This window comes from Symphalangus syndactylus, chromosome 11, assembly GCF_028878055.3.
Source record: "Symphalangus syndactylus isolate Jambi chromosome 11, NHGRI_mSymSyn1-v2.1_pri, whole genome shotgun sequence".
Taxonomy (NCBI): Eukaryota; Metazoa; Chordata; class Mammalia; order Primates; family Hylobatidae; genus Symphalangus; species Symphalangus syndactylus.
Genome location: NC_072433.2, coordinates 135,614,333 through 135,686,421, shown reverse-complemented (window position 1 = coordinate 135,686,421; position 72,089 = coordinate 135,614,333). Strand labels below are relative to the sequence as shown.

Sequence of the window (72,089 nt, the reverse complement as noted above, 5' to 3'; positions counted from 1 at the left end):
AAAAGTACTTACTGCACTACTGTTCCAAAGTAAAAGAACAACAAAGATTTTAAAAATGATTATAGCAGCTTTGTATCTCAACCAGGGTTTCCTTTGAAATTTCTACAACTGCAAACACTATTCAGCAATTTGCACTGATTATAAAATTTATTGTTTTAAGGTCAATTGTGATACTATGATCAGATAATATAATTTACTTTACTCTTAATGGCTTCATTTTGACAAATGAGGGAGCTTTCAGGAAGGACAATGCTTCCTGCACAACAACCAGTAAAGCATGTCACATCCATTTTCAATATAATTTTAAGAAAAATGAAGGACAAACTACTTGTGAGGCAGCAAGAATTCATTTGCATTAAATTAATTTGAACAGGGCATTTCAAGTTCTCTCTGGCAACAATGGAATAAAGGGGAAAATGAATCTATCTAATGCAATGATCCTCTTCTAGGTTACAGAAAGATTTGAAAGGCTGACATGACCATTGCTAAATTTCTTCTAGAAGTCTATGATTAGTGTCATAGATATAACTCATGAGATAAAATATTCACAAAGAATGTCTGTGAACTGCATCAATTGTGATGGAACTACTGTCTAACATCACTTTGAAAAGTTATATTCTGCAAAGGTTAAAAAAACACCAACCTTTCGATGCTTTCTTATATGGATGAGCTTTTGTCAACAAGAACTAAGCTTCACAATTAAGCACTATGGAAGATAGTGTTCTAGGTTAATTTAAACCTAACTAATCCAGGACTTGGCCTTGATAAATAATGGGTTTAATTAATATTTTTGACCCTAGCAGTGCAAATACTTTTACTTATATTTTACTAAAGCTAGTTTTGACAAATCTAAGGGTATTTAACTTATCAGTATCTGTTGTCAGTTGAAACTTCCCCATCAATACCTTCTAATGGTTCAAAAATAAACTGTTACCCCCACAGATACATTGTTTTTCCATGCGTAAGCAAGTACATTAATTTCAGGGTCTCAAGGCATAAAAGTGTTATTACCACTTGTGATAGGCTGCATAATAGTCCCAAAAGATGTTCTTCACCTAATCTCCAGGCCCTGGGAATGTGCTGCCTTACACAGCCAAAGGACTTGTAGATACGATTCACTTAAGGATCTGGAGACAAGGTGATTATCCCAGATCATCCATGTGAGTCCAAAGTAATCACAGGAGTCCTTAGATGAAGTGGAGAGAAGGACTCAAAGTTAAAGGAGGAGACAACGCGGAGACAGAAACAGAAATAAAAGCAACGCACCTTGAAAGTGGAGGAATGGGGAAAAGACAATGAAGACAGGTGCCACCAGAAGCAGAAAATGCAAGAGAATGGATTCTCCCCTCAGCACCTCCAGAAGGAACCCACACTGCAGACACATTGACTTAGCCTAATTAAAGTGATTTTGGACTTCTGACCTTTGAAACTGCAAGACAATAAATATGTGTTAAGTTATGTAAATGTGTGGTAATTTGTTATAGCAGCAGTAATACAACTAATACACCACTACAATAAGCAAAGGAAATAAAGTGCAATAGTGACAAACTTAAGGGATTCCAGAAAAGAGAAACGAAGTGGTAAACTCAATCTGAGGATTATATTAGTAACTGTAGTATATGTTACTTGCTTACCCTTTCAATCACATTATTGCTGTAATTATCATTATCATCCAATCAATATGATTACACCAGTATGTATAACTTAGACATGAAAATTTTTTTCTATTTCACCCTTCCCATAATTCCATGCAGCTACCCCTAAGCAACTGTGTATCTGATGAAGCTAATATTTTCAGGGAAAAATCTTCCATGTTAAGCAGAAAATTTACATCTAAAATTAAATTCTTTTAAGCCAGTCTGGGGACAATACCTAGAAAATTCAAACATTACCTCTCAAGAATACCACTAGCAGTGAGTTTGTGACACTATCTTCCACCAACTGAATCAAAATTAATTTTAAATATTTTCAAAGCAATATTTTAAAAAATCGTGTACACATTTTTTCCTCTTGGTAAAAATAAACCACTTCTCAACCATCCATTATATTTATGTTAATTACATGAACTCCATACATGAATTATCATACCACAAATAGAAAACTATTTAAATAGAAAAATCTCACTTGGTGCTGACAGAATGACAGCATAAAACTGTGAAGCATGAGGAGAAATTTGTTTGCGGTGTAAATATTTCCCTTTTCCTATCAAAGTGTGTCCTGTGATCTAGCGTTCTTCTCTCCACATGCTTAAGTACGGCAAAAGTTATAAAAACACTCATTCTAGTTTTCTATACTTTAATGGTTGTAGAACATCAGAAGAGAATTGGGAGATGGGAATGTTTTGTGCTTGACATTGCATTTGAGGGGAAAATAAAAACTTGGACATAATATGTGGGATGTCCCCACAGTAATACATGGGAGGGCAAGAAAAAAATGCTATCAAATTTCTACCATGCGCTGAGCCCCTTATATAAACAAATATCCAGCCTTTCTAATGTACTAACAACCACTCTTCATAGCAGGTATTCTATTCCCAGCTTGTAGGTAAGAAACAAAGCTTCAGAAAGGGATCTTCACCAGTTTCACACAGTCAATAAAAGGCAGAACTAGGGCAAATATCAATAATAAAAATAGCAATCTAATCCTAATTGGACCTGGCACTGTTCTAAGAAGAAAATCATTAACAAAGGATTTTGAGTTACCACACTCTTAGTCTCCCCGTTTTACAAAAGAAGCAACTGGGGTAAAGTGAAGCTATGCCGTTTCTTTTCAAGCTCATATACCTAACAAGATACCACTTTAATCATGGGTCTGTGATAGATCGTGTACCTACTTTCTACCGTTTGCTGAGATTTTTCTTATTAACCCTAAGCAAGTATTTGATCCCTGGTAAGTATGCTGTAATTTTTTCACCGCTCATTCTTATCATGGTTCTTCAAGAAAAGTACAGTTCAACACATTTGTCCTATTTGGTTACAAATTTTGAAATTCAAAATGTGTATCACACTAAGCTGTTAGCTCCATTTGGAATTTTAAAAAACTAAATTTTTCACTCAGTTAAAAAAAAATTGCATTGTTTACTCCCATATCTACAATATAGCTTATAAGTGTATATTTGTATTGAAAACATAATTTTCTACAACTTTTATAATATTTAAATATTATTTAAGGTTTTAATAATATTTAAATATTTAAATAATACATTTAAAAACATAGTTCAACAAGTCCGAATAATCCATCACTTACTTATGACAGAATATATGTTCAGTATCTTCGGTTTGTTCACTCTTGTGTAATATATCCTATTTTAAGAATCAAAAACTTCTCTTAATGTCAACACTACAGCCTCTTCACAATTCCTACTTAGTCCTAATTACCCTTCAGGAGCAAATAAAATGAATTTATCCCAAATTTCTTTGCTTTGAAACAACTTCAGTGAAAATGGTGGTTGTCAACCATATCTACCATTCATATATCCCATTGTTTTCCGCATTAAATTTCATCTAATACTCCTTATGCCATCAGTGTCACTACAAAGGGGGACAGGGGATGAATCTCATCATGAACAAAGGTATATACACTAGATCTTAGGATGTTCAATCATCTCCTTACTCTATTATGTCCCATCTGAACTACTCATATTAAAATGAGCAACTATATGAACATGGTACTTTTAAGAAAGGATGTTCAAAAATTAATTCATATCTTGTACAAATTTGTATCCAAGAAAGCATGACCTAATAGGCATCACATATGTGAATGAAAAAATTCACTGTCAGCAATGAATGTTGATGACACTCCTTTAGCAAGAGTTGTACCGAGCTACCCACAACTCCTCAGCACTCACTATTCTCATACATGCGGTCGGACAATGTCCAAGGGTGCAGTGATTCTGTCCAGAGGCTTTTCTGGGCCGTTAGAGCTGTCTCAGCCTGTGTACAGGGTTATACAGACACTCTAGGGCATTCATGACTCTGATCACTGGAGCAGCCCTGTACTAACTGCAAATTTATGGAGGAAACTTTCAAGTCCTCTTGCCCCCCAGTTGGGGTAACTCTGTTACCTATTTCATGTGGTCTCAGTTCTCCAACAAAAATGATCTCGGCCTGCTCATCTTACTTCCATCTCACTACATGGCACAACTAGAAGTTGACTAGGTATTCTGCTTTAATGTATATGCAAAGCCCTCTTGTTCAGGAATGTTTGTAGAATAATATTTCTAAATTAGGAATACAATTGGTCTTGTTCTTTCCTGAGGGATAAAATGTCATCTCTCTTCTTCTCTCCCTCTCTCCTTTCTTCCTAGCTCAGCTAACCCTCTATCTGAAAGAATTACAAAGGAAGAAATATAGGGCATTGTTTAGCATTCTCAGGAGGATTGGAAATGTTGGAATGACAGCGAGTATCACACATACACTGCTTGAAGTATTTTGTAGGATCCGAGGGAAGAGAAAATTTTGACATTCCAGAAAATTTAAGTCATCCTTTTAATATCAGGACCAGAAAGAAACAGGTCACATGGGCAAGAGCCATAAAACTAATTATCTTGACTCTTTCCAGAATACCAGAGCTATAAATGTACAGGGAATCCTGTAATCAGATGCAATGTTGTGTATAATATACTTAGTTCCCAAATGTAACTAGGAATTTTATGTATATAATGTGAAAAATCGTTCCAAAGTATTTGAGACTCCAAAAAGTTTCCTAGCTAGCATTCAATATTCTTGCTTAACTTCTCCTTATACCCCTAACTGTATTGAGCATGCATAGACACACAAAAGCTAGGATCAACTATTACCGCTTAAGAAAGAAAAGGAGGAAAAAGGCTGTATTATAGGGATTTAGTTTTCTTCCTCAACTCTTGAAGAAGCCTATTTGTATCAGCCCATGTCAGACAACAAAGTACTTATCAATAAAGATTTATGAATGTGGTCATATATGAAATATAAGAGCATTCAGTTTCTACCTCTCCTTTTCTCATAAATCCTACATCAGATAGACATTAGCTATATCTGCCAATGTTTCCACGGAATCTTAAACACTATTCACTGTAAAGCTGGCAGTGTAGCCTGAAAGCAAGTTATGTCTGCGTTGCAAGTTCACACTAAGTGGTTTAAAAATACAACTAAATGTGGCCTGTCTTTATCTTGATTATAAGACATAAATTATCCCAAGAATATTCTTAGTAAAAATTGAGTCTCCCGGTCAAGCCACTTATATTAAGAAGGACACAGGTCAGTTTTTAGGAGTTTAGGTGTTATTTGGAAGTTAGGAGCATCTAAATATGGAATATAACTCCATAAACTTATAGTATATTTTATATCAAAGAGAAACGAGAAAAATAAGAAATGTTTTAACTTTTTCATATAGCATATTCATATATAATTACTTCAGTAGTCTCAATGTAGTCATGCAATTGTTTGGGTAAAGAACTAAACTTGAAGTTAAATAGCATAGGTCTGAATTCTTATCGTTTATAACATTCATATATTTTATATGTTCCAGAATAATATGTAATTTCTAAGTTTATAACATAATAATTACAGAAATGTAGGTAGAGTAATACTTCTGTGACACAGTCTCTTCATCTACAAAATGGAATTAATATTGCTTTTCTCCTTAAATTTATATTAAAAATTGGAGAAGTAATATATGTGAAAGAACCTTACATTAAATATGCAAGTTTTATTTGTTGAATTCAAACAGTCATTAAAGAAAGAACAAAATAAAATATTACATTTGGATTAACAAAGTAGATACATATATCTCAATCTGAGAAACATTTAAGCTCTCTTGACCATAAAATGACATTGGATCCTAAAAGAGAATTTGGTAAATATTTGAAAGATATTTCAATTTCACACCTAAATGTTGATTCTGACATTTATTTCCTAAACTTATCATTTGTATACTTACCTGCTATTAAATCCACAGGGGTCATGTCACTAACTGTATGCCCACCGATTTTATTGACAGGTATTCAGCAAGGCCCACAAAGTAAGTATTGAATTTTTTAAAAAAACAGACCGAAAACACCTAAAAGCAAAACACTTAGTAAATTCTTACAATCATGACGATCAAAAATTAGTGCTATTAGTAAGAAAGAAACTTCTGAACCAAATAAAGTCCTAATACCTCCAAGGAATTTTGTCTCTCTGATACACACACACACACACACGATTAAAAAAATGAAGGAAATGTAAAAAAATAAATAAATGAAGGAAGTTCTGTGGGAAATGTCCATAATTTCATGCCCAGAATTTCTCTATCAATCTCTTTCCCCAAAGTTCTTCCAAGAAAATAAAGTTGCCTTTCTCTCAACGTTAACTCATCACTTTTCTCATAGCATTTTCAAAAGAAATATTTCCTGTCAGCCGGCCACTTAAACTTTGTGCTGTTAAAGAAATCCAAAAAGTTATCAATTTTGCAACAAAGGATAAAGAGGAGACGAAGTGAACCAACATGGCTTTTAAGCTAAATTGCCGTCACCTGTCACAGGCTGTCTAGCGAGCCTCAAGTTCCCTCTAATAAGCTTATGGAGGGTGCGGAGCAAAGGCACCTCAAGGTGCTCTGCGGGTTTTCCCCTGGTAAATTAGGCTGAAAGGAAAAGAGTCCCACCCCCCACCCCCAAACTTGGAGACCAGGGCTGCCCTGCCGCATTCTGTGCGCAGATCTCCTACTTCCACGCCCTTCCAGTCCTTTCCTCGGCTTGGAAAATTGGGCATGAGGCAAGCAAAAGGAAGGACAGAAGGCCAAAACGGGCATCCGGGAAGCCAAATTTCTGTCTCAAAAGCTCGTCTAGAAACGCGTACATAGCGCGTGCCTTGGGGACATCTCCTAAAACCCCGTTCACTGAAGCTAATTCCTCCCGAACGCCCCCACGCCGGCTGAGGATCGCAACCGCCCATCCGCCCCTCCAGCCTGTGCAGCCGCCCCCAAAACCTCCCGTGAATCGGGAAATGTCAAGGCAGCAGCGCCTGGGGAGCCGAGCAGCCTCGCCAGTTCCACGTCTCTGGTTCGAGACCCTTCGGTTCACCTCTTTGGGGATCTCACCTGGAGTCAGGTTTAGACGGCAGCCTCCACCCAGGGGACCGGGAAGCGGCCCCGGGAAGCGCCGCCGCGTCCTGTGAATAACGAGCGCAGCGCAGCGGAGCAGCTCCCCCCGGACCGGCCGCTCCCCGATTCCTCCCGCTCTGTCCGGGAACCGTCCCTCCGTTCTTTCCTCTCCCTCCCCTGCCTGCAGCCGCCGCGCTCCCTCCTCCTGCTGGCGGCGCAGGGCTGTGCTTCCGCCTCCCTCCTGCCGGCGCACGAGCTGCCCGCGCTGCTAATGAGCAGGCTCCAGGCTCCGCCCGGCCAGGGGTGCGCACACGCCCCACGCCGGAGAGGAGCTCCCGGGAGCGGAGCTATGGATACGCCTGGTGCGGCCGCTGGAGAAATGAACTGGAGGAGGCATCCAGCATCTCACACTTTCTGGCCACTCAGCTTAACTAAGCCATAACCCCAGACTTCTTCCTAAATCTCCAGTAATTTACAGGTGCTGAAAAGTCAATGAGGGGTTTGAGCACAATCTGTGTTAACAGTATTGTCAGTATAGAGATGCTAATCTGGCTAGATTCTAGGGATGAAATGTTCAAGGGACGGTATATGATTCTTTCTGGTTGTTATTTTGACATATTTTGGCTATACTTACAGATCTGTAAAATAAACCAGCAATCTTCTAATCATGACAACACAGATTCCTAATTGAAGGCAGCTGATACTTATTAAATACCAGGCTCTGTTTAATAGGCTCTTTTTTCCCAGCTGATCTTTACTAAAATTCTGTGAGCACTACTAGCACCCCTATTCTATATTTTAAGAATTTGGGACTAACTTTTAAAACAAGACGGTCTTAAAACAAGACTAAGGAACATGTCCAACCTTGCAGAGATTCTAAGTTTCTGAGCCTAAATAATAACTGAAATCTGTAGCTCCCACAACCCATACCCTGTGTATAATGTGTTGCAGCATCTTGGATGGTACTGTGTAACTGAACCAACAAAGATAATAGGACCATCAGCAAATACACACCACGAGACTAATGAATACCTAGAATCCTAGTGAGACTTGTAAATAGTCAAGCACCCTAAGTAACAATAGTTCAAGTACATGCTAAACATGGTGATTACTTATAAAAGAACAGCAACCAGTATGAGTGAAGACAGGCAAATAATGTTCAAAATGTTCAGAATCAATGTCCAGCCACTTATGAGTTGAATTCCCCACTCTAAAAAAGAGGCCAGATGAGATGTATTCTAAGAAGTCTACAATGGGCGTGGTCTTTTTGCAACCAAAAAGGGCTTTTTAAACACTTATTTCCCATTAAGAATATGCAATAGCTAATTAATATTAAATTTGAAAATCAATGATAATTTATTTCAACTAACCTTACATGAAAAAATCATTACTCATTCAAGCTTTTAGAATTAGATTAAATAGCATTGAGTATCAAATTTACTTCAACCCATAGAAATAATAGACAGTTAATTAATAAAGTAAGTAATTTAAATAACTTTACTTTTGTGTCATGATGTATTTTTCCTTAGGAAAAGGATAAGACATTTTTTCCATGGTATAAAATACTAGAATATGACTTTTATATTTTTCTTCATGAAGATTAAAGAATTAATAAAATAAGTACAGACATATTTATTGTCAACAAATCTATCCAGATCATTCATTCTCCACTCAAGAAATTATGCTAGGCAAGCTTTATTTCTCCATATGTACAAGGCAATTCAGAGGTCAAAAATTTTAAAACACTTAAATGAACATCAACCATTAATTAAGAGTAGATTTTATTTATAAACAACTTTAAAAGACTATAAAAAAGGTATAACAAACTTCTACTTTATCAGTACTGCTACTCCTGTTGAACACAAAGATATATAATTATAGTTTTCTCCCTATTTAAAATACTTATTGATTCTGGCATAATAATGTCATACTCATCCCTCAATAATCAGTGTACATGGAACCAGAAATCTTTTCTTTCACCTAGTCAATTTAAGTATTTCTGTGTTTTGCATGTTAACACTCTATTTATTCTGTGTTTCTAGTGCTTATCCTCAAAATTTTTATACTTCCGTTCACATATGAATTCTACCAATCAGCACTATATATAAATAATGCAACGTATAAAATGTGTTAAATAAATGGATGTAAGTTTTATGCTAAATTTTTCACATAGTAAGTACTTCAAAACCCTTATTATTTTTCCTTAAGCTTTTATGTGCATATATTTTATCTCTCCAACAAAGAATAAACTTCTAAATAAGAATAGTTTTGTCTATAAATTTTACGCATTTTAATACATTATTAATCTAAAACCTTGGACTAGAGTTTGGAATTCTTTTATGTATTCATTTATTGATTCAAAAAATAGGTGTCCATGCCATTTTTTCTAAACCTTGTGCAAGATGTAGAGTATACGATGATGTCCAGACTTTAGAGTCCTTGACCTCATGGAGTTTAAAGTGCAATAATGTACAGTAATTTTAAAATCTATTTATTATTATTTAAAATAATAAATGAATACATTCTTGTCGAAAAGAAATGAAAAGTCTGTCTGAATTCCCTGGCAAAGGCCAAAACATGAAAGCAAAAGACCTGCCTGAAAATAGTGCAAGCCACTCTCCAGAGGGTTTCTCTGTTGAAACAGCACATCGCATTATGGAAATAATGAGAAAAATTAGTAACTGTGCAAACGACAACACATATGCATCTTTGTGGTTTCTGACCTTTTAGCATCGTCGAAGCAAGACCACAAACCTTTCGACACCAGGCGTGGTATTAATCTTGCACAGAATATAATGTTTTCACATATTTTATTCTGATTTCCTACAAAGTAATTTCAATTTCTAGCTAAAGCTAATGGATTTTTCTAGTGAAAACATTGTGTACCGAATGACTTTCCAGTGAGATCCGCGTACCATGCGCCATTTTCATGTTCGTGCTCATTTCTCTGAAGTCTGTTTGCCTTTAATTCACCATAATAAAATTCCTTGTGTACTTTTATTGGCAACCATCGCATAGTGACACTTGCATCCAAATGTAATTCCATTTGAGCTTGGCAGTGTTTGCTTTTTTATCAGAAGAGGAAAGTTAGAGGGAACAAGGGGCAAAGATGTAAGAATATCTGAGGGACCATCACAGCATCATCACAAATTCAAGATTTTTTTGAAACATTAGACAAGGGACTCACAGCCATGCCCTGGGATGGCTGAAACAGTTCACAACCTGCTCATGTTTATGACCAAAATCATCACCTAAAATGAATTCAATGTGTCAATATCATAATATTGTTTGTGTATAAGTAATCATGAAGCAGTTAGGGAAGGGAGTATAATCTAGTAAGAAATTGGAACAAAAAGTGTTAGACAAAATTCAAGAAGATTTAAATGAAGAAAATTAACCTATCTGATCTGAACAGATTTGGAAAAGCACATCAATCATAGCTCTATACATTACCATAGACTTAAAGCATAACATAACAATAAAGAAGGCAGATAACTCAGGAAAACATTTCTATTAAATCTACTCCGTAAAGTTTTCCCATACTTTTATTTTACTAACAGGAGCATACATTTAAATCTCACAAAATCATATATATTTTGTTGATTCAATTTGTAGCAGATAGAGGAGCATGTCCCAGTGCTATGACAGTGAGTTGTCACTATAACATACCACTGCTTTACATCTTACCCACAGGCTAAAATGTTTACCCCTAGAGTCGTGACTTTGTATATGACAGGAGATTGCTACTAAAAGTAAATATATTTGGCTGAAGGGTAGATACATCTTTAGGCCATTATATCATTCACTAAAATTTAGCAGGCATTTACATATTTACCTGCTTAGTTCATATGACAAATATGTTTGAGAGACTGCCATATACAAAAAAAAAAGATGGAACCATCTTACAAATTTAGAGATTACTTAAAGAAATGGAACTGAAGGGTTAACTGTGATGGCAAGAATGAAGAGAGCAAAACCAGAGGGTACTTCAAGGAGAACAGGCATGAGAGAGGCATTATAATTTGGAGGGTGCTATGATTTGAACCTATGTGCCCATCCAAAGTTTGTATGTTGAAACTGAAATCCCAGGACAATGACATCAAGAGATGGGGTTTTGGTTAAGTGATTAAATGAAGAAGGATCCACCCTCATGAATGAGATAAACGTCCTCGTAAAAGATGCTTTAGAGGAATGCCGGGCTCCTCAGTCTCTTCTGCCATGTCGTTACATTGTCCGTTTTTGCCCACTTTTGTCACGTGAAGACGAAGCAAGAAGGTGCCACCTCGGGACCAACTGGCAAATCTCCGCTGCCTTGATTTCGGACTTCTCAGCCCCAGAACTGTGAGAAATACATTTCTGTTTTTTATGAATTACTCAATCTGTGGCATTTTGCTATAGCAGCATACAGACAAAAACAGGGTAAACAGCCTGGTGAGAGTGGATATTTTAGAAACTTGAGATGATTCAATGTCGCTGATTCTCCATTTTCTCATATGTAAAATGAAGGAAGTAATGCTGATTACTTCATAGTTCATTGTGCAAATTAAATTACCTATGTAAATAAAGCAAGCAATATAGTTCCTTTTATCTAGTATACATTGTTTAAGTGTTGTTGTCATTACATGAGGAAAACAAGAACTTCCCCAAACAGAAGGATGTGGGAACCAAAACTAAGATATAAGAAAGGACCAAAGTTCACTGTGACAATCTGGTCAAGCGCTGGTTAGGGAAGATAGCATAATGTTACGCATAGATATTATTTGAGGATAATTTTCCTCCACCCCGAACTCCTCTAGCACTTTCCCTACGTCTTTCATTGCACTTCTTCATTTGTCTCTTTAATTATGGTTATTTATATAAATCTTTTAGCTTCCTACAAAAATAAGCTTGTAGTGGGACAGATTCTTGAGGATCTATGTCAAAGCAATTTTTCTATTTCCTACAGCAAGTAACCCAGTAGTAATCACCCAGAATTTGTTAAAAGAATAAACATAGGAAGATTAATTTCCATTTTTTTCTTTGCCAATTTTTAATCAGAATTATACCATTGTTAGGGAGGGAGAAATTATAAATTGAGGACATGAGTATAACATTTAAATCTGTTATTCTGCTTTATTTTAGAGCTTGCCATGTTTTGTGATTAAAAAAAGAAACAGGACATTCTATATAGCTGTTGCAAAACGTGTGGTCTGTTGGTGAACTAGCAGCACCAGCATTACCAAGAGTTCCTTAGTTTGCAGGACTACTGAGTCAGAATTCGCATTTTGACAAAACTCCAGGTGATTCATGCTCTGCATTTAAGTTGGAGAAGCACTGTTCTATAGTTCTCCTTATGTCCTAAATGCATTGTCAGTGAAAAAAAATACTATACGTATGATAATAATAACGGTAATATTAACAAAAATGTAACTATTAGTAATTTTATATGCTCTCCCAGATACTAAGTCCTTTATTTAATACTTGTGATAATTCTGCGAAGTTGCAATTGATATCACCTACTAAACTGATACTCAGAAATCTGAAGTAATTCTCCAAGGTCACAAAGCTAGGGAATCACAAACAAGATTTTTAAACTCTTGCTGCTTCATTCCAAAGACTAAACCGTTTCTAACTCACAGTTAATACATTTGCTTCTGCCTTCCATTTCCTAAATGTGGTTTCCTTTCTATTTCATTAACTTTACTTATACATGACTGATTTTTAACCCTCTCTAATATTTGCAGAATATGGTGTACTATGGTTAATAAGGACAATACCAAGTAATATCATGTTGAGAAAGCGTGCAGAAGTAGCATCAAAAAACAGACTTTTTCCAAAATGTTTACTAAAAACGTTCAATAAAAACAAGATTTTCTACTTAGAATTTCTACCTTGCATAACTCAAATGGAGCATGATTATTAAAATGACAAAAAAGATTTCGTAATTGCCTAAGAGCTAAGAATAAGAATTGCTATATAAAAAAGCATAAATATGCCATATGAATGACATCTCTAAGAATCATGGGAGTGCTATTTGGTATTTAGTATTTAGTTCCATTCTGCAGCATGATCAAAAAGAAGCATCTGTATAGTTCACTGTGCATTATAGCACAATAAATCACCTCATTAGGCTCAGATATATGTAAAGATTTACAGTCTGGGAAAGTAGACTAGATATTCTTAATCACTTCTTAGACTGTACTGTCCCCCATATTTCTCTTTTTCTATAGAAAGGTTGCACATGGAAAGGCTTTATTTGAAATCCAGCAATGAATGGAATGTCTGTGAAGCAAGAAATAGATGGAAATTGACATTTTAAAAGAAAGTTTGGCTTCTGAAGAGATATAGCTGTGACCTTGGTCTTTTTGTTGGAGAGAAGTATTCCCTAGCCTTACTGTACTATTTTTCCCAAAGCACCCTCTCTATTGTTCTCCCTTCACCTCTGGCTCCTATCATATGGCCCCTCCCTCATTCTATCTGGTGAGTTCTGAGAAAAATGCTTAAATTCTGCAGAGAAGATTGAGAACAATGCTAAATATTCCTCAGAGAAGCAAAATTTTATGTTAACAGTTTATATTTTCACATGAAATTGTCTATCTCTTCTCTCTGTCTCATGTGTGTATGTGTGTATGTGTATATATATATATACAGTAGATATGTATAAATAGAGTATAATATTCAGTATATATGTATATATAGTATAATATACCGTATATATGTATATATATACTGTGTGTGTGTGTGTGTGTGTGTGTATATATATATATATATATATATATATACTACCATTTACATCCCAGGCTATACGTCCTGAAATCTTAAAAGTAGAAAGCCCTCACAGGCCGCGGTTGCTCATGCCTGTAATCCCAGCACTTTGGGAGGCCGAGGCGTGCAGATCACCTGAGGTCGGGAGTTCAAGACCAGCCTGACCAACATGGTGAAACCCCATCTCTACTAAAAATACAAAAAATTAGCTGGGCGTTGTGTTGCGCGCCTGTAATCCCAGCTACTCATGAGGTGGAGGCAGGAGAATCACATGAACCCGGGAGTCGGAGGTTGTGTGAGCCGAGACCATGACATTGCACTGCAGCCTGGGCAATGAGAGCAAAACTCCATCTCAAAAAAAAAAAGATGGAAAGGCCTTAAAAGACTTTTGAAAATGAGATTTGTCAAATATTTATTAGAGATGAAGAAAATAAGTGCGGACCCACACGTAACTTGTCTGAGTTCACAGAAGTAGGGACCCACACGTAACTTGTCTGAGGTCACAGAGGTAGTCATGCTGCAGCAGGCTTATTGGTTTTCCTCTATGACATGCATTATTATTGTTTTTGATCATTTCAAGAGGTTTCTAGTCGATAGTGGGACAAAATTTCTAATTTGGGAACCTAATTTTCTCTGCAAATCTTCTTTACATCTCTAGGTTATTAATACACCTCAGAAGTGTTACAGGAATTAATTCGCAGGATTTTGAAGAATATTTTGAGGTATGCTGGGAAAAATCATGTCAAGTATCAATGATTAGAAACTAAACAATCAATATTAGATATTGTAAAATTATATTTAAACTTCCATATGGCATAAATAAGTTATTTTAATGTACAGTCGTTGTACTTTGTAAACTTGCATATAAAATATTTGAAAAAATAACTTTCAATATGTAAAATGTAAATATACAAAGGAAAGGATCGGAAAAAATAGGTAAAAATAATCAGGCTAAGAAAACACTACAGTGTCACCCTCAGAAGACTATAGAAGGATTCTCACCCTCGAGAAACAGAGGAACTTGAACATGGAAATGACCCTCTGCTGGCCATACTGATTATGGTACATAATTTTAAAAGGCTTTTAGAGAGAAGGGAAATGTTTTATTATGCATTCAGCACAGTGTTATGGTGATGTTTCTTAACTATCAGCTATTTTTAAAATTCCCATAATCTTTCTATAGATGACAAAGTTACATAAATATGAAGGATAAGAAGGGCCTCTGCAAACCTGATAATACAATTCTCTTTTCAATGATAACGTATTTCTAAGCGTGCATCTCCTAATCATATTGATGTGCATTTAGTGTTCTTTTACCTACACCTGTCAAAGTGGCTAAAGTAATCCTTCATGAGGAGATAATTTTTTCCTTTAGGTGATTTTTTCCGCATAATACTCTAACATTTCCAATTCCATCTTTCTCGAAAAAGTTTACATGATATACATATACAATTACTAAAACTTTGGCTGCATAAATAATTTAAATGGACTTTACTTCAAAGATAATATTTACTTTTAAAGTTGTAAACCTTTGAATCATCAATTAATTAGAATTATCTTTTTCTTTATAAATAAAGTTTTTTGTCCCTACATATTTATGATTTGGAAATTTTCACCTGGAAAATTTCATTTTCATTTGGATGCCTTGTCTTTAGTATAAAATTCAGTATTTCAATTTCAATATAATTTTTTGATTGATTTTTACCTGAAATTATGATAAAATAAGAAAAGTGAAAAATAGAGATAAACTTTAAGTACAATGTTTTTTGTGTTTAATAATAAAATCAAGAAAGTAAAATATCTAAAATAATTATAACTATTTAAATAAACAAAGTATCATGTAATGGGCGAAATATTCTTCTGGCTCGTTTTTGATTCTGACAGGTTGTTTACAGGTTCTGAAGTTCAGTTTGCTCATCTCTAACATGAGGTTGAACTAGGTATGGCTTGTTTGGCTGAACTCTGTAAAGCTGGTCAAAAAAGTTGCATTTGCATTCTTCTTCCTGTTACTGTATACAATAGAATCCTTCCTGTTTCTACCATGAGATTCAGAACACAGTCGCTGACCTTTCTGAATAGTTTCCAAGTCTCCTTTTTCTCCTGAAGCCTTCTCATAAACGGCTCTACCATGCACCCTGTTTGTCAACACCAAACTCGAAGTATACCTGATGTCATCCCTTCCTTTACCATCTTCCTACCTGTGTCCAATCTGTAGCTCAACCATATCAAACTTGAGAAATCTCTCTAATGCATCCATTCTGCTCATTCTCTATAATAACCACTCTAGGTCAAACCACGGCCAAACCCATCAGTTCAGTTCAATATTTTGATGGATCCCTAATGTGTCTGCATATTTCCACTTCCCCCTTCTACCATCTGTTCTCTAGAAAGCAAAGAGAGTAATCACCAAAAAAAGAAAAAGAAAAAGAAAACAGGAAAGGAATAACATCAGGTCATTGCCCTAGAAAAATCTTGCAGAAGCTTCCCAATACTTGTGCAAGAAAGCTCACACCCCATATTCGGACCCCCTAACTCTAAATGGGTGTATAACCTCATGTCATGCATCGCTCACTTACTATGCTCCGGCCACCATGGACTTCTATTACTCATACACGCAGAACATTCTCCTGTTAGAAGGCCTTTTCATGTGTTCTTCTGGTTGCCTGGAAATCTCTTGTCATATTCTCCTCTTTCAGGCCTGAGATTAATTTCCTCAAACAGGCCTTTCTTGATCCCACCTTATCTCACTTCACCTTCAACCTCTTTTAAAAATCCTCAATCTGATTTTTCTTCATAGCATATATTATAATATGTCAATATCTCGTCTATTTATGTGATTACTAACTTACACTGAGGAGAGCATTTGAATAGAATCTCAATAGGCCGAGTTTCTACAACTTTGTCCTCATACCTCAATTCCCAGCACTTGGCACAGGATCGAGTACAACAAACACTTACTGACTGGATAACGAACTACATGTAAGATAAAATCAAACCTTGCGGAATTGCAGGCACGTTCCCTTATTCTTATACTCCTATGCTTAAAGTGAAAATATATTCATGTTATATTGCTCCGAATGTCCACTTCCAGTTTCTACAGAAAGAGCGTTTCACAACAAATCAATCAAAAGTAAGGTTCAACTCTGTTAGTTGAATGCACAGATCAGAAAGAAGTTTCACAGAATGCTTCTGTGTAGTTTTTATTTGAAGATATTCCTTTCTCCACTATAGGCCTCTTAGCACTCCGAATGTCCACTTGCAGTTTCTACAGAAAGAGTGTTTAAGAACTGCTCAATCAAAGGTAAGGTTCAACTCCGTTAGTTGAATGCACAGAACAAAATGAAGTTTCCCAGAATGCTTCTGTGTACTTTCTATTTGAAGATATTCCTTTTTCCACTATAGGCCTCTTAGCCCTCCGAATGTCCACTTGCAGTTTCTACAGAAAGAGTGTTTCAGAACTGCTCAATCAAAAGTAAGGTTCAACTCTGTTACTTGAATGCACAGAATAGAAAGAAGCTTCACAGAATGCTTCCGTGTAGTTCATATTTGAAAACATTCCTTTTTCCACTATTACGCGCTTAGCGTTCCGAATGTCCACTTGCATTTTCTACAGAAAGAGTGTTTCAGAACTGCTCAATCAAAAGTATGGTTTAGCTCTGTTAGTTGAACGCACAGATCAGAAAGAAGTTTCAGAGAATGCTTCTGTGTAGTTTTTATTTGGAGATATTCCTTTTTCCACTATAGGCCTCTTAGCGCTCCGAATGTTCACTTGCAGTTTCTACAAAAAGAGTGTTTCAGAACTTCTCAATCAAAAGTAAGGTTCAACTCTGTTAGTTGAATGCACAGAACAGAAAGAAGATTCGCATAATGCTTCTGTGCAGTTTTATTTGATGATATTCGTTTTTCCAGTAGGCGCCTCTTAGCGCTTCGAATGTCCACTTGCAGTTTCTACAGAAAGAGTGATTCAGAACTGCTCAATCAAAAGTAAGGCTCAACTCTGTTAGTTGAATGCGGAGAACAGAAAGAAGTTTCAGAGAATGCTTCTGTGTAGTTTTTATTTGGAGATATTCGTTTTTCCACTATAGGCCTCTTAGCGCTCCAAATGTCCACTTGCAGTTTCTACAGAAAGAGTGTTTCAGAACTGCTCAATCAAAAGTAAGGCAACCCTGTTAGTTGACTGCAGAGTACAGAAAGAAGTTTCAGAAAATGGTTCTGTGTAGTTTTTACTTCGAGATATTCCTTTTTCCACTATAGGCCGCTTAGCGCTCCAAATGTCCACTTGTAGTTTTTACAGAAACAGTGTTTCAGAACTGCTCAATCAAAAGTAAGGTTCAACTCTGTTAGTTGAATGCACGGAACTGAAAGAAGTTTCAGAGAATGCTTGTGTGTAGTTTCTATTTGAAGATATTCATTTTTCCACTATAGGCCTCTTAGCGCTCTGAATGTCCACTGCAGTTTCTACAGAAAGAGTGTTTCAGAAATGCTCCATCAAAAGTAAGGTTCAAATCTGTTAGTTGAATGCACAGAACAGAAAGAAGTTTCACAGAATGCTTCTGTGTGGTTTTATTTAAACATATTCGTTTTTCCACTATACGCCTCTTAGCGCTCCGAATGTCCACTTGCAGTTACTACAGAAAGAGTGTTTCTGAACTGCTCCACCAAAAGTAAGGCTCAACTCTGTTAGTTGAATGCAGAGAACAGAAAGAAGTTTCAGAGAATGCTTCTGTGTAGTTTTTATTTGGAGATATTCCTTTTTCCACTATAGGCCTCTTAGCGCTCCGAATGTCCACTTGCAGATTCTACAGAAAGAGTGTTTCAGAACTGCTCAATCAAAGGTAAGGTTCAACTCTGTTAGTTGAATGCACAGAACAGAAAGAAGTTTCACAGAATGCTTCTGTGTAGTTTTATTCGAAGATATTCGTTTTTACACTATACGTCTCTTAGCGCTCTGAATGTCCACTTGCAGTTTCTACAGAAAGAGTGTTTCAGAACTGCTCCATCAAAAGTAAGACTCAACTCTGTTTATTGAATGCAGAGAACAGAAAGAAGTTTCAGAGAATGCTTCTGTGTAGTTTTTATTTGGAGATATGCCTTTTTGCACTATGGGCCTCTTAGCGCTCCGAATGTCCACTTGCAGTTTCTACAGAAAGAGATTTTCAGAACTGCTCAATCAAAGGTAAGGTTCAAATCTGTTAGTTGAATGCACAGAACAGAATGAAGTTTCACAGAATGCTTCTGTGTAGTTTTTATTTGAAGATATTCCTTTTTCCAATATAGGCCTCTTAGCGCTCCCAATGTCCAACTGCAGTTTCTACAGAAAGCGTGTTTCAGAATGACTGAATCAAAAGTAAGGTTCAAGTCTGTTAGTTGAATGCACAGAACAGAAAGAAGTTTCACAGAATTCTTCTGTGTAGTATTTATTTGAAGATATTCGTTTTTCCACTATAGCCCTCTTAGCGCTCCGAATGTCCGTTGCAGTTTCTACAGAAAGAGTGTTTCAGAAACGCTCAATCAATAGTAAGGTTCAACTCTGTTAGTTGAATGCACAGAACAGAAACAAGTTTCACAGAATGCTTCTGCGTAATTTTATTTGAAGATATTCGTTTTTCCACTATTACCCTCTTAACGCTCCGAATGTCCACTTGCAGTTTCTACAGAAAGAGTGTTTCAAACTGCTCTAGCAAAAGTCTGGTTTAACTCTGTTAGTTGAATGCACAGAACAGAAAGAAGTTTCACAGAATGCTTCTGTGTAGTTTTTATTTGAAGATATTCCTTTTTCCACTATAGGCCTCTTAGTGCTCCGAATGTCCACTTGCAGTTTCTACAGAAAGAGTGTTTCAGAACTGCTCAATCAAAGGTAAGGTTCAACTCTCTTAGTTGAATGCACAGATCAGAAAGTAGTTTCACAGAATGCTTCTGTGTAGTTTATATTTGAAGATATTCCTTTTTCCACTATTACCCTCTTAGCGCTCCGAATGTTCACTTGCATTTTCTACAGAAAGAGTGTTTCAGAACTGCTCTATCAAAAGTATGGTTTAACTCTGTTAGTTGAATGCACGGAACAGAAAGAAGTTTCACAGAATGCTTCTCTGTAATTTTATATGAATATATTTGTTTTTCCACTATGAGATGAAACAGGGTGGGAGAGTACATATGGAGGCTCATAACCTCAGTGTGGTTGGAGAAAACAGGCTGAAAGGAGAAACGGGAGAAAGTTACAAAGGGAATCAAATGTGTTAGTAGTGGAGGGAAAAGCAAATATTGAATACGACCCACAGATCTTGGATAACACAGTGTTTGGTAGTAACTTACATGAAAGGTTTTGACAAAATAGCGGGATAGATGGAGAAAATAATAAGTAAGTGTTATATTTCCTCAGTAGAAACAAACAAACAAAAAACGTGTAATCACAGCCTGATCTTTTAACTGGCCTCCACTTATCTTGCTGCCTGGATTGGCATACATATTCCGCTGCCTGGAAACTGCCCAACACGTTTGAAAGGTTGTTGCTCACTATTACACCCAGGCATTCCTGCTTCACCAGCTGAGTTGTAAGGGGTCTCCAGGTGGCCTAGATTGTTCTCCTTATCATATACATTATTTTCATTTATCGATTTGCCCAGAACATCTAATGAAATATTACGGACACCAATAACATGAATACAAACATAGCTATAGACACTAAAAAGTAAATTGATGTCTTTTGAAAGGCTGTCATGTCTCAGATGCTAAATTTGGAGTATTTGCTTCTAATAAATAAATAGCTTGCTTTAATCATTCTGGTTTATGAATATAATATAGGGGAGCAGCTTTGATTTTGCCCTTAATCTTAAAAAACAATTAGCGAGGCATGGTGGCAGCACCTGTAGTCCCAGCTACTCAGGAGGCTGAGGCAGGAGAATGGTGTGAATCCGGGAGGTGGAGCTTGCTGTGAGCCAAAATCATGCCACTGCTCTCCAGCCTCGGCGACAGTGTAAGACTCCATCTCAAAAAAAAAAAAAAGATCATACAAGGAGTAAATGATGATTTAGCATAAAACACAGTTCATAGAACTCAAACTTTGTTATTTTATGGGATTATACTAACCTGTTACTATTCAAAATTTACCATTTCAAAAGAAGAAACATTGGTCTGGGAAAATTGCCATTGCTTATACAGAATAATGGAGGAATCTTTTTGAGCACAACAATTCTAATGATATTCCTTCATCACTGGTTCCAAAACCAAGCCCAAGGAAGGCCTGCATAGGGATAACGTGTAGAACACGCAAAAGAAACACACATCACCAGCTCCTCAACCCAGAGCTCCAAGGGAATGGCCAAGGAAGCTGTATTGTCCTAAGAAATTTGAGATTGTTTTGACTTACATTAAATCCTGCTCAATCATATGTATGTACACAGACACACACACACACACACACACACACAGACGGTGTCGTCAGTGAAGCCTCTAACAATGCATCTTGACTGGATAGATTTGACAATTAAAATGACTGGAAGAAAATAGGGCTTCATAAGTGGCACTTACTATTCACATAACACATTAAAAGGACATCTCCTAAATTAAATCTTGTCTATGATAAAAAGGCAGACAATCATGACCCAAGGCTAATTTATAACCGCAGAAATGTTCAAGACAGACCAATGCTTGCTATGTTTAGGAACTGACAAGAAAGTACAGGTCTTTATAATCTACCATTTTGCTTCATTTGATACCAGGTGACCTTCATAATGCAGGCAATAGAGAATTGCAAGATTTGTCGGAGATTTCAGGTCTTTGGAAAGCTATGCCCTTTCACAAGAACAACCGTGGAAACAGGAAGAAAGTCAACTCCCACTTAAGGCAATCAGAATTTACAAATATTCCTTCCTTCATTGAAATTTCAATAGGCACTTCAATATTATCTTTAATTAGTTCTTTTGTTACAATCATACATCACATAACATTTTGGTCAAGGATGGTGCACACACATGACAGTGGTGCAATAAAATCATAACACTGTATTTTTACTGTACCTCTTCTATGTTTAGACATGTATAGATACACTTACTGTATAGATATAAGTAAGCATATAGATATACTTAACTGTTGTGTTACAATTGCCTACAGTATTCAGTGCAGTAACATGCTGCACAGGTTTGTAGCTTAGGAGGAATAGGCTATACCATATAGCATAGGTATGTAATCAGCTATAGTATCTAGGTTTGTGTAAGTAAACTCTGTGATGTTCATACAATAATAAAATTGTCCAGCAATGCATTTCTCAGACATACCCCTGTCATTAAGTGACACATGACTATGTTAGTTAACACTGAGGGAACTCCATGGGAAATGCACTCTGCAGCTCCATCATAAGTAGAAACCGTTTATGTCAAAAAACACATAAAAGCATACTTGCAAGATTACAATTCCTTCCAGATATTTCATTTAGTATCTCCACAGATCACTAACTGCCTGAATAGCATTCTTGAGTCTCCACTGCCTCACATTTGATTTCAGGTCATTCCATCAATTGTCAAAGACGCATCCAACATTAACTTTCCAATACTGGTTTGGATTGTGCCAACATTGTCATCCTGGGCCACAACAACACAAAAGGCTAACTCGGTGAGGTAACATAGACACTGATCAGTGAGATTTTGCTGACGGGTGGTACCATTTTTTACCAAGATCAAGGGTATTCATACCTTCAGGCATATAGATAACATTGAAAAGGGCAGGTTCGTAGATAAAAAGGCGATGAGGAAGGGTTATTGCAGGATACATGAGCTACGGTGTCTCCTGTTTAACCTGAGTCTGAAGAGATTCAAAGTGAAGGTGCCATGCATGCCTCTTCAATAGTTCCATGTCGATTGATTTTCTGGGCTACACTTCCCAGCATTCAAATTGCTAAATGCATATAAATGACAACTGAATATTTATAACCTGGATTTGTGCTTTTGAGTGACCTTATCTATAGTTATGTGCTTCAGTGATCTAACTTGGGGTTGACTCCAAACTTTGATAAAGTAAAGACCCTGCTTATTCCTTGAGTATTGCTGCACTGACAACTTATTTAGTGAATGCCACTGTGAAAATAATAAACCTCTTGGTGAATATATTTAGACATATCTTGTAACCTGTACACATCTTAACCAGGGATGTTACTTGATCTTTCTATGTACAGGAGTGTGTGGAGATAGAACAACATACAGGATTGTAATTGTTGCCTGTGAGACTAATAGAAAATTCAAGCTAGTGAAGTATGTTTATGCATGGCACACTTCTCACCAGCAATTTTAGGAAGTTCTACCCACAACCCATATGTCTTTTGATATGTGGGTTACCTTGGAGAGAGAAAAAGGAACTCTGAACACAGGCACGAAATCCTTTAGAATTTTATCTAGAGTTGGACTTGTCCCAAAGCTTTTGTATAAACTTGCTTGATGAGCAACTGTTGTCCACTGGTACCTTCACTGTACAATCCACACACAACCAAACTTCACAACTGGAGTCCTAAATTTGCACTTTGTTTGGTAAAGTTGAATGAAAAATGGTCTTTTAAGCTTATGCTCTCTTATGAGAGCTGTTATTAGATTAATTTTACTCCAAGATAGGCCAGTTAGGAAATAACTTCCAATATAATTTCACCAGCCCCCTGTGGGTGGACTAATTAGTCATACATCACACTTACTCTGGTGGTGAAATGCCTCAAAAGAAGGTCTGCAGAGTGTTGCTCTACCTAGAAGGACATGAATAAAGAGACATAAAAATCATTCATTAAGAAGGAAGAAGACTTTCCTTGCCTAGGTTTTCACTTGTAGGATCCAATTAATTTTATCACTTAATATTTTGTCCTGGTGGGCATTCATTTTACAAATTTGTAAGATCAGTAGAAATGGTAACTTTCAGAAATCAAACTGTAAATGTTCTGTAGACGTTGACAGAAAGAGCTATTTGGAGCTGTGCTTTTGCCAATTAGACACTCTGAGAAAATCTGTGAAAGGATATTTTCAGGAAGTCATTGAACCCCCTAAAAATCAAGTTTATTGCTCTTACCATAAATATAAATAATTTATTATCAACCATTTTCAATATTCTAATAAGTAACCTTTATTGTTCATTTCATTGGCATGATCTACGTAGACACGTGATTTATCTTCTTTTGCAATAAATTCAGAAAATTTGCTGCCTGGAAAAGCCATGTTTTAAAATTACCACCTGTTTGATGATTTTCTTATAAAAACATTTCCACTTAAGTATCTATCTCTATTTGTCCTTTATTTTCCCTTCCATTCTAGCTCTACCCCTTGTCTCCTTTGTGTGTCTCAGGATAAGTGCCCTATAACATTATGTAATTCTGGAAACCCTTCGATACAATGTTATTACATGTAAAAAAAAAAGTATGTTTTAGCAAACTCTTTGTTCACAGATTATCTTTGACTACTTGCCTATTAGACAATTTTTGTAGGCTCCATATGCTATTAATTTATATTCACTTTTAGAAGAATTTTCATCAAAAGCAAAAGTCTTATGTAAATTGATTATATGCTACTTGTACTTCTGTGTATATATACACACAGAGCCACATACATATATGTAACTCCGGAGGCCTGCCTGGACTGTTTAATAACTGTCCTGAACAAGAGCAAGAAAAAGCTGGTCAAATTTCAAACAACAGGTTGAACTGGGGAGCTCACATTTTGCATAAAATGGACACTAGCGGCCTTTAAAAATTAAACATTTCTACTGTTTTAAAAAATTGTAGCCATCATAGTATGAGGAAAAAATGTAATAATCCTTTTTAATTCTTGCCATTTTATTAACCACAGAGTCCTTACGCCCTAACTTCATTGGTATCCCTTTGAGATTAAACAGAACACTGAATTTAAAATTCTGAGAAATAAATAATTACACCATTTACTTGAGGCACTCTTTCACCTTTCAAGAACTATTTTGAGAATTCATTAGCTAAATATTGCTATAATGCAGGCTAGTAATAAATGGAAATAACGAGTTCATTGTAAAGTTTAAACTCATGATGGTATGATCTGGAATTTTTGTTAACCTAGAATACATAATTAGCTCTAGAGGTGAAATGAAAGACAAAATCACTTTACATATTAGTAAAAAACAAATAATGTAACTTTATAAGCTACTGCTGTTCTTTTGCTCTTGAGAACCAGTGACATCTCTAATTAGAGAACAGTATGGAAAGGTTAAAGATGAGAATAGGTGCAGTCTGTCTACAGGAAACCTCAACTGTTCAGGTTAATGAAATGTTTGCAGAAGTCATATTAATTAGCAGGTTCACAGGAAACTAACATTTATTGTATAAATTCCATGGTAAAATGTATTAGGGCTCCAGGCACACAACTGTGCGCCATCTACGTTACCACACAATGCCTACTTCTTTCCGTCTTTATTCATTTCTCTCCTAATGGTCTGTATGTTATTGTTACATAGTTCGAAAAATCTTCCATGAGGCAGAAATTTCATTTAATGATATAGCTTTGAAAATAAAGAAAAACAGTAGAAACTTTCTATTTTCTTATAAAGCAGTATTGTTGAATTTTCAAAGTTTCATTTATGTAATGTCACAAGGTGACAAACGTATTTCTTTAATTCCCTCTTGTTGTTATTTTTGTCTAACATCAACCAAAGCCATTTCTTTCATTTGAAGGTGAAAACTGCTCATCAAAATCCAGTTTAAGCTGAGAAACAAAGAACTAAATTTTGCATGAGAGATTATACACTGCATAAGTATAAAACAGCACCAGAAACAATGGTGGATCAGCAATTTTAAAAAAGATGAACACAGGTTATCATCAAATCAATTGTTACCAAGACACGAATTCCACCTCTAGGCCAGAAAATTAGCCACTTCCCACAGGAAAACAATAATTGAAGACAAAGTTTACCAGTGAAAGTTGGTTATTTTTTTTTCCATCCTTGCATCAACTAAAATGATATCTATAGTTCCTCTTAACACTTTTCTTACTTTCAAATATCTGGGTATGCTTAATTAGCTGAGGCCATGTTTCATACGCACATCTGGCTACAAGGGAAACTGGGAATATGAGCCCCAATCCTAATGTTTGTAGAGTATTTAGAAATTTGAGAATTCCCTCCAAAGAAAGAGTTTTTTAAAACACTGTTAGACAAAAAGTTTGAATTACAAAATGTGGTAGTAGCTCATGTCTAACTCAAATGCAGGGAAAAAAACTATAAACTCTAAAAAAAAAAATACACATTTGATGGTAATAAGAAACAGAAAATAGGCAGAAATAGTAGAATATTTGACCACTGATGAAGTTTTTAACCATTGAATAAAGAAAAATTGCAATGATTTAAATTTGCATCAATGCAGCTTCACACCTGATGACACTCCCTGGTCTGTGCAAAATTGGATGTCTACGAATAAAGCAGTGAGTTTTACTAGCTTGAGGAATAAGAGCACAGAGTTCCAGGCTGACAGAAAAGAAGAACTGGGAAATTTGAATGACATGGGAGGAAATCTCACACAAGTGAAAGTCACAGAGGAGAATGTCACAGAGGAAAAATCTAAAATCAGCACTTAAACTTCATTCAGATATATGACGGCTGCTACATTTCACATTGATAAAAAGAGACTCCATAGAATCCAGCAGAAAACAACAGCTAAATTGCTAGTACAGAGCAGATATTTCAACCATTGCATATAGCTCAGGAGTAAAAGTTTGGTGTTTGACTGCACAAAGAAGACCAATATTAGAAAACAGTCACTCTTCAAAGGAAAATAAAAGAACCTATCTCTACAAAATATCATCCTAATAATGTAACATATAATTTAACCTGTCTAGACATAGAACCAGGAAAATATGATGCATAAGAAAAAAGTAAACAATGGATTAAAATATTGAAATGGCCCACACGCTGGGATTAGAAGATAAGAAATTTAAAATAAGCTATTGTAAGCATATTCAAGGATTTAAGGAATAGACAGTCATAAGAGTGAATATATGGAGAATCTCAACAGAGAAGTAAAAACGATAAAGAAATAATGGGACAAATTTTAGAACTGAGGGACAGAATATCTTATATAAAAATGACATCGTACGCACATACCAGCAAATTAAAGGTGGCAGAAAAAGCTATCAGTGCACTTAAAAAGAGATCAAGAACAATTTCCTAATACAGTTAAGAATACAGAGGAAGAAAAATAATAAAAATAGGGCCAGTCTAGAACTAATATAATTGGAGTCCTAGAAAGAGTAGAGAAGGAGAAAATGAGACAGAAAAAGCTATTTGAAAAAGTAAAGACCAAAAGTTTTCCTAATTGTCAGCATATATCAACTTACAGGTTTAAGAAACTCAAAGAACCGAATAAAAATAAAGAACCAAATGCAGACATACCATAGTCAAACCACTGGGCAAAAAAAGAGTAAATCTTGAAAGTAGCTACAGGGAGGGAGAAAAATAATGTACATACATGGAAACAAATAGACAGATGACCTGTCATCAGAAATGACAGTTTAAAAAGCAATGAAACCACATCTTCAAAATAAAAAAAAAACCTGTCAACTCCAAATTCTATAACTAGAGAAAGTAATTCTTGAGAAAATAAAGATTTATTCAGATAAAAGAAAGCTTCGGACATTTGTCATTAGCAGAGCTAAATACAAGAAATGCAAACGGAAATTTTTCAGGCTAAAGAAAGATAACAACAGATGGAAATTCTGAACTACAGGTAGCAAGGAGAAGCTCTAGGAATGGCAAGTGCATCAACATGAAAAACTAAGGCTTTTTTCTTTTAGTTTTATAACAAACAACTGATGGTTTAAATAAAAAATTAAGTGTACTGTTGATAATGTATGTAAACTATTCTAAATTAATAGCTCTGACAGGAGACTAAACGCAACAATTTTGCTGCAACATTTCTTTATGTTACATGAAAACGTTGACTGTTAACAGTAAGTGGACTGCGATAAGCCCAGGGTGCTGATTATAATCCCTAGAGAACCACCACATCATATGAAGACATTCTTCTAAAATGCCAATAAAGGAATTAAAATGGAACGCCGAATATTGTTCAGTTAATATAAAAAGGCATGAAAGAAAGAACAGAGGAGCAAAAAATGATGGAACAAATACAACATAAGAACAAAAGAGGCTGGGCACGGTGGCTCAGGCCTGTAATCCCAGCACTTTGGGAGGCCGAGGCGGGCGGATCACGAGGTCAGGAGATCGAGACCATCCTGGCTAACACAGTGAAACTCCGTCTCCACTAAAAATGCAAAAATTAGCCGGGCGTGGTGGCGGCGCCTGTAGTCCCAGGTACTCGAAGAGGCTGAGGCAGGAGAATGGCGTGAACCCGGGAGGCGGAGCCTGCAGTGAGCTGAGATCGCGCCCCTGCACTCCAGCCTGGGCGACAGAGCAAGACTCCGTCTAAAAGAAAACAAAAAAAGAAAAAAAAAGCAAAATAGTAGGCTTAAATCCAACCTTATCAATAATTATTTCAAATGTAATTTAAATACTCCAAATAAAACACAGATTGTCCATCGGTATATTCTGTTGTATGAATATACCACATTATCTTTATTCATCTGCCAATAGACATTAATAAAAGTACCTATAAGAGATGCATGCCAAATATTATGATATAGATAAGCTGAGAGTAAAATAATTTCCAAGTATACCATGGAAACAACAAGCACAAGAAATCTTATGTGGCTATATTAATAGAAGAAAAAGTAGACCTCCAAACAAGCAATATTACAACAGAAAGCTATTTCATAATGATAAAATGTCAAGTACTTATGAAGACATAATTCTGTATTGCTAACTGATAGAATAACTAAAGAAAGTTAAGATAAAATAATTTTGACAACAGCTTGACCTAATCAATATTGACCAAGACGATAGAATATATGTTCTATTATGCTACACGTGAAACATTTATCAATAGACTATAGACCACAAAATATCCCTCAAGAAGTTTCAAAACACTGTAATCATAGAAAGTATGCTTTCTGACCATAATGAAAATGAGTTGAAATGGGTAAAAACAAGCTACCCAGGAAAGTCTACACTACTGGAAGATTTAAATACACCTTAAAATGCCCTTTAGCTCAAGGAAGAAATCATGACAAACACCTTAAAATACATTGAACTGAATACAAATAAAAATATCCTATATCAAAATGTGTGGGATAAAGTTAAGCAGACCTAGAGTAAAGTTTTTGTATAAATGCTTATTCTAAAAAAGAGAAGTTCAAAACAAGTGAACTAATTTTCTACCTTAAAAAGAAAATCTAAAACAAGAGAGCAAATTAAGTCCAAACAAAGTAGAAGAAAGAAAATAAAACAGAAATTAGAAATCAATGAGACAGAAAACAGACACAGGAGAAAATTAACATGGCCAAAAGTTAGTTCTGTGAGAAAGAAAGAAAACGCAAATTATAAATATCAGGGATTAATGAGATTGTACAGTTGTAGACACAAGGGACATTAACAAGATAATGGAATATTGTAAAACATTTTATACCAATTTTCATTACTTGGATAAAAGGGTGAATTCGTTGAAAAAAACTTATAAAAAAATTCACAAGATTAAATGGAACATATGAATTGACATTTATTAAAGTAATTAATTGTCAAATACTTGCACATAAAAACATAAAACTAAAGAAAATAAAAAAATAAGCAAACTCCAGATCCAAAGAGTTTTGCTGGTGAATTCTTTCAAACATTTTAAAAAAATAAAATGTTGAAATTATTTCAGAAATAAAGAAGGGGGAAATTCCAAACTTGTTTTATGAGTCAGAATTCTGATACCAAAACTGCAAAACCCAGGAATGCAAAACTGATTTCAGCTTAAAGAGCTATCACCATTCTAATCTGTGATTCTAATGAATTTGGCTATCTTAGATACTTTATACACGTGGAATCACACAGTTTGTCCTTCTGTGACTGATTTCCTTTACTTAGCATTAATGTCCTCTAGGTTCATCCATGTTGCATATTGCAGGGCTTTCTGTTTTTAAAGCTGAATAATACTCCGTTGCATGAATATACCACATTTTCTTTATCTATTGATCTGCCAATAGACATTAACCTTATTCCCACATTTTGATTTGTGTAAATAATGCTGCAATGAGCCTGAGAATCAGAGAATCATCCCAATTTCAATCCTTTCAGATAAATAACCTGAAGTGAGATTGCCAGATCATATAGTAGTTCTACTTTCTTAATTTTTTTGAGGAGCCACCGTACAGCTTTCCATAGAGGCTGCACAGTTTTACATTCCCAGAAACACTGTACAAGTGTTCCAATTTCTCCCCATTGTTAACACTCATTATCTTTTTCTTTTAATAAGACCATTCTAACAGGATTGAGGCAATATCTCTGTGGTTTTGAATTACATTTCCCTGATGATTAGTGATGCTGAGCATTTTTTTCATGTACCTGTTGGTCACTTGGGTATTTCATTTGGAGAAATATCTATTGCTGATTAAAAAAAGAAAAAACTCTCAGCAAGCTAGAAAAAGAAATTTTCTCGAAGTGATGGAAAGCATCCATAACAAAACATATAAACAATATTATATTTAATGGTGAATGTGTAAATGATTAAACCACATAAATTAGGACAAGAAAAGCATGTCTGTGTTCGTCACCTCTATTCAACATTGTACTGGTGATTCCAGATTTTGAGTATAAATATTTAGGGAACAACTGTTGTCACTGAAGCCCAAATCTTGGTCATCCTCAGAAAAAAAAAAAAAGTTGATTAGGTTGTATATAATCTAATTCTACTTGCTTTGGGCTTAATTTTAGAGAAATTCAATCAAGTTGCTTAATTTAAGCAACTTTTACTTAAATTAAGCAACTTAATTGAATTTCTCTAAAATTACAGCTTGTATCAACTCTAGAATTTATTGGGCACCTCCTAGGACATAAACACTGGAATTTGGTGAGAGACATCAGGTAGGAAAGAGCCTGGCTCTGACATAAACTCAACACACAGAGGGGGACACATGTTATGAGACTGACCTGCCTTCTCCATCTCATAAAAGGGGTTCTTGTTGCTGGTAACACAGATTAAACTATTTCAATTTCATTCAAGATAAAAGGATTAGCAATTGTATGTAAGATGAAAAAATCACCCCTCAGGAAGACAAAAGTCTCACAAAAGGATATTTAAACTAGCCAACACTTTGAAATTTAGGCAGAGATCGAGATTTCTGGGTGAACTAAAGTAGCAAGAACAAAGTAGAGGCTCCAATTCTAGGAAAATGGGGCCCTAATAAGATTTACGATCCAGAAACTCAAGAAATCCAGACAGAAGGATGCAGTCTCCGCATTCAAGGCAGTAGCAATACCTGGATTACGAAGCCAATCCCCAAAGCAGGAACTCATAAACACAAATTGGATTGAGGAAGAAGCTTGCCCACCAGAAGATTTAGGTTATTACAAGGTAGAATGTGATAGAGAAAACGAGCATGGGACTGGAAACAAAAGGAGGAAGCCCCATGATTACAACTAGAATATAACTGTCAGAGATGGTGCAGAAACAAGACTGAAGAGAGAACTCCTTAAACCCCACGTGCCTTACGTCAGGACTGATCCTGGACACAGGCTGGACAGCATAGCCTGCAAGTGCTGAGGGAGGAGGCGTGGGCTCCTCTGTGAGAAGGAGAAGGACATACAGCTGAAAAGCAGATACGGGTCTTGAAATCGCGCAGAGGGTTTGGGCCTTTGTTGCTCTCTGCCAGCAGCTGCCAGTAGTTCTCACACTTTGGCTGGCATCAAAATCACCTGGGGCAGTGGTGGGGAGGGGGAGAGTGTTGTGAAACCACAGGTGACCAGGCAGAAAACACCTGTATGTTTTCCAATTCAGTAAGTACAGAAATCTTAATTGGAACAAGGTGGAGGTCAGACATTGATAGTGCTGTGGACTGCTCCAGGGACATAAGCATGATCTTTAGAGAAGTGGCTCTAACCAGTTGAGGGCAACCACTGGACAGAGAGAGGTCCAGACCAACCGTACACAGAGACATCATGCAATTACACTTTAGCAACCTCTCCAAATAACATGTCTCTTAGTGAAACTTGGGAGGTTGAAAATTAAAAACATAAAATCCAGTGGCATTTATGTATCCTAGGCACTTACATTTGTCTGGTTCTTCCACCTTGCCTTTGCTTGGTTAGAATTTTGGGTAGATAAGAGGTGGACTTACATGTGCTAGTGTGAGAACTTTGATACACTCATTTAGACATTGACCTACTATCTTGATGTTTGAAAGCTACAACCCAAAGAAATTTCTTTTTACATAAAACAAATTCAGCCCTTGCCTTCCTTATAGATTACATCTTCCACTACCAGTAATAAAAAAGTAACAATATGCATAAGTCAAAGTATCTTCTTAGATCCTCTGTAGTGTTTTATTATTTAGTTGTGTGAATTAAAGTAACTCTCAAAATTTCAAGGATGCCTGAGAAGCAATTCATGTTCAAAGGCTGCCCTCTTGTGACAATGTGTTGTATGTTTTACTGTAAAAGTAATCTTATTTCACCTTATAACCTCTACAATCCAATTCATAACAGCATAAAAAGGAAATAAAACCTTACATAATTTTGAATTTTAGAAAGTACCTTGTTTATATGGCTCCTTAGATAATGAATAGTCAATTTGGTAAATATTCCAGTGAGTTGAAGGTTTGAATCCATCTCACTTAACTAGCTTGATGGATATATTTCTAAACCTATACAACCCACTCCTCTGCTTGTAAAAAATTAAAGTTAGCTGTAGATTGAGATGTCAGTGACACAGTTTATAGAACATAACTTAGATTGTCATCTACATTACTGTAACTACAAATACCACCCTCAGATGGAAGAATCAGTTTTATCAGTAAACATCTCTAATTGAACTACAAATGGTGTATGTCTTCTGGCTTTTACAAGCTCTTGGTCTAACGCAGGGGATATACGATGTAAAAATTACAAAACAAGGCCACGGGCGGTGGCTCATGCCTGTAATCCCAGCACCTTGGGAGGCCGAGGCGGGTGGATTACAATGTCAGGAGATCGAGACCATCCTGGCTAACACGGTGAAACCCATCTCTACTAAAAATACAAAAATTAGCTGGGTGTGGTGGCGGCGCCTGTAGTCCCAGCTACTCAGAAGGCTGAGGCAGGAGAATCGCTTGAACCCAAGACACGGAGGTTGCAGTGAGCTGAGATTGCAGCACTGCACTGCAGCCTGGTGGCAGAACAAGATTCCATCTCAAAAATAAATAAATAAATAAATAAATAAATAAATAAATAAATAAATATAAAATAACAGTGACTATAATGTTTTGTGATGTTAAACTTTGAGAGCTCTTTTTTTCTTTCTTTTCCCAAGTCCCTTTCCCAGTTCCAGGAGCAGTTATTCTAAGCTCATTGACGTAAAGGAATAGAAACAAAAGGTTTGGTGGAAAAAATAATAACCTGCTATCATTTCTGTCTTTTGTTTTTTAAAAGCTTGAGCATTTGGGAGAATTTGGAAAGATTGTGGAGTAAGTGCAAAGAAGGAATTCGCTAACAAAAATTATATAGGGTAAAATGAGTTTTTTCCAGGTTAGAAAATACTCCCTACACTCCTACCTTCCTTTCCCATAGTTAAGAAGAGGAAAAAGCAAAGGCCTCTTGGTAGCAGTGGTGACTTAGGCAGTTTCTTAGAAATATTCTAGAAGGCATAGTCATCTTTAAAAAAAATAGCTACAAGGATATGTCTAAGCAGAAGGGACCATGGGCCAAATTACGAGTAGACTTTTGCATTCCAGATATGGTAAAGAAGAAGCAGGAAGCCGGTGGGCCTAAACAGGCCACACAGAAATGGACAAGGAATAGGCCAGCAGCAGCTTGTGGGGACAAGATATCAAGCCCCAAATGTTAAACCCACCATCCATCCTCCAAATTCTGGCTCTGTTTAACAAGGCTGTGGTCTGGCACTAGGTGCCACCTCAGTGACTAAAGCATAATTCCCCGTCTCCTGGGAGTGTTGACAGCTGACTCCTGGCAACAACACTCACAGCACAGTAAAGTTCCTTCACCCAAGTTCATGTCCCTTCTCAAGGCATCCCACATCCGAGAACTGCTTGGTACAGAAATATAATGGCCTGGCTTGCTTGCTCCAATTTGAGCTCATTAGGTAAACTCACCAAGATCCCTGTAGAGCGGGCTGCGGCCATGATAGTGATTGCATTCCAGCCAGCTTCGTGCTCTGCCCAATCCTATTGCTTTCACTCTTCGCAGGTGTTGGGAATATCCATTTCAACTTCCTTGCATGCAAATCTCCAACTCCGAGTCGGTTTCCTAGGACACCTGACTGGTGACATCTCTATCACTATCACAGTACTTAGAGGGGAGCATCTTAAAATGATTTAAGGCTAACTGCCCTAAGAGCACAGACAGATGGTGGCTTAAAATAGAATTTAAGTGGGTTTAAAAAAACATGAAAAATGTTGACATTGCACGCTCATATGAGCTTATGGATCAAACCATGCATATGATTTCTAAGATCCCTTGTGCAGTATATATTTGCACTGTTTATAAATGACATCCCCTTGAATTGAATTCAGTGCAATTCAAAACAGTAATTTGTGGGAAAAATTAGGTATGCAGATAGCCTAGACTCTACAGAGGCACACATCATTTGGAGAATAATAGTGAACTGGCTGGTCTATGAGGGAAGAAAACAGTGAATATAGACTACTAGTGAACAAGGATATTTTCTCACATATATTCAAATTAAGGTGAATTTCTTTACAGAATTATGCCTTAGAAAAAGTATTTCCCTATATATGAATCCTCACAAGTTTTCCTACGATGAGTGCTTTTGTGATTATTTTGAATAACGAAGTAATATTTAAGGAAACTCTCTTGCCCCGAATGTACTTTATGTCAATTGATGTTGCATATAGAGATCATCAGAGTGAAGCTACAAGAAAAGGAGGAACATTACTTAGCAAAGACTTAGAGAATTAGTCCTAATAGTGTGAAATCAAAATTTCAAGTGAGGGAATAAATGCAGCTTTTAATGATTACTTAAATGAAGTTTAACTGTAGCAGGATCTACAAGAAATTCGCAACCTTTGGCTCCGGTAACAGAAACTCAGGATATCCGCCTTTCAGGGCTTTTGGATTCTGCATCATATTGAGAGAGACTCCTTTAAACAAGCAATAGGAAACTTCCTGTGACAACATAATAAATTCAAAAAGTTCTGTAACTCAGACAATGTAGATAGAAGTGAGGACTTTGGCCTAGACAGCCCTGTTCACTCTAAAGATGGATTAAATAATGAAAAAGATATTGATATCAAAAATTCAATCGGGAATTTGATTAAAGCATTTCATTAAATGTGATAATTTCTTAGTATATTATCTCACATATGCAATATTCATGTGTAACAAATTAAATACAAGTAAACATTTGACTATAATATCTGCAGCATAATTTCCATATCAATTTACATATTCAGTTTTGCTCACGTGAAAACTTGGATCTTCTCAAGAAGAAAATTTGTGAAATCTTTAATTCCTCATCCCCAGAAATGTAAATAAGTCAATATCAATATTGTAAGTCAGTGATTTGTTCCTAGGAAGACAGTAAAAATTTTACAAAAATGCTTTAGAGCCCTTCTCATTGTAAACCTAGAAAACAGAGAAAGGCTCTCTGATGGAAAAAGACACACCTTAGGGAGGAGGACATTGCAATGGGAACATGCCTGACAAAAGAAACTATGTAGATTCAAATGGTGAAGGAAGACAAGGTCTTTAAAAGAAAAACGATCAACCTGGAAGCATGGGGGAGTAGAAACAAATAAAGGAAAAATGAAGAGGCTTATGTAATTGTTTCGATATAGTTATCTTCAACTATAGAGATCAACAACAAGGTCGATGTCAGTTGAAGGTTGGGCAGGTGGTTGCTGGATAGATGTCCTCACAAAAGTGTATTTTGTGTAAGGTTGCTATGGCCTTTGTGCAAGGTTGTGGTTTTTGTGGTATTTTGTGATAGTTTTTGTTATCAGGCCTAGAAGCATGAGAACCCTCTCTTCAAGGCCTTCTCTGAATCTATTTGTCCAGGTTTTTTCTTTTCCTTTTAAACATTAGTGACAGTTTTGATTCTGATAACTTTCATATCATGATCCCTAATTTCAAAAAAAAATTAAACATGTAATTTGTTAGTGATGTATTTGATAGGCTTGGATTTGTGAGTCACCTCTACTATCTATAGTGGTAGATATATCTGAGCCTGCTTACACCAGACTTCCATCAGATTTTCTCTTCAGTGGAATTGGAAGAGGGAGTTTTGGAGAAGGGGATGAAGGAATTGTGCTGCATCAGAGGTCCCCATCTAACACCACAGGGTCTTTTCCTGTGCTCTTGCCAGGCCGTTGTATTAGGCTGATGCAAAAGCAATTTTGGTTTCGTCATCGAAAGTAATGAGACCATATGACTTACAATGTCTGTGCCATGACCAGCTTCTAATAGCCTCCGAGGACCCCTCTGCCCTGACACATACTGTCCTGGAACCACGTCTGCCTTGTAACACCTGAGGTAGCTGTCACCATGACCAATCCCTTCTCATCTTTACTCTACATGCAGGTAACAGTTATAATTACATCTCTGTGTATTCACAGAACAATTAGTACATCTAGGACTTCTACAAAATTTCCCTATCTGATTTTGGTGTTCTGGTGTCCTGGCAGCTCTAGCCATGAAGGGAGGATGCTTTATGAGCATTTCTGTTGAGTTTTTTGCTTTTCCTCAGAAACTGATTCCAATTTTCCCACATATGTTTGACAATTTGTTTGAACTCATTTATTCTAAACCCATTATTTCTTGTCTATTATTTAACAGGGAGGGGGGCGAGGGATAAAAGATTACAAATAGGGTGCATACAGCAGGAGGTGTACAGCCACCCTGGGATATGACTCCGAACATCCACGGAGAGGAGAGGCTGCTATTACTCCCAATATCGCAGGGGGTGTACATCCATTCTGTGACATTGTTCTTAATATTCCAAGGCAGAGAGGTTGATATTACTCCCAATATCACAGAAAGTGTACAAACCCGTGTGATATTGTTCCTATTATCCAAAAGAAGACAAGATGATACTACCCCCCATATCGCAGGAGGTGTACACCCACTCTGTGATATTTTTCGTAATATGCAGGGCGGGAGAGGCAGGGGGACGAGGCGCCCCACGCGAGGCGGGGACTGAGAGCCAGCCCCTCTGCCCCCCTGGCTCTTAGGACCCGCGGTGGACTCACAGCCTGTTTACCATATTGTGACTAATATCATCTTCCCCTCTGGAAATTATCAACTATTGCACAGACGGGTGTACACCGGCTTTCTACAGAGAACGTACACCCGTCTGTATTCGAGTAATATCATCCTCTTCCTCCCTGAAGATTAAGAACAGTATCACAGGGGTGTTTCTACTCCCTGCGATATTAATAACAATATCACAGAGTGGGTGAACACAGCCTGCGATGCTGGAATTATTATCATCCTCTCCCCCTCGGGATACTAGGAACAATATCACAGAAGGGGTGGACACTCCCTGCGATATTGGGAGTAACGTCATACGCTTCTTCCGTGAATGTTAGGAGCAATATCACCGGGTGGCTGTACATTCATTGCTATGTTGCAGTCGTGTCATACTCTACCCGCTGGATATTAGGATCAGTGTCACAGGGTGAGTGTACACCTACTGCGATATTAAAACTAATATCATGCTGTCCATCCCTGGATATTAGGAACAATATCACAGGCAGGTGTACACCTCCTGCGGTATTAGGAGTCATAATATTGTCAATTATTAAACATCAGTCTCATTAATAACTATCAATGGTAATATTAATTCATAGTATAACGTTATTAATCATTAATGATTATTTTAAAGAGAGGATTATGCATGATTAGAATTATTACTATTAGTCATTTTTAATATTAGTTATTAATCTTAATATTTATCATTGTTTTATTACCAACATTGGGAATAAAATCACCCTGTGATATTTTTCTTCATATTATAGGGAGATATTGCTTCTAATATCACAGTGGGTGTACCCCTCATGTGTATACTCTGTGACAGTGTTCTTTATATGCTAAGGAGGTATTACTCCTAATGTCACAGTGGGTGTTCACCCTGTGTTAGCTTTCTTATTTGACCTGACTGCTTTTTTATCCCACACTACAAAAGGAATGGAACAGATAAAAAGATATGGAGATTGGGCCGTGCTGCCGTGTGGCCGCTGCAGGACACCTTTAATATCGCTGTTTCTCAGGCTGTCGACGAAGGGGTTCAGCATGGGGGTGACCACCGTGTACATCACTGAGGCCACTGCAACCTTTCTGGGGGAAGAGGACACATCTGAACTGAGGTACCCTCCAACGCCTCTTCCATAAACTCAGAAAACAACTGACAGGTGAGACCCACAGGTGGAGAAGGCTTTACACTTCCCACCTGACGACGAAAGCCTCAGAATGGAGGAAACCATTTTATAGTAAGAGGAAAGGGTCCCCGAGGTGGGAAGGAACCCAAATACGGCAGCAGGAAAATACATGATTATGTTATTGGTGAAGGTGTCACAACATGCAAGATGGGGGAGTTGAGAAGGGTCACAGAAGATATTAGGAATTTCCGCACCCTTGAAGCAGGTCGTTAGCAAGGCAATCAAGTTGTGCAGCTGGGAGTCTAAAAGACTGAGAAGGAAAAAAAAAAAAAAAAGACAACCAAAGTAGGAAGCCACAGAAACACGGGTTCATGATGGCCGAATGATACAGAGAGTGACAGATGGCTACAAACCGGTCATAGGCCATCACACTCAGGAGCGTGTCTCTCTTCCATGCTTCGAAAAATGGCAAACAGAGACATCTGAGTCAGGCGGCCTGCCTAGGAGATGACTCTGCCGTGAGATTGGATGTCCACAATCATCTCGGGGACCGTGGTGGAGGTGAAACCCATGTCAGGCGAGGACAGGTTGGAGAGGAAGAAGTACATGGGGGTGTGGAGGTGGGAGTCAGGGCTGATGGCCAGGATGATGAGCAGGTTCCCCAGGACCGTGACCTGGCACATGGACAGCAACAGCCCGGCGAGGATCGGCTGCAGTTCTGGATCCCCTGAGAGTTCTAGGAGGAGGAATCTAGAGACATCGGTTAGATTCTGTGGGTCTGCATGGTTTGGACACCTTTTGCCTAGAAAAGGGGGTTGAAAAATGGGAAACAAGTAAACCAACACCCGGCATTGTGTCTGCATCTTGGATAGAAGCAATTCACAAGTAACGTTTTCAGATTTCAGAGCAATCCACGCTCAGCAATATTTTGCAGTTCTGACAAACTCACTTGTCTTCTAATGCTTTCATCATTGATTTCTGTGTTCTTCACTTCTTGCTGTACACGCCTGCCTTAGAGATACTAGATTCAAGAATGTTCCAAGAACCAGATCATCATATATAACAAATGCGTAACTGCTAGAAAATACAGCCTATCTTGTCCGAAGAAAAATACGTAACAAAGCCGTTCTCTTCACTTGAAGAAAAAGGTTATCCTAATTAAAGGAAATTAAGAACTCAAATATTTTATTTTATTTTATTCTACTAGATTGATACAAATTCCCTTGATTTAGAACATTTATAAACACTGTATAGCAGCTGAGACCGGGAGGGGCGCGGTGGCTCACGCCTGTAATCCCAGCACTTTGGGAGGCTGAGGCGGGCGGATCACCTGAGGTCAGGAGTTCGAGACCAGCCTCAACATGGGGAAACCCCGTCTCTACTAAAAATACAAAATTAGCCGGGCGTAGTGGTGCATGCCTGTAATCTCAGCTACTCGGGAGGCTGAGGCAGGAGAATTGCTTGAACCTGGGAGGCGGAGGTTGCGGTGAGCCGAGATCGAGCCATTGCACTCCAGCCTGGGCAACAAGAGCTGAGACCATGTCAGCTGGAAATGAAATGAAAGTTGATAGTTCCTAAGCAGAAACTGGTTCCACATGCCGGTTAGGTCCTAGTGATGTCATCGTTCCGTTTTCTGACTTTTCACCTTCAGCAGGAGAGTAATTGCTTCCTCAAATCGGTGGGTCTTCTTTGAAAATTCACATCAGCTACAACTCCTATCCTTAGCTTAGGTGGACTTAGAGTTTTCATCAGAAAGTTCGGCCAGACGCGGTGGCTCACGCCTGTAATCCTAGCACTTTGGAAGGCTGAGGAGGGCGGATCACGGGGTCAGGGGATCAAGACCATGCTGGCCAACATGGTGAAACCCTGCCTCTACTAAAAATACAAAAACTTCTCCCGGTATGGCGGCGGGTGCCTGTAGCCCCAACTACTCGTAAGGCTGAGGCAGGAGACTGGCTTGAACCTGGGAGGCAGAGGCTATGGTGAGCCGAGATCACACCACTGCACTCCAGCCTGGGCAACGGGAGCAAAACTCCGTTTCAAAAAACAAAAAACAAAAAGAATCAAGTAAGTTGAAGTCACACTGATGACAGCCAATTGTTGTGAACCAAGGAAGTGTCAATTCAAGAATTAACATAGATTTTGACTTTTGCTACCTCTTCTGTGCCAAGCAAGATACAGACTCTGGAGAATCAGAAACAACAGAGACTCACTTGTTCCTCTCACAATACTCAGTACTTACTGAGATAAGGACAAAAGAAAATGTCCTGTCTGGAATGCAGGGAAACCGGAACTTCAGGTCAGGGGATATTTCCATTGAACTATATGGAGTTGAAGCTTAAAATAGTAACGAATGTATGGGAGATTCACTTGGCCTTGACTTTCCACATCCATCACAGAGAGATCACGCAGCGGGCACCCACAATAGGTTTCATCATCGCTCGCTTCCATTAGATCACCTAGAAATCAGCTCAGATGAGAGGGCTGAGTCTCAGAGGATGGACATCTCACCGCCTGCCATACACAGAAGTAGAAAGGGTGGTATTCCAAATTCATGGCCAGACTCTAAGTCCCGGGTACTCTACTTCATGGTCTTCCAACTCTCAAAAAGTTGTGGTTTGCGTTTTGCTTTTTGAGACGGAGTCTCGTTCTGTGGTCCAGGCTGGAGTGCAGTGGAGTGATCTCGGCTCACTGCAGCCTCCGCATCCCAGGTTCAAGCTATTCTCCTGCCTCAGCCTGCCGAGCAGCTGAGAGGACAGGCGCCCGCCACTACGCCCGGCTCCTTTTTTTCTATTTTTAGTAGAGACGGGGTTTCCCCGTGTTGCCCAGGCTGGTCTCGAACACCTGACCTTGTGATTTGCCTGCCTCAGCCTCCCAAAGTGCTGGGATTAGAGGCATGAGACACCGTGCCCAGCTTCCAAAAGTTGTAAGCAGAGCTCAGAGGTCTTAACCACGGGCACGTCTGAGGAGCATTTTTTGAAACGCTTTCCAGCTTCCTCAGTAGGAATGGAAGCCAAACTCTGAATCGATGACTCCTTTGAGGCCGTCGAGAGCTGTAAGGAGAGCCAGGAACAGGGGCAAGGGAGAGATGCGTCCCGAATGATCCTGTCCCCATTCTTTCTGGAACCTTTGATGTGATCTCAGCTGCCCTTTCTCTACTTGACACAGTGATTGTGGCACCCACTGGTCTAGCTGTGGTCTACAAGGAACCCCCAAAGGGAAGGGCACAGTGAGCAGGGGCATTGGCCTGAGTGACAAGGATTTGAGAGGGCAGGTTGGATGCAGGGAGAGGATCGGCCAAATGCCATGTGTCCGGACTTAGACTGCCTGGTTCAAATTGGACTTCACCCTTTTTGACTTCGTGATCTGGTACAAGTCCTATGAAAATGCGTTGCTCCTTCTCTAGTCTGTAAAATCATCATGAAATGTGCACTCGTAACTGGGAAACTATGCAGATGAAATGAAACAAGCTGCATAGAGCACAGAGCTCAGAGCCTAGCCTTTAGGAAGCCCTCAGTAAGGGTTAATGATGCCCTGGTGTCTGTCTTCATCCTCTTTATCCTCATCATCACCTTCATCATCTTTGTTGTTCTTAGGGAATAGTTTAGAGGGACTCATTCCCTGCTATCTTGGGTGAGGTGTCTATGAAAAGGACAACTCGGTGGGGGAGGAAGGCAAAAGTTTGAATAAGATTTCTGAGGCCCCCTCACCACAAGCAAGAACAGAAACTCCACAGTCTGCTGAGCTGACAGGTTGCACCTTGGTCTCCTCCCATCTGCCCACCGCACTGTCCTGTTTGTCCTGAGGATGAGGAAACAAAGCGAGGCTCCCGAACGTCCCTCAGCTGAACTGCCCTTCCCCCCTGCCGGGCCATGACCGCGGAGAACTTGTCCACTGCCCTCCCTGCGTGGTGCACGATGGAGGCTCAGACTCCGTCCTCAAGGCTGGCAAGAAGACAGGGTGAGACATGAGCCTCCTGATACAGGTGACGGGTGTGGAGCCCCCAGGACTGGAACCTCAGACTGCAGGGCTGGAGGCACAGACTGAGTATTGACTATTCTTTGGCCTGGGGGGCTCAAGGCACAGAGCTCCTCATTAGCCAAAGTCGCCCAAGCTCCCCAATCTCTAAAGATTTTCTCATAAGACTGCAGGAAGAAGAAGAGAAAAGGGAGTGTCCGTAGAAGCTTTGGGGCTCTTCCTGTAATCAGGAGGAAGCTTTCGTGTATTCTTTGCTTCTTTCTTTTCTTTCTAAAGATCCAACTGCTTTCATTTTCATCTTTTATTATGGGAAAATATACCATGTATCAATACTAAAAGTTGTAAATAGATATGATTGCATCTAGAATGGCCGGTATAAACATTGACAATTTCCACTATTTTTCAGTTGACAGTTGAATGACATTAAGTACCTTCACATTGTTTAGCAACCATCACCGCCGTCATCTCCAGAACAGTTTTCTTTCAAAATGGAAATGGCACCCATTCACCAAACTCTCCATTCCTCTCTCTCGCCCACCCCGGGGGCCACCATTCTGATTTGCAACTCTAAGTTTAACTACTCTAGGCACTTGATGGAAGTGGAATCATACCGTGTTGAATTTGTTTTCCTGTTTTTTTTTTGGGGGGGGGGACAGAGTCTTTCTCTGTCGCCCAGGCTGGAGTGCAGTGGCGTGATCTCGGCTCACTGTAACCTCCACATCGTGGGTTCGAGCGATTCTTGTGCCCCAGTCTCCCGAGTAGCTGGGATTACAAGCGTGCGCACCCACGCCCAGCTAATATTTGTGTTTTTAACAGAGACGAGCTTTCAGCATATTGGCCAGGCTGCTCTCGAACTCCTGACCTTAAGGGATCCGCCTGCCTCAGCCTCCCAAAGCGCTGGGGTTACAGGTGTGAGCCACTGAGCCTGGTCGTGTTTATCCTTTTGGGATTTCTTTATTTCACTGACGATAATGTCTTCAAGGTTCATCCATGTTGCAGCCTGTGTCAGAAGTGCCTGTCTGGTTTTGTTTTTTGGTTTTGTTTAATTTCGTTTTGTTTTGTGTTTACATGGAGTCTCACTGTCGCACAGGCTGGAGTGCAGTGGCACAATCTGGGCTCACTGCAACCTCCGCTTCCCGGGTTCAAGCGATTCTTGTGCCTCAGCCTCCCGAGTAGCTGGGACTATGGGCACACGCCACCACAGTGGGCTAATTTTTTGCATTGTCTTTTTTTTTTTTTTGAGACGGAGTCTTGCTCTGTCGCCAAGGCTGGAGTGCAGTGGCACGATCTTGGCTCACTGCAAGCTCCGCCTCCCAGGTTCACGCCATTCTCCTGCCTCAGCCTCCCAAGTAGCTGGGACTACAGCTGCCCGCCACCACGCCCGGCTAATTTTTTGTATTTTTAGTAACACGGGGTTTCACCGTGTTAGCCAGGATGGTCTCGATCTCCTGACCTCGTGATCCGCCAGCCTTGGCCTCCCAAAGTGCTGGGATGACAGACCTGAGCCACCACATCTGGCCAAGATTTTCTTTTGTTCCCACATGTAAGTGAGGACATGTAATATTTGTCATTCTGTGCCTGCCTTACTTCACTTAACATACAGACCCTGCAGTCTCATCCATTTTTTCTGCAGTGGAGAGGATTTTATGCCTTTTTAGGCTGGATAATACCGCATAGTGTGTGTATACCACAGTTTCTTCATTGAAACAAAATTCAAAAAAGCAAATATTTTTAAAATGTCTCGGAATGTGAAACTTTAGGGATACTGTGCCCATTTTATTCTTTTCTATTTCCCATTTTATTTATATGTAAGTGTAGAATAAAGCAGGAATAAATGTGTGTAAAGATCTGTGACTTCAACAAATGTAAAATGAAAATGCTAAGTGGTGGATGGGCACCGTCACTCACGCCTGTAATCCCAGCACTTTAGGAGGCCGAAGCGGGCGGATCACCTGAGGTCGGGAGTTCAAGACCAGCCTGACCAGTATGGAGAAACAAAGTCTCTACTAAAAATACAAAAAAAAAAAAAGAAAAGAAAACTGAACGGGGCGTGGTAGCACATGCCTGTAATCCCAGCTACTCAGAAGGCTGAGACAGGAGAATTGCCTGAATATGGGAGGCAGAGATTGTAGTGAGCCGAGATCGTGCCATCGCACTCCAGCCTGGGCAACAAGAGTGAAACTCTGTCTCAAAAAAAAGAAAAGAAAGAAAGAAAAAGAAAAAGAAAAGAAGAAAAAAAGAAAATATTACTTCCATTATCGCAGGGGGTGTTCAGCCCTGATGATATTGTTTTCTAATATCCAGGGAAGGAGAGTATGATATTACTCCCAGTATCACAGGGGGTGTACACCTTTTTGTGATATTGTGTCTAATATCCAAGGAAACAGAGGATGACATTACTCCCAATATCGCAGAGGGTGGACACCCCCCTGGGATATGGTTCCGAATATCCCAACGGGGAGAGGATGATACTACTCCCCGTATCAACCCTGGAGGGTTATCTTCCGCCCCTACTCTTGGCCACCGCTTAGCCGGAGCTGGTCTTCTCTCTTGGCCCGGCTCAGTGAAGAAAAGTCTCCATTCCTCCTCTCCGGGGACCATAAGGCTCATAGTGACTCCCGTTCTGGGTAGCTTTAGCAGCAAAGAGCCATGCTCTGTCAAAGAGACAGTGGCTCTCAGCTTGTTAAGCAAGTCCCTCCCCAACAAGGGCAAGGGACAGTCAGGCATGGACAAAAACTGATGAGTCACTGTATGTCCTCCTACAGTGCAAGTCCCAGGCAAGCAGAAAGCTTGCTTTGCTGAAACCCCCGTGGCTCCGATGATGTCAATAGTCTTTCTGGAGAAGGGGGCGACCGGGGCGGTTACTAGCGAATGTCCAGCACCAGTATCTACGAGAAAATCAATGCCTCTACCCCCGACTGTCATTCTGACCATAGGCTCTTTGGGGACACTTGAGCCCACTCTCCCTCAGTCCAAGAACCCTTCTGCCAGGTTGAGCAGGGCCCCTTCCTCCTTGTCCGGGGCCTCCTGCTCTGAGTCACCTTGTTTTCTTTTAACTTGAGGGCATTTGTTCTTCCAATGTCGTATTTCTTTACAATAAGCACACTGGTTACGCTGCCAACTCTGACAGCCAAGCTGAGTTTCTTTCCCAGGGCCCCCCTTCCCTTGCCTCTTTGGGGGGAGCCCTCTGATTCCTGAAGCTAACAGGCAGGTCGGTGTCACCGGGCCTGACGTTCATTCTCTGTGCGGTGTTCCTTACGGCTTACTGCATCCCTGTTTACAAACACCTGCTTAGCTCTTTCTAATAATTGTGATGTATTCGTCCCTGCAAGCACAGCCTGTTTCTGCAGTTTTCTTCTCATGTCTTCTGCGCTTTGACGGACTCAAGCCATGTGAAGCATGTGCTGATTTTCAGGGCTATCGGGATCAAAGGGAGTATACATACGATAGGCCTCACACAATCTCTCATAGAATTGTGCTGGACTTGGCCAGGAGCGGTGGCTCAAGCCTGTAATCCTGGCACTTTGGGAGGCTGAGGTGGGCGGATCACAAGGTCAGGAGATCGAGACCATCCTGGCTAACACGGTGAAACCCCGTCTCTACTAAAAACACAAAAAAAAATTAGCTGGGCGTGTTGGCGGGCGCCTGTAGTCCCAGCTACTTGGGAGGCTAAGGCAGGAGAATGGTGTGAACCCGGGAGGTGGAGCTTGCAGTGAGCCGAGATCGCGCCACTGCACTCCAGCCTGGGGGACAGAGAAAGACTCCATCTCAAAAAAAAAAAAAAAAAAAAAGAATTGTGCTGGTCTTTCTTCTTTTCCCCGAATGACCTCAGAGACCTCAGAGACCTTGTTAACGTTTGTGGCCTTCTGAGCTCCCCTCTTGAATGCTTCCAAGAGAGCTTCCCTGTCTCGGTTTAGCCTTTGCATATCCTCTCTTTCATTTGGGTCCCACTGGGGGCCGGTTCCTGGTAACTGGGTCCTTCCATACTCTTGGGGGTTTTGATAATCAGCTGGTGCATGTTCCTCTAGCCACTTAGTTGCTGCTAGGAACACTCTCCGCCTTTCATCTCTGTGAAAGACGAACATGAGCAACCAGTGGCAATCAGCCCACCTGGGGTTGTGGGTCTGGATAATAATTTGGAGCAAATCAATTCGAGCTTGTGGCTTTTCGGTATAGGACGGGGTACGGTTTTTCCAGTTGAGAAGGTCGGCACAGGTGAAGGGCTGGTAGAGAAAAACACGCCTCTCCACCACGTGACCATCCTCATCTATCCCAGTATACCGCTGCTATCAGGGGCATCTGTATCCCCGTTTTGGGTCATCAACGAGCTGCCAAGGGAGGGGTTTCTCCCGAGGCATCACCTCCTCTCTTGTCTCCTCTGGGTGGCCTAGGGATATGCTTGTCTTGCGGAGGCGCAAGCACTGAGGGCTCAAGAGTGGGGAGCCTCTTTCCCTGGTAAGGGGAGGGCACCACTGGGATCACTGGTGCCATCTCCTGCAATGGATCTTCTGACGTTGGGTCAAACAGAACTTGAGGAGTTGATTTCCCTGGGCAGGTGGAGCGGGATCCTTCCTTAGCTGTCTGTCCCTTGGCTACTAGTATTGCTGCTGCCTGCCCTCTTAGCCACTGTGGGGGGTCTAGCACCAGCTGTCACCAAGTGTCTATGTATGGGAAGCGGTCTAGGTATCCTTTCCCAGTTACCTTGTGCCACACTTGAGAAACAAGGGACCTGTCCAGGCGTACTTGTGACGGCCAACCCACTTCTAATGTTCGGCAATCTATTTCCCATGAAGTTTGAAGTTCCCAGGTGGTCTGGTGGTTAGGAGTCGGCGCTCTCACCGCCGCGGCCCAGGTTCGATTCCTGGTCATGTGAACCAAAAACTGGAGCAGGACTCGTCGCGGACACAAACCCCTCAGACGCCGGATTCAAGAAGGAAGAGGTTGCTTTTAATCGGCCAGGGGCGTCAGAAGACTCTCGTCTTAAGAGCCGAGCGCCCCGAAGGAAGACAGACTTCCTAGGCGTTTTCTCAGGGCTTACAACTCTAAGAGTTTCCACCTGAAAGGCTCCCGATGGATTCAGAGCACATGTGCTTAGAGTAGGGGAGGGGGGGTTCATCTTTTCACCTCAGGCCGCCTCATCAGTGGCAGTGGCTGGTCTTGCCACTGACTTCACTCTTCTTGGTTTTCAACTTTTACTTCCTCCTCCTCTTCAGAGACAGTAGACAGAAAGAGAAATGCCTTCTCTCCTCAGGGCCACAGGATGATATGACTCCCAATAATACTGTGAGGAAGGTCGCAATATTACTTATCAAAATTAATAATATCAATTATTAATTGATATTAATAATTATCAATATTAATAACTGATCGTATAATTTTTAAAATCAATACCGATAATAATGATAATTAATATTGAAGAATCATACTGATGATAACAATAAATTATTAATATTAACTATTAATAACGCCCGATATTAATAACTGGGACTGATCATATTCATTAGAACACAGTAATATTAGCTCCTAATAATTAATATTAATAACCCAAAAACTTTTCACTAGCAATTACTTCTTAACATTAATATTGGTAATTCATATTAACGTGACTTGTAAATGAGTAACAAGTAATACTAATATGACTCCTAATACCGCAGTGGGTGTACCCCCACCTGCGATAGTGTTCCTAATGTCCAGGGACGGAGAGAGCATGGTATTACTTTCAATATCGCAATAGGTGTACACCCACCTGACGATACAGATCCGAACAGAATCTCCACGGGGTGGAAGACCCCCATCGCAGGGGGGCACGTCGCCCCCCGCGACGCGGTGCGTAAGAGCCAGCCCCTCTGCCCCCCGAGCTCTTAGGACCCCCATCGCACGGGGGCGAGGCGCCCCCCGCAAGGCGGGGCATAAGAGCCAGCCCCTCTGCCCCCAGAATTCTTAGGACCCCCATCGCAGGGGGGCGAGGCGTAAGAGCCAGCCGTCTGCAACCCTGGCTCTTAGGACCCGTGGTGGACTCAAAGCCTGTTTACCATATTGTGAGTAATATCATCTACCCCTCTGGAAATTGTCAACTATTGCACAGACGGGTGTACACCAGCATTGTACAGAGGACGTACACCTGTCTGTATTCGAGTAATATCATCCTCTTCCTCCCTGAAGATTAAGAACAGTATCACAAGGGTGTTTCTACTCCTTGAGATATTGGGTGTCACGTACTCCTCTCCCAGGTTGTAATTAGAATGCTAACCCTAACGCTAACCCTAAACCGACCCTACCCTAACCATAACCCTAACCCTTAACCCCAACCCCAACCCTTAACCCTAACCTTAGCCCTAACCCCAGCCCTAACCCCTAACCCTAACCCTAACGCTAACCCCAATCCCTAACCCTAACGCTAACCCAACCCTAACCCTAACCCCTAACCCTAACCCCTAACCCTAACCCTAACCCCAACCCCAACCCCAACCCCAACCCCAACCCCAACCCTAACCCTAACCCTAACCTGGGCCCTGACGACAACTCTAATCCTAACCCTAGGTTCCTTACTAAGTTTGTATGTACTTTGTTAATGTGGATTATTACGATTACTGTGTGAGGACTGCACAGCAGGATGGGGATTGCCAATCTTACATTAATTTTTTTTATTGAGGCAGTGCATTGGCATTACAGGTGCTTGTGACATGAGTAATGTGGGTGTCATATTTTGGGTGTCATGTCTGCATTAGCAGTGCTGCATTTGTGTTTCGAAGCTGCAGTGTGGACCTGGCACTGTGGCCCCTTGCCTTCGCTTGGGAGAACTTTGGTGGGCAGGATTCAGAGGGGCTTTTGGTTTCCCATTTTGCACACTGAACCCTTCTAACTGGTCTCTGAACTTGATTATTCAGGGCTGCAAACAGGAAGGATTTTACTCACCGTCGATGCTGCCCCGAGTTGTCCCAAAGCGAGGTAGCGCCCCCAACGTCTGTGCTGAGGAGAATGGTGCTCCGCCTTTGCGGTGTCCCCCAGGTCTGTGCTGAGCAGAACGCAGCTCCGCCCTCGCGGTGCCCCTGGCCCGCACGCCCAGGTCTGTGCTGAGAAGAATACTGCTCCGCCTTCGCAGTACCCCGGAGTCTGTGCAGAGGAGAATGCAGCTCCGCCCTCGCGATGCCCTCTGGGTCTGTGCTGCGGCGAACGCAGCTCCGTCCTCGCAAAGGCACCGCGCCCGCGCAGGCGCAGAGAAGCGCGGCGGGCCGTCGCTCCGCGGCGCAGGCGCAGAGAGGCGCGGCGGGCCCGCGCCGGCGCAGAGAGGGGCGGCGCGCCGTCGCTCCGCGGCGCAGGTGCAGAGATGCGCGGCAGCCCGGCCCCCGTGGGGAGGCGCGGCGCAGGGCAGAGATGCACAGCGGCGCGTCGCCGGTGGGGCGGGTGCGGCGCAGGCGCAGACATGCACGCCACCGGGCCTGGGGTTGGGGGGAGCGTTGCAGGCACACAGGTGCACATTCACACGCCGCCGGGCTGGGGGGGGCGGGTGGACGCGGTGCAGGCAGAGAGACGCACGTCGCCGGGGGTGCGGCGCAGAGACGGGTGGAACCTCAGTAATCTGAAAAGCCGGCCACTACAGGACCTGCTTGCTCACGGTGCTGTGCCACTGCGCCTCCTGCTGGCGCCTAGGGCAACTGCAGCGCCCTCTTGCTTACACTGGTGGCCAGCGCCCCCTGCTGGCGCCGGGGCACGCAGGGCCCTTTTGCTCCCAGTGTAGTGGCAGCACGCCGCCTGCTGGCAGCTAGGGACGTTGCAGGGCCCTCTTGCTCACAGTGTAGTGGCAGCATGCTCGCGTGCTGGCAGCTGTGGACACTGCTGGGCCCTCGTGCTCCAAGTGTAGTGGCGGCTGACTCCCCTGCTGGCAGCTGGGGACACTGCTGGGCCCTCTTGCTTTTAGTGTAGTGTGGGCAAGCCCTGTTCTGGCACCTGCGGACACTACAAGATCCTCTTGCTCCCAGTGTAGTGGCAGCACGCCCCGTGTTGGCAACCAGGGCACTGCAGGGTCCTCTTGCTCATGTTGTGGTGCCCGTGTGCCACCTGCTGGCAGCTAAGGACACTGCAGGGCCCTCTTGCTCACAGTGTAGTCGTCGTATACCCCTGCTGGCAGCTGGGGACACTGCTAGGCCCTCTTGCTGGCAGTGTCATGGCAGCATGCCACCTGCAGGCAGATGGGGACTATGCAGGGCCCTCTTGCTCCCGGTGTGACGGCTGGGGTCCGCTACTGGCCACCTCCTGCACCACTTAAAGTCAGAGCGCCAGTTATTAAGCCCCATCAGTTCTGTAAATTCAAACTGAAATGGAGCTATTACTGGGGAGAGCTGATGTCCCAGTTCTTGTCTAACTTGGAAGAAAGATTTTCACCAAGAGGCAGTACAAAGATGGCAGATAACTTCATTCAAAAGAAATACAGTGTAAAGAGCTTATTGTAGAAAAATAGGGAGGAGTGGGCTGATCGTGCATGAAAACAGCCTAAGAGTCCTGTGCAGGGAATTTTATTGTAGACTTCTTCACATTCCTGCCTCTGTCTCAAGTCTCTGCCTGTTTTCTTTGTCTGGTTTTCCTGCTACTGCCTTAGGTCCCCGACTTGCCCCACTTAGGCATGTGGGACCTCCTCGCTGTTGGTTGAGGTACATGTGTGGTGATCAATCCAAATCCACTCTGGCACCAGCCTCTTTCCCGCCTCACAGGCCGGCTGACAGCAGTCATCTTTGTACCTACTGCACCTGCCCATCTCTTTTGAATGTCCTTCTCTGCCCTAATCTGTACTTATGGTGCCAGGTTTCTCTTAAGAATGTCCCCTTTGTTGTTCTTATCAGCATGTACCTAGCAATATTCTGACATTTTTATTGCAGAACGAATGATGATTGGGGCATCTTAAGAAGAGTTCTAGGGTGTTTCTTTCTGCATAGGTACCTCTTCTCCCTCCTACCCACAATTGACAAGTGCCCATCCACTCCAGCACTAGAGATGCTACTAACGTGAATTTTTGGTGGTCCCTCCAGGAGAGCCTTCCCAGGCTTTCCCTTTTTCAGGAGCTCCCCCTCCTGTTCATGTCTAGCTATCTATTCTAATGGAGCCCACTATCCTGTGTCCTTCCCAAAAATAGTGGGGGAATGATTAATTGGAAGCCATAAGAAATGACATCCGTGTAGATGAAAACTTTACAACTTACACAAATAATCACTCAAAATCATCCTTACACTAAAAATCTAAAACTATACCATTTCTAGAAGAAACTATAGAAGAAGAGCTATGTGCCTTTGGGTTTGGTAATGAATTTTAACAACTGACAGAAAAGGTTGATATACACAGAAGAAATGACAATGTGGATTTCTTAATATTCAAAGTTTATACTCTGGAAGAGACCTTGTTAAGAGAACAAAAAGAAAAGCCACATATTGAAGAAAATATTTGCAAAATACAGATCTCAGAATTTGTATTCAAAATATATAAAAATTGTTAAAACTAAACAATAAGTTAAACAGCCCAATTAAAAATGCACACAGATCTGAACAGACACCTCACCAAAGAAGATCTACAGATGCCAAGTAAACATACAAAAAGACACTCAACATAATAGAGAACTGAAAACCACAATGAGATAGCACAGCTGGTCTAAATGTCTTAGAACTGCTAAACTCTTTAAAAAATGACAAATTGCTGGAGAAAAAACAAGAACTCTTTTCATTGCTGGTGGAACACAGTGTGTAAGACCAAAATATGCCACCCCAAAATATAATGGTAGGAAACCAGCATATGCAACCCCAATATATGTCCCTTCGGCTTAAGAATTATTCCAAGCTGATTATTTTGAAAAAAAAAAAGTTCTAACAAAGGAAGTTCTGAAAACAAAGTAGAAGTTACACTTGTGTAAGGAAAATTTACATCTATCAAGGAAATCCCCATTTAAAAGCTACCTCTCTTGACACCAAGAAGAGAAGGATAACTAAATCACTAAAGAGTCTTATCAATGGAGAACGCATGGACTTAACTCTGTATAACAAACCTTACCCTTGTCTACTGTGTTTTGCTGGTTAACTCCCCAGTACTGCACCTCAAATCTTCTTTAAGTTAAAGATAGTATTTATGCTTGAACTGAAAGTCACCTGTGGGAGATTTACTCATTTTTCTGTATCTCCCATGTATCCATAAGGTATACATGTTTTTAAACTTTTCTGTTTTTCTCATTTTAATCTGTCGGTTTTTACAGAGGGTCCCATCTAAGAATTCCAAAAACATAGAAAATTTTTTTCCTCCCCATTACAAGTTGGGCAGTTTTTTCTAATGCTAAACAAGTCTCACCTTACAATCCAAAAATCACATTCCTAAGTATTTTGACAACTACTTTGATGTTATTTCCAAACAAAAGCTACCATGCAATTACTTACAGAAGGCCTATTCATAATGACCAAAGGAAAAAAAAGGAATCAGAAAGTCTTACAATAGATGACTGTGTGGGAATCCACTCAGACATCAAAAGCTGTTATAAAGATTATGTAAATGAAAACATTTGAGATACCGAAGATAAAGGAAGAAATCTTACCAGAACTTACTTTATCCAATTAAAGCAGAGCTCCCAGAAAAATACAACTGCCATTAACCCCATCCAAGGAGTTTCTTGCAAATTCAGTTGCCATGGAGACAGCGTATGCTTTCCCATTAGCACTGACAAATGAAAATGAAATCCTAAGCTCCCAACTGACTGAACAGACCCACTCTTGGCTGAGGGGACCCCAGAGTAACTTTCAAAACTGAGTTCTCAGCTTTGCTAGGATGGGATGATGGGGGTCAGTTACACATCGTTATACCCCCCCTTTGCTAAACACGATGAGGCTTTCTTCCCTAAGGATTTACCAGAAACCAGCCCTTTCAAAGGCTCCACCACTGATATCAGCCTCTCCTTTCTTGCCTGATAAGAGACCACCCATGACGGAGAGGTTCTGGCCAGTGTACAGAGGATGCACAGAGCGAGTTTTCATGTCCTCTGCTTCACCTTTTAATGTCAGAGGGCTGAAAATTCCACCCTGGGATCATGCTAACACTGCCATTTTTTGTACATGGGACCCATGAAGAAGCAAGAAACTCAATTGCGCATGCATGCATTTCTCCTTCCATAAATATTCATGACTCCTCCTAGAGGTTATTAAATAAATGTATTTGGCCATTCCACTCAGCATAAATTACTATTTCCTTTACCTCCTCCTTGAAGCATCTGTTTCTGGCTTCTGGCTGGAGGCTAGGCTTCCCAGCCTGTCAGAAGGACAACCCTGCAGGCTGCAACCCTTTATAGGAAATACATCTCTCACTGGGTGCGGTGGCTCATGCCTGTAATCCCAGCACTTTGGGAGGCCAAGGCAGGTGGATCACCTGAGGTCAGGAGTTTCAGACCAGCCTGTCCAACATGATGAAACCCTGTCTCTACTAAAAATAGAAAAAATTAGCCTACACTGACTAATTTAAAATTGACTAAATTCTCCGTTCTCAAACCTCTGCTGACTATGTGTTCCACCAATATGGAATTAATTCCACTTCATTTCCTGTTTGGATGACTTTACTAAGAATTATTTCAAACTTCAGTGGCTCCTTTGAGAAAATTTTTGTCTTCAAAATTGCCTCCTTTTAGACCTTTCCTTTCCCAATTGAGTCTCTCAACTCCCTATAATCACTGAAATTTTAGGCACCCTGCTCCACGCCTTGGAGGCTCTCAATGTGCTGAAGAATCTGCAAAAGCAAACACCTGGGGCTGAAAAATAAAATAGAAAAAAAATTATTTCTCACCCTCCATAAGATTATATGTCAAAACAAACAAAAAAAAACCTTAAAAATCTCCAAAAATGCTGGTGAGAGAAAAGCTTTAGCCCTCATATGAAGAAGAAAAAAACTTGTTCCATTTTCCAGATACAGTTATAATACAAATATAAAATGGGGCAAAGATAAAAACCAATTCTTCTATATAAACTAGTGAATTTTGTAGTTATTGTAATCACATTAGTCAGGGTTCTCCAGAAAGGCAGAATCAATAGGATATATGTAGATAGACAGATAAGAAAAGATTCATTAGGGGAATTCGTTCACATAATTATGGAGGCTGAGAAGTTCCACAATAGCCTGTCTCCGAGTTGGAGAACCAGGAAAGCTGGTAGCATGGCTCACTCCAGACACAAAGGACTCAGAATCAGGGAAGCCAGTGGTGTAACTCTGATTCTGAGGCCAAAGGTCTGAGACCCTGAAGTTCTGATGTCAAGGGCAGGAGAAGAAAGATGTTTCCATTTCAGAAGGAGATAATTCACCTTTCCTTTTCCTTGTTGTTCTATCTGGGCTCTCAACCAATTGGATGATGCCTGTATTCGTCCATTTTTATACAGCTATGAAGAAACACCTGAGTCTGAGCAATCGATAAAGAATAAAGAGGTTTAATGGGCTGACAGTTCCACATGGCTGCAGGGGCCTCACAATCATGGCAGAAGGGGAAGCAAAGCCGTCCTTCTTCACATGGCAGCAACAAGGAGAAGTGCTGAGCCAAAGGGGAAAAACCCCTTATGAAACCATCAGATCATGAGAACTCACTCACTGTCATGGGAACAGCATGGCAGTAACCACCACCGTGATTCAATCACCTCCCACTGGGTCCCTCCCACGACATGTAGGGATTATAGGAACTACAATTCAAGATGAGATCTGGGTGGGGGCATAGCCAAACCATATCAGTGCCCATCCACATTGGGTCATGGTTATCTCAGTGTCTTCCAGAAACACCCTCACAGATATGCCCAGAAATTGTGTTTTACCAGCTATGTGTGTCTCTTAATCCAATTAAGTAGATGTCTAAAATTAACCATCAGAATATTTATGCCCGATTCATGGCTGAAATTTCAGGATGAAAGCTATGAAATCTCTATTTGTGTTTGTATATCTATTAATGTATGTTATATATATGTGATGTTTTCCTAACTCCAGATAACATTGCAAAATTCATTTATAAAATCCTCTAAAAGTGCTCTATTCTAACTTGGCTTGGAAAAAAATAAGCATTTATAAAGAAATATTCACCAAACCCTAGAAATATAGGAAATGATCAAATGTGTTTTAAGTTAACACGATTTGGATAAAACTTAGTTAGATAAGATTAATATAATATTTTTGGTGTAATAAAACAATTATGTCTTCAAAGGTATCACTATTGAATATAAAACAAACATAAATTCCTATTCTGCTTGAGTTCTAGTCAAATAAGCTAATATTATACTTACTAGAAATGTAAAATCTTAAAGCTTATAGATTTGATTCTAATTAATTTGTCATTCTTATGAAAAACGTTATTTTCTTATGGTGAAAAGATACACATATATTTAGAGTTAGCCAGCTGGACTCAGTTTAGATGATCCCAATTTTGTTGCGACATCCAAAATATCATAATCAGGAGCCAGTTGAACATATGCCTTCTTCTCTTTATCAGGACAAATGAGGGTGGTGACCTTGGCCACATCACTGTCATAGCGCTTCTTCTTCACAGCCTGTTTGATCTGGCGCTTCTGGCTTTAACATCCACAATGAACACAAGCGTGTTGTTTTCTTCTATCTTCTTCTGGCTGACTCAGCGGTCAGCGGAAACTTGATGATAGCACAGTGGTCAAGCTTGTTTCTCCTGGGGGTGCTCTTCCGAGGATATCTGGGCTGCCTCTGGAGTCTCAGTGTCTTGGGCTGCCTGAAGGTGAGTGACATGCGGATCTTCTTTTTGGCTTGTGGCTGTGGACACCTTTCAACGCTGCCTTCGTGGCCTTGAAAGCCTTCGCTTTGGCTTCGGCTTTAGGAGGGGCAGGAGCTTCCTTCGCTTTCGGCGCCATCTTGTGAAAAGCGAAAAGCATTATTTCCAAAATAATCTGTTTACAGTAAATCTGCCTAACAGTAGTTTCCAAAGTACTTTTGGTAATTTTTAACCTTAAAGTTAAGCTAAGTAAAAGATTTGCCTTAAATATCTAGACCATTTATAAATAAGATACAATACTAAAACGTTAATTACTGAACATAAATAATTCAAGTTTATATACTTTTGGCTTCCTATTTTTACAGAGAGACTAAAGATATTTTGGCCCATTAATAAATATCTTTCTTTCTGCCACACTGAGAAATTGTATTATGAGGAAACACATCCCTCTAGATGTTGGGAGATGGTATATTCCTACATTTTCTAACCTACTATAGAATGCTAATATACGACAGTTTATAACTGTCTACTTCATAGTTTTCTCTGGAAAATAAGAGATTACTAAGTATTAAAATTATAATCAATATATGTAAATAAAACTACTAGACATAATAGAATAACTAGAAACAACTCTATGCAAAGCATGCAAGAAAAGTAGGGCATGTTTCACAAGTAGGTTGTATATTTTATAACGAAAATGATACATAAGATACAAATAAAAAGAGATACCTAATCTTCCCTGTGTTATATTTGTATGGGTAAAATGTTATGTTTTCAGAAATTATATAAAATTCCTGGAAATGTGTCAATGTCCTCCTTATCCATGCTATGTGCCAGTATAGAGTAACGAGTCATAATTCCAATTATTATTTTAAATTTTGTGCCAGGTGCACTGGCTCATGCCTGTAATCCCAGCACTTTGGGAGGCTGAGGCGGGTGGATCACAAGGTCAGGAGATCCAGACCATCCTGGCTAACCCGGTGAATCCTCGTCTCTATTAAAAATACAAAAATTAGCCAGGCGTGGTGGCGGGCGCCTGTAGTCCCACTCGGGAGGCTGAGGCAGGAGAATGGCGTGAACCCAGGAGACAGAGCTTGCAGTGAGCCAAGATCGCTCCACTGCACTCCAGCCTGGGTGACAGAGCAAGACTCTGTCTCTAAATAAATAAATAAATGTTGTATGCCACAGAAAAAATCGAATATCCTTGTCAGTTGTGGTATAATGAACTCTCATCAGATCTTTCATCACAGCTATTTCATACTCTATGTTATTTAGATATTACTTCCCCCTGATGCTTTTCTGAAAGCTCCTGCAATCAGCTACAGGTCAGAATGTTCATCTCCAACACAGGACTCCCTCTGAGACTCACGGAAAAGCCCATGACAGGTACTCTGGTTATAGGCTTCTGAAGATATTGCTTAAATAACTTTAAGACCATGCACTTGACTCAGCGAAGATCTCCAGAAGTCTGGTTGAGAAATTGATGGGTTCATGACACTGCTAACCCAAGATCCAGCAAGACTGGAATTGATTACATGGCACTGAATGAACTGATGAAAATTGATTATAATTTTATAGCTTTTTGGAGCACTGCTGGTTCTTTAATGTTCTAGTTTCTGGATTTAAGAAATCTCTTTCTCTTAATCTAAGTGTAACTTACAACAATTTAGTAGATTATACTTTTGTAAACAGAAATGAAGCATTTATCTTTTTTCCCTGCCTGATTTTTCCAGAATTTTGAAATCCTTACTGAATACTCTTATTTTCACAATGATATAGTTGTTAGCAAAAGTCCAGTAAGAATCTATTCGCCTTATAACAGGACATAATTGGAAATTTTGGTTATTTTACTGGAATATCATATTTAGGAAGTGTACCTAAGATCAGTTATGACCAGCAATTTTAAGGAAGTAAGGTTGACTTTTATGGAGACAATGCTTACAAAGCACTGTGAAAATGGGAAAGTTCTTCCTCAAAGATTATAAAGTCACAGCTATCCACTATTTTTATGTGTGTGTGTGTGTGTGTGTGTGTTCCAAACCAGTTGTCCTAGCTTGCTCCAGCATGCCTGGAAGGAACTAGACAAGCCCCAGCCCGTAGTACATGCTATTCCTTATTTGGAGATGCTTCCTTAACTATCCCTGGGCAACTTCCTTTCCTTTCTTTGTTCTATTCCCCTTACCTAATTAAGAAAGTTTTAAACTAACAGCCAATCAGGTAAAGTGTAAAATGTGAGGTCCTATTCCAGCCAATGGAAACTGGACACAGCACTAGGGTAGACATGTCAGGTTATAAGTAACTCTGTCTCCTTTGTTTGGTGTGCTCTTGTGGCTGGACAGCTATTGAGTAGCAGCCTTTATGCAGAAAGTAAAGCTCGCCTCGCTAAGAGATCATTTGTTTCCATGTTAATTCTTTTTTTTTTTTTTTTTGGAACACCAAAAACTTCATTCCCAACAGCACTCTGAGAAAAGCCAGCCTGATATCTAGATTACAGGGTTCGCAGCCTTACAGGTTAGTAAAGAAGGTCATTTCCTGGTAGGCCCAGGAATTTAGGGATATTTTGGGGGCTTCAAGAGGAGAGGAATTCACACAAAGCTATGAGGACTGCAGCTGAAATCTGATAGCATGTTCTTAGCTTGGCTTTTAGCCTGAATTAGACCTTTAAAAGTCAAATCTGAGATTCTGTATGAAAACTTCCAGCAAAGAAACTTGAAAGCACCTATGTGGTCATCTCCTGTTCTTGCTGCACTTATGTAAATAATCAAGTAAAATCTAACAAAACTAGACTGATTTTTAAAACAAGAATAGTCTTACTTTATGATCAAAAATGATGGTTACTACAGAGAGAAATTTCATGTTTCAATGGAAAACTACAACGTGGCCAGGCATGGCAGCACATGCCTATAATTCCAGCACTTTGGGAGGCCAGGAGTTCAAGACCAGCCTGGGTGAAATGGTGAAACCCCATCTCTACCAAGAATACAAAACTTAGATGGGCATGATGGCATGTGCCTGTAGTCCCAGCTAACCATGGGGCTGAGGAGGGAGGATCGCTTACACCCAGGAGGTAGAAGTTGCAGTGAGCTGTGATTGCACCTTTGCACTCCAGCCTGGGCGACAGAGCCAGACCCTGTCTCAAAAAACGTTTTTTTAAAAGGAAAACTATAGCTATTGTGGACTATCAGATTCTAGTCTTGTTTCTTGTTTTGGGGCTATTTTTACCTCTTTATAAACTGGATCCTGCCATCTGATGAATTTTGTCCCACAATGATACTTGTGGAATAAGAAGCCAAGAATTGTCTCTCCTACTAATATATCTATTGTCAGTTAATTTGAAGGTCTCCAGCCCTGGAACAAAGTTAGAAGAGGAAGGTTTTGCTCCCCATAATGCATAACCAAATTGTGGTACATTCATGGACTGGAATACTATTTAGCCATAGAAAGGAACAAGCTATCAGCCCACACAAAGACATGAGTGAATCTTGCATGCACATTGCTAAGGGGAAGAAGACATTCTGAGGAGGATACACACAGTGTGACCTCGTTTAATGAGACACTGGAGAAGCAAACTACACAGATGGGAAGCCATCGGCTCCATGAGCTGGGGGTTGAAGCATTCCATATGATACTTTAATAGTGGGATATCTGCCACAATGCATTTGTCAAAATATGCAGAATTTCATGGCCAAATGGGTAAATCAAACTCTATTCAAATTAAATAAAATTACTCAGGATGTGGAGTATCCCAGGACAGAATACATCATGTGAAAAAGAATTTATGCTACAAATTACTATGGTTTGGATGTAGTTTGTCCCCGCAAAAACTAGTGTTGAAATTTGACCCCCAATGTGGCAGTGTGGGGCTGTGGGGCCTAGTGGACAGTGTTTGGGTCATGGGGACGGATCCTTCATGAATAGATTAATGTCCTCCATGGGGGTGAGTGAGCTCTGCTCTCATAGGAATGGATTAATTCCTGCAGGAGTAGGTAATTAAAAAGAGTCTGGCTTCCTTGGCTTCCCTCTTGCTTTCACTTTTGCTATGTGATCTCTGGTGCACCCCTTGCTCCCCTTCCACTTTCCACAATGAGGTGAAAAAGACTGAGGCCACACCAAATGCAACTGCCCAATCTCAGACTTTCCAGCCACAAGTATTGGGAGCCAAATGAACCTTTTTTACTAATAAATTACCCAGCCTCAGGTATTCTGTTACAGAAGCACAAAATGGACTAAGACACAAATGTAGGTAAAAACTCACTGAAGGTGCAGGGAAAATGGTGTTGACCTAAGTCACTCTGAAAATGAATAGAATCTGTAGGCTGAAGGCAAATGAACTATACTTCATCATTGGATTCCATTTTATAAAGTTCTTTCCAACAGAAGCAATTGTGAACAATTGTAAAACCACAGTGTCTGTATCTGGAATAAAACAATGACTTACATAAGTCGCAGATGGTGGGAACCAGGTTTCTCACTGTTGAAGTGGGAGGTTACAAATTAGCAAGGCGAGAAGGCTAGAATGATCCCTGTGATAGTAGATCAGGGGTGGAGACATCAACGTAAACTTATGTTTAGTTTAATATAGATACACACAGTTCTACATAGAAAACTTTATAATTAGGTGTGTGTAGGTAGGTTAGATACACACATGTACTTCCTAGCATTGCTAATGAGGGACAAGATACAATGTGTTCATTCACCAGCCAGATGTAAGTTTTCCTGCCATTCTGAAAGGAATCAGGCTCTTTGAAGAAATGTCTGACACTAGAACTGGGACAGTAAATATAGGAGCCAGGATAATCTGGAAGTATCAGAAAGTAAGTAAGTACTAAAAAAATTAAAATATATCAAAGAAAAATAAGAGCCAATAAAAACAGCTACCGATGGCCAACACAGGAATGAATTGTGCAACATAATGCTGCAGTGTTGAATAATAACTAAAGCTGAAAGTAATTATCTAGGTGTCTGTATTTGTATACATAGGTAAATGAGCAAATGGAGTTGCATAGAAATCTCCTTTGCAAAAGAATTCCAAATAATTGATGTAGACACTCAGCCATCAAGAAGGTGGAGCCAACTCCTCACTCCGTAAGTGTGGGCTCTGCATAGTGACTTGCTCCAAAAGAACACATGCAGTGTGGACAAGGAGGAAAAATGACTTCACAGTGGAGAAACCTGACAAATGGTAGCTCTGCCAAATGCTCCAAGTGAACATCAAAGCTGACAGTTCACCTTGAGAACATGAAGCGACAATGGGGGACATTCTACAAAATTCCTGACCAATCCTCCCCAGTACTATCAAGGTCATCATGAGATGGAAAGCCTGACACACTGTCACAGCCAGGAAGAGCCTACGTGATGACTACATGTCATGCGGGATCCTGGATGGGATCCTGGGTCAGAGTAAGACAGAACTAAGGGAATCCAAATGAAATATGAACTTCAGTTAACAATAGTCTATCAGTATTGGTTCATTAACTGTGACAAATTATGTAAGATATTAATGAGCCATGTGAGACACACGGATAGGAGATGTTAATCAGAGGAAACTAGCTTGTGGCTACATGGGAAATCTCTGCTCTTTTTTTGGCAATTTCTATGTAAGTAAAAAAAATATGTAAAATAAAACTTTATTTAAAACTGTTTTTTAACACTTCTTTGTTTAATTATTTATACCATGAATTACTAGTAATTGACACTGTTAACTAGTCCTGTTTTTTTTTTAAATAAGAGCGTTTATGACACAAAAAATTAAACAATGCAGACTGATATACAAATCAAAACATGTTCTTTACATGTTTTCTGTTACAGTAGTAACACATATGTGTTACTTTGTAAAAATATGTTCCAATGGCAAATTGATTCATTGTGATGGGATCACTTATTCCAAAGACTTCTTGTTTTGTTCCCAAATTTTGTTCACAAAATTTATTTTGTTCCCAAATTTATTTTGCTGTATTATAGTTACCTTTTAGCCATAATACAACAGAATCAAATATTGGCCACTGGAAAAAATATTCAAAGAAAGAAACAATGTGAACAGAACTTATGACCATGATGATTCAATGTTTTACCACAATGCTTTCTAAAACAGAAGAGTGAAAAAGGATATTCAAAGTCAATTTCCTCAGCGAGGCTTTGCAGAAAATAAGGAAACTACAAAAACAAAAATGGCAGGACATTCTACGGGTGATTTTAAATGTTGCTATGTTTTATGGGAAAAAAATACTTTACCTTTTAAAGAATCACAAAAAATTATTGGAAACCCAAACTCTGGAATGTTTGCAAATTTAGTTGAGCTTCTATGTAATTATGTCTGTATAGGTAGCCACGAAGTTGATGATTTTTTAAAAATCTGTGCCTTATTTGTGTAATAAAAGACACAATGAATAATTAATGCTCATAGGAAAACCTTATGAAGGGAAAACAAATCTTGGGGACCCATAATCACTAAGCTAAAGGGAAAACTCAAGCTGGGAACTGCTTAGGGCAAATCTGCCTCCCATTCTATCCAAAGACACCCGTCTGCTCACCGAGATAAATTCATATCTGATTGCCTCATTTGGAGAGGGTAATCAGCAACTCGAAAGAATGAAACTATTTGTCTCTTACCTACCTATGACCTGGAAGCCCCCTCTCTGGCCTTCTCACCTTTCCAGACTGAACCAATGTACATCTTACACATATTGATTGATGTCTCATGTCTCCCTAAAGTGTATAAAACCAAGCTGTGCCCCGACCACCTTGGGCCCATGTTGTCAGGACCTCCTGAGGATGCATCACAGGCACACATCCTCAAGCTTGGCAAAATAAACTTTCTAAAAAATCAGAGAACTGTCTCAGATTTTCAGGGTTCACACATGTAAGGTAGGATGTCAATGTTTATAAAACAGACATTATTCTATCTACTATTAGAAATATGCTGCCAATTAACCTTAGACTTTCTCAACAAACTAAAAAATGTTGATGAGGTACAAATAATATATCTAAGCTTAAATAGTGTTGCTAGTTTTAATATACGCACTTTTCAATTTTTCAATACTATTTTTACTAATTTAACACTGTAAGTAAAATGAGTAATTAAAACATGAATAAAAGTGTTTACAGGGGGTGCACATGTTTCCTCCAGCCTCTGCCTATCCCCAGCTTTCATCCCAACTGTCCTGATGGTGGCTCTAAGCATCTCTCCTTTCTCTATACCAAGATCTCTCCCCAGAAACAAACCCAAATCTTACTATATGTTATGGCACGTTATGATGATGAGCAGCGATGAGCAGCCGAAGCCTCAAGGAAGGGATGCTTTTGTAAAACGAGACTTGTAGAATATAACATATGAAAGTAAAGCCCGTGGCAGAGCTCCCTCCTCAGCACACGGGGAGCAGGCAGGAAGCTTTCGCCTCACCTTCCTCAATGGCCTGCAGCCATGTTGGCATTCATGATAGTCATTGGTGCTGTTCTCCAAATGTTTTCAGTTCATTTTTTATGAATGCATTCTCACTGTTCCATCCCACCTACTTAAATTTTCCCATGGCCACATGACTTTTTTTTTTTTTTTGTCAGTGGAGGTGAGAAGAAATAACATGTGACTTTTTCAGGAGAAATCTCCAAGAAACAGAGTTCCATTCCGCAGGCTTTTTTCTCTTTTATATAGCAATGGGGATCATATTGATGGTCCCTCCTTCCATCTGGATTCCTGTGTTAGGATGGCACGGCACAGAGCTACTTCTCACCTGACCCGTGATGAGATGTAAATAAATGACAAAGATTTTTGAGCCACTCATATTTGGAGGTTGTTTGTCACCACAGTTTAACCTAACCCCCATTGACTGATGCACGGCTGAAGAATGAGTCCTAACTGGATCTGGACAAGACGTGTGAAGAGCGCTCCAGGCTGAGTAACATTCAAGTGTTGTCTCAAAGATAACAGTGAGCACGACATGTTATTGGGGTGGGTGTTTGATAAATAAGGTATATCAGGTGAGAATAATAAGAAATGCAACTTTAAAAGACGGTGCGGATTTGGACTGTGGAGAGATTCAAATGCGCTGTTTAGCATTTAAGATTGTGATGGATGGAGAAGCAGCAGCAGGGAAGAGTGGAGCCAAGATGGCCGAATAGGAACAGCTCTGGTCTCCAGCTCCCAGCCCCAGCGACACAGAAGACGGGTGATTTCTGCATTTCTGCTTGAGGTACCGGTTTCATCTCACTAGGGAGTGCCTAACAGTGGGTTCAGGACAGTCGGTGAAGTGCACTGTGCGCGAGCCGAAGCAGGGCGAGGCATTGCCTCACTCGGGAAGCGCAAGGGGTCAGGGTGTTCCCTTTCCTAGTCAAAGAAAGGGAAAACAGACGGCACCTGGAATATCGGGTCAGTCCCGTCCTAATACTGCGCTTTTCCAACGGGCCTGGAAAACGGCACACTAGGAGATTGCGTCCCGCACCTGGCTCGGAGGGTCCTATGCCCACAGAGTCTTGCTGATTGCTAGCACAGCAGTCTGAGATCAAGCTGCAAGGCGGCAACGAGGCTGGGGGAGGGGCGCCCGCCATTGCCCAGGCTTGCTTAGGTAAACAAAGCAGCCAGGAAGCTCGAACTGGGTGGAGCCCACCACAGCTCAAGGAGGCCCGCCTGCCTCTGTAGGCTCCACCTCTGGGGGCAGGGCACAGACAACCAAAAAGTCAGCGAGAACCTCCACAGCCTTAAATGTCCCTGTCTGACTGACAGCTTTGAAGAGAGTAGTGGTTCTCCCAGCACGCAGCTGGTGATCTGAGAACGGACAGACTGCCTCCTAAAGTGGGTCCCTCACCCCTGAGCAGCCTAACTGGGAGGCACCCCCCCAGTGGGACAGACTGACACCTCATTCAACCGGGTACTCCTCTGAGACAAAACTTTCAGAGGAACTATCAGACAGCTGAATTTGTGGTCTCACGAAAATCCGCTGTTCTGCAGCCACCGGTGCTGACACCCAGCCAGACAGGGTCTGGAGTGGACCTCTAGTAAACTCCAACAGACCTGCAGCTGAGGGTCTTGTCTGGTAGAAGGAAAATTAACAAACAGAAAGGACATCCACACCAAAAACCCATCTGTACATCACCATCATCGAAGACAAAAAGTAGACAAAACCACAAAGATGGGGAAAAAACAGACCAAAAAAACTGGAAACTCTAAAAAACAGAGCACCTCTCCTCCTCCAAAGGAACGCAGTTCTTCACCAGCAACGGAACAAAGCTGGATGGAGGATGACTTTGATGAGTTGAGAGAAGAAGGCTTCAGACGATCAAACTACTCTGAGCTACGAGAGGAAATTCAAAACAATAGCAAAGAAGTTAAAAACTTTGAAAAAAAATTAGAAGAATGGATAACTAGAATAACCAATGGAGAGAAGGGCTTAAAGGAGATGATGGAGCTGAAAGCCAAGTTTCGAGAACTACGCGAAGAATGCAGAAGCCTCAGTAGCAGATGCGATCAACTGGAAGAAAGGGTATCGCTGATAGAAGATGAAATGAATGAAATGAAGAGAGAAGGGAAGTTTAGAGAAAAAAGAATAAAAAGAAATGAACAAAGCCTCCAAGAAATTTGGGACTATGTGAAAAGACCAAACCTACGTCTGATTGGTGTACCTGAAAATGATGGGGAGAATGGAACCAAGTTGGAAAACACTCTGCAAGATATTATCCAGGAGAACTTCCCCAATCTAGCAAGGCAGGCCAGCATTCAGATTCAGGAAATACAGAGAACGCCACAAAGATACTCCTCGAGAAGGGCAACTCCAAGACACATAATTGTCAGATTCACCAAAGTGGAAATGAAGGAAAAAATGTTAAGGGCAGCCAGAGAGAAAGGTCGGGTTACCCACAAAGGGAAGCCCATCAGACTAACAGCTGATCTCTCAGCAGAAACTCTACAAGCCAGAAGAGAGTGGGGGCCGATATTCAACATTCTTAAAGAAAAGAATTTTCAACCCAGAATTTCCTATCCCGCCAAACTAAGCTTCATAAGTGAAGGAGAAATAAAATACTTTACAGACAAGCAAACGCTGAGTGATTTTGTCACCACCAGGCCTGCCCTAAAAGAGCTCCTGAAGGAAGCACTAAACATGGAAAGGAACAACCGGTACCAGCCCCTGCAAAAACATGCCAAATTGTAAAGACCATCGAGGCTAGGAAGAAACTATGGCAACTAACGAGCAAAATAACCAACTAACATCATAATGACAGGATCAGATTCACACATAACAATATTCACGTTAAATGTAAATGGGCTAAATGCTCCAATCAAAAGACACAGACTGGCAAACTGGATAAGGAGTCAGGACCCATCAGTGTGCTGTATTCAGGAAACCCATCTCACGTGCAGAGACACACATAGACTCAAAATAAAGGGATGGAGGAAGATCTATCAAGCAACTGGAAAACAAAAAAAGGCAGGGGTTGCAATCCTAGTCTCTGATAAAATAGACTTTAAACCAACAAAGATCAAAAGAGACAAAGAAGGCCATTACATAATGGTAAAGGGATCAATTCAACAAGAAGAGCTAACTATCCTAAATATATATGCACCCAACACAGGAGCACCCAGATTCATAAAGCAAGTCCTCAGTGACCTACAAAGGGACTTAAACTCCCACACAATAATAATGGGAGATTTTAACACCCCACTGTCAGCATTAGACAGATCAACGAGACAGAAAGTTAACAAGGATATCCAGGAATTGAACTCAGCTCTACATAAAGTGGACCTAATAGACATCTACAGAACTCTCCACCCCAAATCAACAGAATATACATTTTTTTCAGCACCACACCACACCTATTCCAAAATTGACCACATAGTTGGAAGTAAAGCTCTTCTCAGCAAATGTAAAAGAACAGAGATTATAACAAACTGTCTCTCAGACCACAGTGCAATCAAATTAGAACTCAGGATTAAGAAACTCAGTCAAAACCGCTCAACTACATGGAAACTGAACAACCTGCTCCTGAATGACTATTGGGTACATAATGAAATGAAGGCAGAAATAAAGATGTTCTTTGAAACCAACGAGAACAAAGACACAACGTACCAGAATCTCTGGGACACGTTCAAAGCAGTGTGTAGAGGGAAATTTATAGCACTAAATGCCCACAAGAGAAAGCAGGAAAGATCCAAAACTGACACCCTAACATCACAATTAAAAGAACTAGAAAAGCAAGAGCAAACACATTCAAAAGCTAGCAGAAGGCTAGAAATAACTAAAATCAGAGCAGAACTGAAGGAAATAGAGACACAAAAAACCCTTCAAAAAATTAATGAATCCAGGAGCTGGTTTTTTGAAAAGATCAACAAAATTGATGGACCGCTAGCAAGACTAATAAAGAAGAAAAGAGAGAAGAATCAAATAGATGCAATAAAAAACGAAAAAGGGGATATCACCACCGATCCCACAGAAATACAATCTACCATCAGAGAATACTACAAACACCTCTATGCAAATAAACTAGAAAATCTGGAAGAAATGGATAAATTCCTCGACAAATACACCCTCCCAAGACTAAACCAGGAAGAAGTTGAATCTCTGAATAGACCAATAACAGGTTCTGAAATTGTGGCAATAATCAATAGCTTACCAACCAAAAAGAGTCCAGGACCTGATGGATTCACAGCTGAATTCTACCAGAGGTACAAGGAGGAACTGGTACCATTCCTTCTGAAACTATTCCAATCGATAGAAAAAGAGGGAATCCTCCCTAACACATTTTACGAAGCCAGCATCGTCCTGATACCAAAACCTGGCAGAGACATAACCAAAAAAGAGAATTTCAGACCAATATCCTTGATGAACATTGATGCAAAAATCCTCAATAAAATACTGGCAAATTGAATCCAGCAGCACATCAAAAAGCTTATCCACCATGATCAAGTGGGCTTCATCCCTGGGATGCAAGGCTGGTTCAACATACGCAAATCAATAAATGTAATCCAGCATATAAACAGAACCAAAGACAAAAACCACATGATTATCTCAATAGATGCAGAAAAGGCCTTTGACAAAATTCAACAACCCTTCATGCTAAAAACTCTCAATAAATTAGGTATTGATGGGACGTATCTCAAAATAATAAGAGCTATCTACAACAAACCCACAGCCAATATCATACTGAATGGGCAAAAACTGGAAGCATTCCCTCTGAAAACTGGCACAAGACAGGGATGCCCTCTCTCACCGCTACTATTCAACATAGTGCTGGAAGTTCTGGCCAGAGCAATCAGGCAGGAGAAGGAAATAAAGGGTATTCAATTAGGAAAAGAGGAAGTCAAATTGTCCCTGTTTGCAGATGACATGATTGTATATCTAGAAAACCCCATTGTCTCAGCCCAAAATCTCCTTAAGCTGATTAGCAACTTCAGCAAAGTCTCAGGATACAAAATTAATGTACAAAAATCACAAGCATTCTTGTACACCAATAACAGACAAACAGAGAGCCAAATCATGAGTGAACTCCCATTCACAATTGCTTCAAAGAGAATAAAATACCTAGGAATCCAACTTACCAGGGATGTGAAGGACCTCTTCAAGGAGAACTACAAACCACTGCTCAATGAAATAAAAGAGGATACAAACAAATGGAAGAACATTCCATGCTCATGGGTTGGAAGAATCAATATCGTGAAAATGGCCATACTGCCCAAGGTAATTTATAGATTCAATGCCATCCCCATCAAGCTACCAATGACTTTCTTCACAGAATTGGAAAAAACTACTTTAAAGTTCATATGGAACCAAAAAAGAGCCCGCATCGCCAAGTCAATCCTAAGCCAAAAGAACAAAGCTGGAGGCATCACGCTACCTGACTTTAAACTATACTACAAGGCTACAGTAACCAAAACAGCATGGTACTGGTACCACAACAGAGACATAGATCAATGGAACAGAACAGAGCCCTCAGAAATGATGCCACATAGCTACAACTATCTGATCTTTGACAAACCTGACAAAAACAAGAAATGGGGAAAGGATTCCCTATTTAATAAATGGTGCTGGGAAAACTGGCTAGCCATATGTAGAAAGCTGCAACTGGATCCCTTCCTTACACCTTATACAAAAATTAATTCAAGATGGATTAAAGACTTATATGTTAGACCTAAAACCATTAAAATCCTACAAGAAAACCTAGGCAATACCATTCAGGACATAGGCGTGGGCAAGGACTTCATGTCTAAAACACCAAAAGCAATGGCAACAAAAGCCAAAATCGACAAATGGGATCTCATTAAACTAAAGAGCTTCTGCACAGCAAAAGAAACTATCATCAGAGTGAACAGGCAACCTACACAATGGGAGAAAATTTTTGCAACCTACTCATCTGACAAAGGGCTAATATCCAGAATCTACAATGAACTCAAACAAATTTACAAGAAAAAAACAAACAACCCCATCAAAAAGTGGGCAGAGGACATGAACAGACACTTCTCAAAAGAAGACATTTATGCAGCCAAAAAACACATGAAGAAATGCTCATCATCACTGGCCATCAGAGAAATGCAAATCAAAACCACAGTGAGATACCATCTCACACCAGTTAGAATGGCCATCATTAAAAAATCAGGAAACAACAGGTGCTGGAGAGGATGTGGAGAAATAGGAACACTTTTACACTGTTGGTGGGACTGTCAACTAGTTCAACCATTGTGGAAGTCAGTGTGGCGATTCCTCAGGGATCTCGAACTAGAAATACCATTTGACCCAGCCATCCCATTACTGGATATATACCCAAAGGACTATAAATCATGCTGCTATAAAGACACATGCACACGTATGTTTATTGCGGCACTATTCACAATAGCAAAGAGTTGGAACCAACCCAAATGTCCAACAACGATAGACTGGATTAAGAAAATGTGGCACATATACACCATGGAATACTATGCAGCCATAAAAAATGATGAGTTCGTGTCCTTTGTAGGGACATGGATGAAACTGGAAAACATCATTCTCAGTAAACTATCGCAAGGACAAAAAACCAAACACCGCATGTTCTCACTCATAGGTGGGAATTGAACAATGAGAACTCATGGACACAGGAAGGGGAACATCACGCTCCGGGGACTGTTGTGGGGTGGGGGGAGGGGGGAGGGACAGCATTAGGAGATACACCTAATGCTAAATGACGAATTAATGGGTGCAGGAAATCAACATGGCACATGGATACATATGTAACAAACCTGCACATTGTGCACATGTACCCTAAAACCCTAAAGTATAATAAAAAAAAAAAAAAAAAAAAAAGAAAGTGACATACACTATTGGTGGCATTATAAATTAGAACAATAAATTTTGGGGGGAATAAAAAGGTGAAAACATATTTTAAAAAATATATTCCTGCTCTTTGACATAGAATGCCACTTTGGGGAATTTATCCTAAGTAAATAATTTAATAGGAAGAATAGATGCTGTGTTCAGAAATCATTGTCATGTTAGGTCACAGTTCTCCAAATGTTGAAGCAATCTAAACATCCAGCAGTGGGAGAATGGATAAGTAAATTATAGTACATAAACAACTTGGAATATTTTGCAGCTATTTAAGATTAAAATATATGTAAAAAAAAAAAAAAAAAAAAAGAGAAGCAGCAGCAGAATGCAGCAGCTGAATTCTGAAGGCAGAATGTGTGTGTGTGTGTAGGTCTCATGGGACATGTTTTCTTGCTAAAATAAAGAATACTCTTATAATGGAGCAAAGAAATTTTTCTCAAATCCTAAATTTCAGTTGTGAGTTATGATAAAACTTCTTTACTAACAAATTATTCTTTCTGCCATTTCTCTGGTGCCAATTCTTAAAACACCATTTTTTTAGACATTGAGTTAATGGTCATTTAATGGTTCTGAATAGAGGCTTGTTTTCTGTATTAAGTGAATATAGTTGTATTATGTCATTCAGCATGTAAATCATTCCTTGCCAATAGAAGGCTTCTTCATCTTGTTCCTTCTTACTTTTACGCAACAGGCGAGCCCAAAATTGATAGAAAACATTGGTAACATTTTTTAAAGAAAGATATTCTTTTTATAGTTATAATAATCCCTACTAAAATTTTTGTTTGAGTGTTTTTATTGTACCATTTGTTAAAGTGACAGACTCATTTTTCTATGTCAAACATTCAACTGCTTGCGACTGAAATGAGTAATAGATAAAAATAAAAAAAAAATTGAGTCAGAAAAAAAAAAAAAAAAAAAAAAAAAAAAAAAAAAAAAGATTGTGATGGATGAACAAACTAATTAAAAGCCCAAAATGAAAGCTTGGGATAAATATCTGAGGGTGTCTAATATACCAATTTTTCATCCTAGAATGGGCAGAGTCCTTGACCCCATTCTAGGGAGACTTCCAAAAGAAAAAAGACCTGCATATCTTCAAAAACCCACACTGAAAGACTTTCCTGCACTTTTGACCTGTGGCTAACACTCCTCACCTTCCATTCTGTCATCAGTGTTTCAGGGAAACACCTTTAACTCTCTATGATTTACAGGTTATTAAGTGGCCCTTACAATTCTAATGATGAGGGTGTCTGAGCTCACAGCAGCAAGCAGGCATGTGTGCTCAGCAGCCACGTGGCTCATCTGCCAGGAGCTTACTAAACACGATGTTCTACAACATTGCTTAACACAAGGTGAGACGTTCCTGACTCAGTGTTTAATTGCTCACTTACTTCTTTTTCTGCCCTGTGGGGCTTCTAAGATGAAAAGAACCCAGGGGTGATACAGTGAGTCAAAGGGGTGCCAGCCGCGTCACAGCAAAATAGATTCCTAAAAAATCCCTGGCCTAAGATGACAGCCTTGGCTGGATAAGTTTGAATGTGCTGATAGTGGACACGGTAGAATGAAGGTGGTTGAAATGTTCATATTAAAGAACTTCCACCCAGATTGCAAGAAAAGAGAGAGGAATGGAGATGGCAGCAAGAGTCCCTATAATAAAAGCAGATGTTTTGAGATCAGTTACATTTCTTCTGACAAAAATTAAAGACAGAAACAAAAGTTTAGCCTGAGGCTACAATTAATTGGGCAATAAGCCAGAGGCACATACGGCATAGACAGATTTAAACATTTCTCCCTTATATTAATACAAATACTAAAATTACAAATACTTTGATTCCAAATAAAACAAATATTTAAAAATTTTAATGAATAAACACTGGGGTCTACAGTAGTATTTGAAGG

General features: G+C 39.9%; 1 protein-coding gene and 2 pseudogenes across 1 annotated transcript; all 3 read right to left on the bottom strand.

Annotated features, from left to right (window-relative positions):
* Positions 1-19,809: 19,809 nt before the first annotated feature.
* LOC134731868 (zinc finger protein 283-like) lies at positions 19,810-34,738 on the bottom strand. Its single transcript, XM_063613091.1, has 4 exons — positions 33,966-34,738; positions 23,474-23,521; positions 20,664-20,785; positions 19,810-19,992 (listed from the first exon to the last, which is right to left on the bottom strand). Exons 1-4 carry the CDS (start codon positions 33,993-33,995, stop codon positions 19,962-19,964), a joined length of 231 nt encoding a protein of 76 aa, XP_063469161.1. The 5' UTR covers positions 33,996-34,738; the 3' UTR covers positions 19,810-19,961.
* A 3,346-nt stretch (positions 34,739-38,084) lies between these two features.
* Positions 38,085-49,608, bottom strand: LOC129457588 (olfactory receptor 7E24-like; annotated as a pseudogene).
* Positions 49,609-55,350: 5,742 nt separating this feature from the next.
* On the bottom strand, positions 55,351-59,361 carry LOC129457587 (large ribosomal subunit protein uL23-like; annotated as a pseudogene).
* Positions 59,362-72,089: the final 12,728 nt, after the last annotated feature.

Coding starts and splice junctions, on each gene's coding strand:
- LOC134731868 (XM_063613091.1), bottom strand. CDS start 33,995: ATGGCCGCAGCCCGCTCTACAGGGATCTTG. Junction 20,786..23,473: donor TGAGGCATTTCACCACCAGA/GTAAGTGTGATG, acceptor TTTTTTTTTGAG/ATGGAGTCTTACACTGTCGC. Junction 19,993..20,663: donor CTGAGTAGCTGGGACTACAG/GTGCTGCCACCA, acceptor TTCTCCTTTCAG/CCTGTTTTCTCCAACCACAC.